Here is a 72,089-nt window from a genome sequence, read left to right as displayed (position 1 = left end):
CTCCAGGCATTCTACTTGTCAAGGGACATGGATTACTCTTTCTCTTTTCAGTCTCAATCTCTCTCTCTCTCTCTCTTTCTCTCTCTCTCTCTTTCTCTCTCTCTCTTTCTCTCCCTCTCCCTCTCGCTGCACCGTGGTTGACCCCCTGCAGACCTCAAGGCGAGTATTTGACTCTGCATCGCATGAGAACACCGCAGCTTTTCCACCCTGATTAAAGCCACTGCCAGAGTGAGTCAGAGACAGACTTACTCTGTGTGCCTACACCCTGCCTCTCTGCCCTGAAAACTCCTCTCCTTTCTTTCAAGAAAACATCTAAAAGGGGGTTAAGATATAATATCAGCTGGGCCGCCTAGTCAGGTTCACTTAGCAGGAACACGAAGAACTGTACTCACAGTGTTCCACGAGGGACTCGGGAACACCTGAGGCGGCTGAGAGGAATTCTTAATGTCACAAATGAATATGCAAATATCACCGAATGTCATAACACATGCCTTAGTCATGCTCTGATCCAAGAGCAGCCAGGATGCCAGGCAGCTATCGTTGCACTAGTGATGCCTGAAGAAGTCAGGCTTTACCATGAACAAGTGAAAGATGAGCGCTTTCAGCCAGAACCGTGCAGGTTTGGAATGGGGGCACTGAGTTTATGTTGCATTGTGAAAACTTTGTAACATTTTCTACATTCAGGAGGTAAAAAAGATTGGCAAAAGTATAAGAGACAATGCAAGAAAGAGACAGAAACCTGGTCTAACATATTCTCCCCCTCCAGTAGAAAGACTTTCATCCATGGCATGAGCCTCTGGCAAAGCAGATTCATCATCATCAACATCAGTGCATCCCCCTCGGTCCTTTCTGTCCCATTTCCCGTCGTCTTTTTGGTTCCAATTCCTTTGTGGTATACATCTTGCAACCTGAAATGTAAAACAGCATCATTTCTTTACTGGAGAACCGTAATGTAGCAGATTGCGTAACACCGACAGGTCTGAGCACTGCACCTGGGGACACACCTGCGGTAACTCTGTTTGAGGCTCCTGACAGCAATGAAACACCAGAATGACTAACACAATGAACTTTAATGTGTTTGACTGCTTAATTGCTGGCTTTAATATTAAACTTTAAACTGAATTCTGTGGAAAATCAGTTGTAATGAGTCACCTGTGATTGCAGTTGGGATGCTGCCATTTTCATTAAACTGCCACACAGCAATAGATCATAACATTGTATTTGGGTTAGGGAATAATTTTTTGATTATTGCTAATAAAGACATTATTTGCAGGTTTGTGACTAGTTGCACACTCCTGTCTCCTGCATGAAATACAGATGCAGTACACACCCATTCACACCCTCAACTATTGCTTCATAAATGTCACACTGCTTCTTGTATTGGCACATATAACATTGATGTGAGTCATCAGCCGCAGAATCGACTAATATGGACGAATTGGAAGTTTTGTTAAGTTTTAAGTTTTTAGTAACAAGAGTATTCATTACCAGAAGGTTATCTCGACCAACCGTCACCTAATTTAAATTTTTTCAGACTAGTGGACAGGATGCACATTAAGGTGTTTATTTTACAACACTTGAATTTAGGAAAGATCTACAGATGCAAATAGACAGGTTCGCTTCAGATAATGCCTAATTTGCTTATTTAAACATATCATTTCAGAAAACTTGTAATATGAAATAATGCAAATGAAATAAATGACTTAACGTTACAATTTTTTTTTTAAACTATGAGGCAGAAATCTCTACTCCAGCCTTCCAATTTAATTCATATTTATTAATTTCATTTATGATTTATAAGACAAGTTATTGTGAAAATATGTTTTTAATGCTCTTAAACTATTAAACTATTTATTTTATTTTATTTTTATTATATTGTATTGCATTGTGTTTATGTTTTTTTTTGTATTTTTTTTTTTATCTTTTACCTTATTTCCTGCAACTGCAATATCTTTACAGTACTTTGGTCAACCCCGGTTGTTTTAAATGTGCTTTATAAATAAAGTTTGAGTTGAGTTGAGTTAAAGTGTAAAGTTTCGAAACATAGTATAGAATAACAAAAGATATTACATATTAAATCTGTTGACTCTCATATGGTAAAAAAATTAAACAAGAATCTAGCTTTATCCAATGTTCAGGTTTCTGTTGTGGTTTAATGTAAATTGGCACATATTTCATGACATAGTGCCTCATTTGCATATATAACAAACTTAATACAAAAAAATATATCTTAATGCAGGAATCAACTTTGGAAGTTTCGTGGTGTATTTTCCACACTTTTCTTTTTTCTTGATAGATTTTCCGACAGTATCAGTATCATGTGAAGACAATTCTGTGTCCTGTGACTGACTCTCTACATTTAGCAGATTTCTAAAAGTCTTTTCATGTCCTGAGCGGGTAATTTGTAAGAGCATCTCATGGGAACATTAAGGGGTTAACAACGTACAAAGAAGGAAAAGTTGAGTGGGCATGTTTTCATTCTGTCCATGTTGCAATGTGCACAGTTGCAATGACAAGCACTTGGATCCATACACAACCACACAAACACACACACACACACACACACACACCATGGCTTGCGCACACACACACACACAGACTCTCACATGTGGATGGAAGTAATTAGAGTAGAACAAAGCTGAAAAATTAAAGTGGGGAGGAAATGTTGAAAACACAAGTTTGGTAAATGACCTCATAAACACCCAGTCCTGTCTCTCTCTCTCTCCGTCTCTTTTTCCCTCTCTCTCTCTCTCTCTCTCTCTCTCTTTCTCTCTCTCTCTCTCTCTCTCTGTCTCTCAGTTTTACAATGATTTTAGTTTGTTTTTCCTCCGTTTTGTTGTGAGATGTAAATGAAGGACATCAAAGACTCGTCATCCCTCCTTTCTCATACCCCCCGACTTTCTCTCTCTCTCTCTCTCTCTCTCTCTCTCTCTCTCCCTCTCCCACTGTCAGTCCTGCTTGGCTGCTTACTCCCTTCATCTGGTCCTCATATGGGCTTCATTCCCCCCTACTGCAATCCAGCCCAAAACTATTTCCTCTTTCAATTTCCAGGGGAAGTTGTTAAATGGTTTCTCAACCAAACATGCCTTTTCTCTCTCTCTCTCTCTCTTTCTCTCTCTCTCTCTCTCTCTCCCTCTTTTCTTTCTCGGCTACTTTTCCTACATCGACTCGTACGGGGCCTACAATCAGTCCTGTGTTGTTTAGTGTGTAATAATGAACTACCAAGCAATAAAGCTGGAGGAGAGGAAATAAACATTTCCACGCTGAAATGATAACAAATATGGTGAAACTTCCCATTAAGAATTCTATTCATCTACATTTAAAAGGGGGTGTTGACATGGATATAGATTCATTACCAAAGTGAAACTGTTAAGTAGTCGGAGCATCCTATGTTACACTCACACACACACACACACAGCCTCTTTGTCCCGAGTATGCAGTCAGGCGGGAAGGCGAGCTATAGCCACAGGGCCAGAGAAGCATGCTCATCTGAAGGACAAACGCTAACCAGGCAGACTTTCCTCATCTCCCTCCATCCCTCTCCACCCTGCTCTCCGCCTGCTCTGTGCCCTCTAACCTCGCTACCAGTACAGAGAGCAGAGAAAGAGGGGATCTATAAATCCAGCCCCCCACCACACCCCTCTCCATCCTCCCCCCCCGTTCGTCGGTGGAGAAGGCGAGGCGAGGCGAGGCTGGAGGTGGTGTGTAGCAGGTCTTCAGAGTAAGCTGTGATGACAGGTGTCACTGAGTCTCATGGGCGGACCTGTGACGAGTGTCCTGCTCACTTACAATCCTCACTTTGGCGCTTTTCACAAGTCACGAACTGATGAGTGCCAAAAGAGGTGGTACGAGGATTCATTCGCCTGATTTGTGTTCCCTGTATGCTGGTGTGTGTGTGTGTGTGTTGGACACAAGCACGCGCAGATGCAAGCACATGATGCAAAAGCGTCTAAACCCCTCCATTCGCATGCAGGCAAACTTAGATACGGGTGTACATGTGCACAAAGCCACACATACACACACACACACTCTCCCTCCAGCCTGGCACTACACACACGCCGGCTGCCAAGCCAGTTTAGTGTAGTCCAGGAGAGCTGCTCTGTCTCAGGGCAGGGACACTGCAAACAAAGCCTGTAGCTCCTCAATGCAGTGGGTAAATGTGATGCGCCGGAGGAACAAGAGAGAAGAAACTCACAGGCACGTCTGTCTTGTTTAGCGTGATGTACAAAAAGGCTTTGCCGGGTGCGGAGAGGTTGTTCACACTCCTTAAAGTCTTGGTCCGATGATAAATGACGACCAAACAAGTTCAATTAGGGCAGTTTGTGTTTCTAAATGTGCATGGTCTCGAGTTGGCTTTTCATAAAGGCGCACAATTGGCTCTGTGAACCACATTAATTGTGAAAAAACTGCACTGACTTGTTGTTGCCTCTGCTTCAAGTGCCAGATATCACTGGTTCAGTCGGTTTGTGCTGTTGTCATGTGAGATCACAGGGCTTTCATGCTTTTTTTTCACACTTAGCATGTGACGCAGGACGGAAGGATGGAAGAAGGCCGAACTAATTCAAAATGATTGCCCAAATTATTAAAATAATGTTTTTACTGAAATTGGAGCTGTAAGGGCAATTTATGTTCAAGATTAGAATAAACAGTCCAACTTTCTTATAGCAAAGGTATATTCACTTTCTCAGATTTAAACATTAATTGGTAAATCGGATGCAAGATCAGCAGCTGAGCGCCAATCTCTGCATTTTTTCTCTCCCAAAGGTCTCTGTGCCTCCAATGATGTGATCACAGCAGGACATGGGAGCCAATACAGCCTGGGAGGGGCTGACCATTCATCAGATCATGGCAATTACTGCATTTCCATTTCACTGAGACCCCAGTGGGGATACACATACTCATGAAGACCCTCTTTTGTACCTGAAACAGGGGCTGCCCTGCCTTCTTTTATCCTGCAGCCTCAGTTTGGGGAGGCTAATGAGCACAGGCCCGGTACGTCTGTTCTCCAGGAGGGCAGCTCCCATTCATCCACCAGTCCCTCTGTGAAATCCCATGCATTTACCGAAAGGCAAAGCCTACAGTCAGCGAGTATACACACACCACTCCTCCCTCGCTCTCTCGCCCCTCTGTGCTCGCTGTCCCCGCTGCGGCACACAAACCGCCAAAGCCCATTCCCACCTTTTCACACTGTGCCGGGCTCAAAGGGAGGCTGGCGGGGGGATGTGGAAAAGAGCTGTGTTTGTTTAAACATGTCTTTAAAAAGCGAGGGGGAGACTTGTTAAATGCAGGCCAGAATGGCACTGCTGCACACAACAGGACATGAAGGAGTGAAGCTGCAGTACTGAGGCTGCTGCTGAAGGCCTTTTAGGTATCACTGCCACTCAGGCGCTTCATAAAAGCCACTTTAAATGCCACCAACACTCTTTAACACAGCTCTGTGTGTGTGTGTGTGTGTGTGTGTGTGTGTGTGTGTGTGTGTGTGTGTGTGTGTGTGTGTGTGTGCGTGTGCGTTTACATGGTGAGCTGCATATGTAGTAGATTAAAAATTATCCTCTTCTTCTAAAAGTATTATAATAATTATTGTCATTATTATTAGAAATATAAGACATTATATAAGATATTTATTTTCCTTTTTCTTTCCTTTTTTTGATTTTTATTGATTTATTGAAGATTGTTTCTGCTTATTTTTGTGGTTGTCAGCTGCCTTATTTTAGTTGTATATCAAAAAAGTATTTTCTTATTATTAAATTATTTTATTAATTTATTTATTAATTTGGTAATCAAATGCATGTTTTCCTCAGTGCCAATGATGACTTATGAAGTGAAGTGAACCAAGTATTTTATGGCCTTTTTCATCCCAATCTGTGTTACATTTCCTAGCAATTTCTAAGAATAACTGACTGTGAGTTAATACAGCCAGTGACATTTTCACCATTCACTGAATGCAATTAATTTATGTCTCTCCAAAATGCCAAGCAAGTATTTACCACCGTGTTTTACGTAATGTCCATGCAATAATTTCAAATTTAGCCCATTTGTGCTCCAGAAATTCAGCATTAGCACAAAGAGGGTTTTTTTCCCCATTGTATTTAAATTCCATGTGTTTTTCAAACCAAATAAAAATGTCATAATAGTCTAACTCTGTTTGACAGATTCACTGAAGATATTCATGCAGATTACATTTTCTTTCACTTAAAAATTCTCCTCTTTGTGTCGATGCAGTCTATGAGAGTAAACATGTGTTTAGTTATTTGCATGTCTAATAACGGAAGGTTTCACGGTTGACTTTGTGCAGCAGTGCAGGAAGACGCAGCCCTGTCCCATTTGTCACGCCTGGACTCTGTCACAGACTTGTCACTGCTTTGATCTCAGACTGCTAGAGCGCCTCATAGGAACCTCACGAATTAGGTTAATTTGCTCTAATAACGAGGGTATTATTAATGTCTTAATGAGGGCTGTGACGTAGAGTGTTCATTGTCTCATTAATGACTGGCTGATATGCGTCACATATGACTGGGTATAGTTAGAAAGAAATAATTAATAATTGTGGGTTTTTTTATAATATACATAAACAAATAATGTGCTTATTGTCTCATTAATGACTGGCTAATATGTGTCACATATGTAGTTAGAAAGAAATAATTAATAATTGTGGTTATTTTATATTATACATTAACGACTAATGTGCTTATGAATCGAATTATTGAGTTTACAATGAATGTTTGGGTTATATTTTTCTTTGTTATTGTTTTTTTTCTAAAGACAAACAAATAATCAGCTTTTGTGGGAAAAAAATCGTACAATTTTATTTTATTGTTATTTATATTGGAAAAGAGCATTGCACCAAGAGTAAATTAATGCATTTTTTTTTATTTACAGATATGCTGTGTGAAATGTACATGAGTCTATAGTGTGTCACATATTCATTCTGCCTGTACACTGTCACCTGCACTAACCATCTCCATGCACGCTCAGGACGCTCAGCGAGGACATTTGCATTTATGCAGATTAAATTAATCTGTTGAGCTCCGTGTCTGTCTAATGAAGAAGGCATCGTGGTGTGTGTGGATGAATGTCTGTATGCATGAGGAGGACGGGTTAATTAGGGAAACTGCGCCTGGGCTTCCCTAAAAGGTCACACTTTGCCAAAGGCTTGAATACATTCTCTGCTCTTGACATGCCACAAAGTGACAAGTGCAATGACAGATTTTTTTTTTTTTAGTTTTAAACAGGCAAAAAAAAAAAAAAAAAAGGGAGAGATGGTGGAAGAAGCCTTCAGTGGGTTAATTTTATATACTTTGTGTGTTCCAATTGTCCATCTCATTAATACATAGCCCCATGGAGAGTTTCACTTAATTCATGGCTTTAATTTATTCAGGCCTAACATGTGCATTGTTAAAAGATTCCACTCATTTGGACATAAAGCCACAATCTGCCCCAGATTTCACATTATTTCAAATAAAACATATATGTCTACTAATTGTGAGGATTGAATTACAGAAATGTTGTCCCGAATATGACAAGTGTTGAAATAAAGACATCCTTATTTTGAGAGAGAGCACTGAACTCATCACAAGACTCAAACACGGGTGTGAAAACATTTTCCATGCTTCGTATTTTCTTTGGCTGTCACTTCCCACTTGGGCTGCGTTGTCTGATGGTTATTGCTTCCTTGTCTCATCAAATTATTCAAATACAACCTACCTGACAGTCACGGCCACCGGCTGATATTCACGCACATATTTGTGTGACTTCCTTCAGACAGAGGGAAGCACCAAAGGAATGGAAGCTCACTTGGACTCCAAAAAAATGAGATAATGAGTGTAACATGGTGCCATTTATATGAGCCCTCTAAAATATGCTCTAAAATATGTGTAAGGTTTGGTTTTATTTCACTGTCCTCCAGTGAACTCCCCTTTTTCTTGCAGCATTAGAACCATCAGCCCTTCAACATCTTTCTCTTTTATAATCTCTCTATCAATCTATCTGTCAGACCACAAAGTTGCTTTTTGATCCCTCCTAACCAAACTTCCCTCACAAACATCCTCATAAACATGTCAAACATATTTCATGGTTTAATGTTTACAGCCACATGATTGCCTCTAAAAACCTGTGACAGATATTTCTAAAAATATCAGTTCCAGTTGCATGCTGGAAGAACTAGAACCAATTTAATTTGACTATTTACAGATAAGGTTTCTTTGTTGACAAGCAGTCTAATACTGATGTCTGTCCAGCCTAATCACATTTTTTTAAATGTATTTGACATATTTTTGTGTGTTAAATATGAAATGTTTAAATTGTGCAAACTATTTATAAATTTATTTTTTTATTTCTTGCTTGCTTACTATTAAAACCCTCATTTTATGGTTATTATTATTTGAAGAAATTAAAAAATAATAATTTGGATGAGATATATCAATTTTTATTAAAAAATAGAGCTGATTAATTTGCCGGATGAATACATAACTATTTATAACATAAACATGAAACATAAAATAAAACACAAATCAAAAAAGTGTTATTTATTTATTTAAATCTCATGTACTAGTGCAAAGTGTTTTCTCATAATGCTCTAAATATCTGAATCTGAATGTTTGGTTGGCAAATAAAAAGTCCGTTTGGCTCCATAAAAACACAGAAACTGTGTAAAGTTTGTATTTAACAAGGTGAAAGAGGAAATGTGGGCGACACATTTTGCTTTGGTTTTGTAAATAATCTAGAACATGTCCTACGAGAAAATATTTTCAGTGTTTTTGTAATAAAGAAACACATAAGTGAATGATTCTATTACAAAACAAAAGCTTGGCATTGCTACAAAACTACACTCCTATTGTGAGGCTCATTTAAGTTGGTAAATAGCATGTGGTGAAAATTAGAGGCACCATACAGAACCAGTACCAGCTCAACCACACAAGTGTCTCTCTGTTTCTATCTATCATCGCTCTCATTCTCTTCATCCTTCATTTCCCCACAAGCCAAATTTGCACAAAAACCTTCAAAGCTCGCCTCTGCTAAACACCCTCTAGTGCATCTGATTGTTGTCTTTTTCATAGTGTACATTGGACAAATAGATTTTAATCAGTCCTTCTCGTGTTTTCCAGGATGGAGACAAGCAGGCATCCTTCTGGGACGGAGAGTCTGGCTCAAAGTGTGGAGGAGGGCAGTAACTCACAGGGCTGACTGGACAAAGTTTACTCTAATATACAGAAACATGTAACATGCATTATTTATAATGGCCAGCAGGGGGTGACTGTTCTGGCTGCAAAAAGATGTTAAATTGTATGAGAACCTATGAGAAAATGACTCTACTTCACACTTGATTTATTACTTCAGTAAACATTTTCCTGATGAGTTGATGATCTAAATTTTTAGTTTCAGTTCTTCATTTTGTTAATTATGGTCCCATTTAGAATAAAATACCATGACACACTGTCGGTTACTGTCTTTGAACTTTGACCTTTTTCACAGTGTGTTAATTTTTTTTAGTTCACAAGTTAGTTTTAACATTTTGGTTACATTAAAATGCCTTGTACAGTGTTTGGTTTGCACTAAAAGACATTTTTTATTTTGCTACAGATGCACCTTGCTAACCAAGCTAGCTAGCATTAGCTGAAATGATAGCATCCTCTCGGCTATCATATCTGCTCTGCACATGTGCTTGTTCCAAAAAACCAAGATGGCAGTTGGGGGAACGACTGTAACAGAGTATAGCTGCACTCTGTACCGCGGAAGCTTCAAAACTAAAATCTACAAAATCAGTTCCAGCAGTAAAATGCATGAAGCAGATGAGCATCTAAAGAAATATCTAATGATTTTACGTCAGCTCTAGCCGAGAGTATATTTTGTTGGAATTTTTGGAGTTCAGAACAGTCAGAAGCGTAAGTGATTTGCCCTCAGTTATAACTTGTTTACCGCATTATTTAACACTTAAGCCACATTTTACATGAACATTTGACATTTTAATATTACGTAAAAGTCAGAAAATAAAGACAACAACGATAGATCCCCTTTGATATTGTTGATACAGTCTTGTGCTTTGGATCAGAGATAACATCAGCAGTGGATCATGATTGACCTCATTGTTGATCTGTGGATGTATTTCTATCAATCAGCTCCTGTACAAATAAGTCAGCCTTTCTAAACACACTTCTAATCATCCTTAAAGAATCACTATTATCTGTTCCCACCGAGCTCTCTATCTAAAAGCACTCAAGGTAGTAGCGAGTGGGCTGGTATTAACAGATTTCATACCAGCTATTGTGATGCACCACGAATCTGGATGAGCCAAATCCCTCTCCGGGCCAACCTAACCAAACCACAGTGTCTCACTTTGTTTGAATAATATAAAAAGAGAAGTTTGTGCTGACACTGAAAATGACACAAAGCAAACAAGCACAGTGTAAGTGACACAAAGGATCCAAAAGATAAACACGTATGACTGAATAAATGGATTACATGTTCCCCTTGACAAAGTAGCTTTCTGCACCTCTGGGATTTTGGAGTTTGCCAAGTGTTGACTGCCACGCCCGCTCGAGTGAATAGATTAGGAGGAGAGGGGGTGTGCTGACTGATCCTCGTAGCTTTACGGGTCCTGTTCCAATAGCGGTCATCAGATTCATTTTTATTAAGTCTCAGCATGACTGTATTGTTGGTTTGGATGTTAATAACAAGCTCGTTTTTTGGTGTTTGTTTTATTTAACCAAGGCAATAAAAGGTTTGGCTTTTCATCGTAATGTTCTTGATGATTGTCCAAGTGTTTGGATTGGAGAAAAACCACAATATTAATTAAAAAAATAACAAAGTTCCTTGATTTTAACTGTGTCAATTGGACCTGCTGTGGTGGTAAAGTGGAAATATTAGTTATTTGTGAGCCTGACAGTGTTGGCAGCTCCACTAGAGATGATGAGAGCAGGGCGCGCTGCAGCATGCCTCTGTTACACATACATAATTTAAAGAACTGTGGGAATTTGACACAGGAGCCAGCCTACTGCAGCCCTCACTCTTTGCATTTGGGTTGAGAAAACCTCAACTTCTAACTTCTAAAATTGTTGCATGCTCCAAAGTGCACAGTTGCTTCTCTGTACCAACCTTGAAAATTGTTCTTAATAATGTGAGCTAAGGAGCAAATTATCCTAAACTCATCAAACTAAACCAACACTCTCTGAGCACACACATACACTTATACACACGCTCTGTCTGCTAGATGATGCCCCCCCGCTCCCCACTGTCCCTTTGAAGTGTGGACCTGGCAGTAAATTCTTGGGCTCTTTTATGCTCATTCCCATTTCGATTAGTGGGGTTAACAAGCCGCTGCAGCTCAGGCTAATGAGACTGTACCACGGAGAGGGGTCATCAGAGGTGGGGTGGGGGAGCTGAGGATGGATGACTCAGTCCCCTTCCTACTGAGGAGTTAAATGAGATTCTGGGGAATCCTAAACATGTGTTGTTATAGCTGAAAAAGCCTCCATATATCAGGAACTAAATCGACAAAAAGGGACAAAACAACTTCACATGCTCTGTAATGTTAAGCACGTCATTACCCTTTAAAGAGGATGCAGTTGCTCGTACCTTAACTGAATCAATTACTGCACAAACACATACAGATGCACACACACACACGCACACAAACACACCTCCTCACTAACATGGGGGCCCTGTGCGGCCAATCCCGCTGGGGACAGATGGGCAGACAGAGAGGGGGGCCTCATTAAGGCAGGATGTACCAGGATGCAGTAAAACCTCTACTTTCCTTTCCTCTCCTTCCCCTTTTTTCTCTCCCCTGTGCTCCCTCGTAGCACACAGTGCTGTTGGAGATCACTAACAGATGGAAAGGAGAGAGAGTCAGATCACTTCAGCGACAAAGAAGAGACCATCGAGCTGTCTTTGTCGTTCCACTGATGTGTCACAGACGACTTTTGATGTTTTTGTTCCATAGAGTCCTGGTTATGAATCATGGAAACAGTGTGTTTAAGTGTGAGACATGGCATAATGTGCCAACATCCTGAAAGTATGTGTTCATGCAGAGTCAATTATGATCAATCTGCCACTAACATAATACTAAATTTGTGAACATAAACGGCTTGAATGACATAAGTGTGAGGCGACATGGCAGACCCACACAGCAGCAGATGGTAGCTATTTAAAAAATGTAAACAATGACACCCCAAAATCTTGTAGTGTGACATCAGTTAATGTATTCATCTTCACTGACACTGCCATTCTGTAATGTTTCAAATAAAGAGGTTTTTAGGTCCCAAATCTCTCGTGAGAAGTTACAATGAAACAGGCTTGTGGTGTGAATTTGAGTATATTATGGTGCTATTTATAGTTCACCCAAAGTTATACAATAAAACTTTTTTTCTCTTTCCTGAAGTGTTATTTATCAAGTTGTTTTGACGTGATTTGCAGAGTGTTGGAGATTGCAGCCATAGATATTTTCATTACTTGAAAAGCTCAACAGCAATGTCTCTTTCAAGAAATCATGACTTAAGATAATGCACAGACCTTGTGAGCAGCTTCATGTGGGAACTATTTATGTCTCCTTGCTGGCTGTCTGGAGGCATTATGTTGTCAGGTTGTCCGACCATCCGTCCGTCTGTCCCATTCTTGTGAACGTGATATCTCAGGAATCTCTGGGAAGTTCTTCAATTTTGGCACATTCGTCACTGTAACCTCACAAAATCTGTTTATGGCCATAACTCAAGAATTAATACACTAATTAAGATATGTTTTACTTAAAATGTCCAGTAGGATGAAATGATTGAGCGATGCCATGTTATATCCAAAGGTCAAAGGTCAACTTCACTGTGATGTCATGAAGTTTTGCAAAAACACTTTTCATTGTCTACTGTCTACATCGGCCTGGACAGACATGGATGTAGACTGCAACTTGGCTGGTTGGCAGAGGGGGTAATGCTAGTTTCTTTCTTCTATGGCCCCTCCATGTAATTGCTCATAACAATATGTGTCTTTATGTATCTGGAAGTATTTTGGAATTGGAGGTGAACTGTACCTGTGAACTGTACTGTAACATTATATGGCTTCAAATGAATCAGATACTGAATAAAACATTTTTTTTAATTATTTGTAGGATGAGTAATCATTTTATTGAGTTTTATTTGTCTGGACTGCGACAAAGTTTGCTTACTACCGTAAAAGGGGCAGTTTTTGAATTTAAACTTTGAAATTAAAATTTGTCAATTCTATTGCAATACAATGGACACAAGTAATATATTTGGGTCAAAGAAGCAATAAAGTTACTCTTTAAGTATCACGTTTTATTGCAGAAACGCAGAAAATAAAGACAGGTGTAAATATACAATAATTCCTATGCAGTGCAGCTTAAAGGTCATGATTAAGTGTCATCTCCATTACAGATTGCTCTGTGCATTTAGGCCTGGACATTATGTATGAAAGCATTAGCCAGTGTAATGGACCAGCCCCGGGGCTCCTGTGTTGCACGTAAATGCTTTGTGGGGGTCAACACACTCACAGACCACGGCTCTCCCGCAGAGGTTAAGTGTCTCGACCAAGAGGTCAGGCAATCATTTAACAAATATATCTGCATCCCATCCTATCCGGGTCACATGCTGGCATGGAGATGGGCTGTGATGGCTGGCCAAGTGAGCAGACAAATGAGGAAATGATGAGAAGCGGGGGGCCTGTCTTGTCTTGTCTTCCAGCAGCGTCAGCCCTTCCCCTCCCCTGCTGTGTCTGTGGCTGTCTGTGGTCGTGTCCTAATCAGGCCAGTCAGCGCTGACACACAGCATACTGTAGTGCGGCCCTTCACGGCCCACAGTCCACCAGCATCCCAGCTCCTGTCAGTCTTTGCAGGAGGGCAAGAAACAAACAAAGTCACCCTTCAAAACACACAGACCCAGGGACAGATGATATGATTTAGGTGTTCCTTTTTGCTCATTTTATTTACATTTAAAGTCCCCAGTTCCTCTCCTGCATCCTGTCATATGTCCATCACTGTCTCTCCATGCCCACGCCCCTTAAAATTATATAGAATGAGTGTCAGACAGACGTTCCCTTCAGGTAAATTTTCAGACACAAAGCTTTCAAGCCTGTTGCTTGGAGCGATGGAATGAACGTTGGGTTCTGCAGAGAGAAATGAGAGAAGGAGAAATAGGGGGTAAACCTCCATATCTTTCATATGGGGGTTGTTCTTTAATTTCATCAAGCAGCACCTCAGGCAGAAGCAGTGGACATCAGGATAATAATCATAATTCAATTAAAAGGTTACTCACCTACTCAGTCACTCCGGGGAGGAGATGAACACCGCTGCTAGAGCTGCGTCTTTCAGTCAGCGAGGCCTATCACAGCACCGCCTAATTGAGGCCTGTGTCTCTCAGTGTGTGTGTGTGTGTGTGTGTGCGTGTGTGTGTGTGTGTGTGTAATGACAACAACGGGACCCTCAAACGCCTCCCAGGGGCTCCTCTCCTAATTGGTTAATTAATCCTCACAGAGCTCGTCTGCAGGGCCAGGGGCGCTCAGCAGAAAGAGGGAGAGAGAGAGGTAAGGACAGAAAGCTGGAGGGATGCGGGGGAGTGTGTGTGTGTGTGTGTGTGTGTGTGTGTGTGTGTGTGTGTGTGTGTGTGTGTGTGTGTGTGTGTGTGTGTGTGTGACGAGAAGGGGAGCAAGTTTGACAATGACATCAGCAGCAACAGAGCGGATATTATCCCTTAAAGCGCCACATGTTTCTCACTAAGTCTGAAACAATCTGTTTCTTTTATGGGACCTCTGTTTGAATCCACATTTTGACAGGATAGTTTTTTTTAGATTCTGGTCAAAGTGATGAAAACTTTTTTTCTCTCTCTCTCTTTAACTCCTGTCACATCTTTCTCCTTTTTCTCTTTGCACCCCTCTCCGTCTCTCTTTTTCCTCTTCTTTCTATTTAGCAGAGAAGGGTTACATTGGGCTGGAGGGAAGGGCAGCCATGTATAGTGCTTGTCTGGATGATACTCACTGAAAGAGACAAGTATGTAATTTGCCCTTAGATGCAACACAACACATAATCCACTCTTGCATAATATGCTGGTTACGTGGGGTAAAATGAGGATTGTCAAGTATATTTGTTGAGTAGGAGTGATACAAATTGGCCAAAGTATTTCACTTCATTCATTTTTGCACAAGGAAAAAGAAATGTGTTTATTTCATGGAGTTTTGGCCAGCCATCACTGAGACGGGAGAGCTTTTTATTCATAACAAGGAGCACTTATTTATTTTTATAATTTTTTATGTTTATTTTCACATGTTTACCCTTGTTTTTTTGTGGGGGTTTTTCAAATTAAGTTTGTGATTGGAGATATTTTACATTACATGGAGGACTTCTGTATAAACTTACTTAGTTTATCATTTTATGTTAATTTTCATGTGTTTACTATGACTTTTGTTTGTGATTTTTCTCTCTTTTTTGCACACAAAAATGTGTATGGGTTTATTTATCAAGTTTTGGCCTGCAGTCATTATGATTGGAGAGTTTTTACATTACATGGAAAACTTCTGTATTAACTGACTTAGTTTATAATTTTTGTGTTTGTTTTCATTTGTTTACTATGACTTTTGTTTGGAGTTTTTTTGCACAGAAAAGTATGTATGGGCTTATTTCATCAAGTTTTGGCCTGCAGTTGTTATGATTGGAGAGCTTTTCACATTACAACAGGGACTTTTGTATTCAGCAAAGCATTCACTTCTGAGTATCTACAATGGTGTTTTCTTTTACAGCATTAGCAGATTTTTATAGTGTGATTAATCGTGTTTTTTCGAGTGGTTGTGCTGAACCACCTAGTGCTAAATCCTCTAAAATAACATATAGTTGATGTTACTGTTTGCTGCTCAAACCGTATAAAATTCCTTCACGTTCACGCAGGAGTAATGGAGTCAACAAATGCACACCTGCGCATGAAAACAAACACACACTCACACACACATGCTCAGGCACATAAATACACACAGTAATGGAAACCTGTGCACTTCAGATTCAGCTGCAGACAGAAAAAAGCAAACCCACACACAATATTTGTACGGCATACACACACATGCATGCACACGGGAATGTAGTTTGTGTATGTGAACAGGTTCAGTGAATAAAGTTAAAGGGGTTTGATGACTGAAGGAGCTTGTTACCTCATCCACACTGCTGGTAAAACAAACAACACAAAATGAACACACACATACAAAGCAATGTGTGTACTGTACATTATTGGGGACAGTATATTATCAGCAAGTTGTGTTGCATGTTGTGTGCAAATGTGAAAGGGTGTTTATAATGGAAAAAGGGGGTTGGAGGTTGCATCACAAGATTATTTTTAACTTTATAGTCGGCAGCTCCTGCAACGTGTGTGTGTGTGCGTGTGGAAAGAGAGTGAGAGACTTGGGGTGGGGCTCAACAAAAAACCACCAAATTGCCCATAAAAATGGCAACGTTCATATTTTAAGTCATCACCCAGATCTTCCTCTTCCATGCAGGTCGTGAATGCAGTGTGACACAATAAGCAGCCTGCAGGCCTCGGCACGCTCATCACTGCCGTTTCACCATAAATCAACCATCACTTAACCACCTCGTATGATACTGTTTTTAATTTTACGCTCAGATGTGAAGACTTTGTATGAGGCTTCAGTTACATGGAAAATCTTACTTTGGTTGTGCCCTTTGTTTGTTTACTCAACTCAAAGTCTGGATAATGTCTATATGCATAACCTCCTTACTTTACAGTTGCAGGCAATATTCCTGCATTGATTTAAACAAGCTACAAGGGGTTTTTAACTGGTTATGAAACAGTTCCAATTTAATACTGATGCCTCAAATGACCTTCATGAGCAAATGAGGCCATCAGTGAGAAAAATGACTTTATCGATATCATTTGTAAGACCTGTCATTGGGTCTGATTCCCTGCAAATCAGATTTTTTTTTTTTTTTTTTCAAAATCAGCGTTGTAGGTTAGATACAAGGAAACATGAGCAGATTTTTCTTTAGAGAATTTTATTGTGGCAATTGTGATTATGGCTGATCTTTGGGCAGGACTAGCAAAGAAAGAAAGAAAACAAATAGCTGAAGTATTTTTTTTTTTAAAAGCAAAATCAATAATAGATCATTATTCATTAGATAGATACATTGTGAGACCTCAGTGCGAATGTATGAATTCTTAAATATCAGAATTTATATTGGTTGCTCAAAGTTCACTCAGTTCACCATTATCATATTACAGTTATTAATCTTATATAGCCACAAATAAATACATTCCCTCATAGCTATGCATCCTGCAACCAGATGTATGACAAAAAAAAAAGAACTACAGACCATCTTGCGGCGGGATCAGAATCAGGATTAGCCCAAAAGACTTTTGTTTTTTATTAACTGATGTAGTTTCAGTTGTATGTTAGCCACATGCTGCAGAAACTGGAAGATGTCACCTTTCAAATGAAGCCACATACAGTTCTTCTGTCATAAGCTTTGGTTTGGTTAATGTTCATTCTGATTCAGAATTTGATGCATTGATAGTTGATTTATGTGATTTGTTCAATATCTACTTGTATGTTTTATATTTATGTATACAGTAGTGTTTAATTTCTAAACTGACTTTTATACCTTTCATTGCAGTGCTCTTCTGCTGCTGTGACACTTAATTTCCCTAAATCCCTGGTTCACTTTTGTTACAGGCTGAAGATATACAATCCCTCTGTCATTCCCTCAGACATTAAAAATGCAAGGAGGCGACCCTTGTCTGTTGTAGCTGAGATCCAAAGAGTTCAGTAAGGATGAGCCGCGATGGTGTACCAGAAAACATGGCCCGAGTCAAATCCAGTGCTTGTCTTGGATGAGTTCCCCCCGAGGCAAGGACGAGCGCAGCACCGAGCAGACTGTATGTGACATGACAGTTTCAAACGAACCCAAATGGACACACACTGACTGCCCAGACGAATTGTTTGTACGCGCGTATATGCGATCATGGTGGCAGTCATCAAGCAGTAAATGATGCACACGTGGACATGCATGCACATATGTTGTATGTAGTCTATAGAAAGATGGAGCAGTAAAGTTCTACAGCGAAAATCTTGTTTTCTTCTGTGTCCCCTGACAGTCCTTCTCCCTCAGGCCCTTCACTAGTTCAGGTCAGGGATGTTAAAGTAAAACACATGTAGGGTAAATAGATACAAGTAAATGAAAGCAAACAACAACCGACTGTCATGTTCCTACTTTGGGAGACGCTGGAGCATCAAATTTTCCATTGAAATTTCCATCAGAAGACACTGGAGCCAAAATGTAAAAATACAACAACATCTTGTCAAATGTTCCAGTTTTCTGTGCGCAAGTGTGTTAAGGTTAATGTCGGTGTTCCAGTTATGACATTGTGTGTGTGTGTGTGTGTGTGTGTGTGTCGTCTTGTCTCCTCAGACATCAAGGAACAAGGCGAGGGGTGTCAGAAGTCATTTGGCCACAATGGAGCCACACGGCACGCTGCCATTCACTTTGAATCAGCCGCACACTGAGAGATCCAGCTCAGCCTTGGGGGGGCATAGCCACTGACACACACACACAGACACACACACACACACACACCTCCGTCACCCCACCTCATTCTGCCTCACAGACACACCAAACACAGGATCCCTACCACGCCTCATCACCCAGCCCCTGGCCACCCCTCTTGACCTGCCCTGGACACACACATGCACAAAAGAAACACACATAAACACAGACACCTTCTATCTCCATATACGCACACTGACACACCGGGATGTCAAGAAACGCACACATTTAATACACACGCACATGCACCAGACAAGTCCTGTCTCTCCCTTTTATTCTCCCTCCATCCTCCACCTTCTCAGAGATTTCTTTCCTTCCCCAATGACTTCGCTGTCTCCCTCCTTCCTTCCTCTTGCCCCCCCCCCCCCCCCCCACCCCCCCTTTCTCTCTCCCTTTTCGGAGATTTCAGAGAAAATAGCTGAGGGCCAGATTAGAGGTTGGCTGCCTCTTTGCGTTACCAGCAAAGATAAATATTCCCAGGATGACTCCCATTGCCTGGAGGATGTTTATGTGTGTACATGCTGCTCTAACCCCCCACCCCACCACCCAACACACACTCACACACGTATGTGAGCACATGTGCAAGTTTAAATACACATACACACAGCGCTGCATTTCCTCTGCGCTCAGCGTGACACAGTACATTGAGCTCCAACATTCGTCTGCCTGTTACCTGCTCAACTCACTGTTACCTGTTGCTTCACTGCGGCGCCCTCATCAGTGAGTGTGACAAGTTTGTGTGTGTGTGTGTGTGTGTGTGTGTGTGTGTGTGTGTGTGTGTGTGTGTGTGTCAGCCAGGTGATGAATGCCAACAGCTGCTCTGTGATGTCACTGTCACAGGCTAATATGAAGATGAGGGTGTGTGTGTGTGTGTGTGTGTGTGTGTGTGTGTGTTTCCTGTTTCCTGTTACCTCATCAATATTACATTAAGTAATGTATGATATTACAAATAATGTATGATATTACAAATAATTCAGGAGAACCCTTTTCAATTACCTAGTTTTCTGCATTAATTTGTAATAAAATGTGATCTTATCTGCATCTAAGTCCCAAGTACAGACAAATACAATGTGCTTAACCTAATACAACACAAACAATATAATAATTGTCTTTATTGACAATGTTTTTATTGAACACAGTTCACACGACATTCATAGTGCTGGTGGGAAAAGTAAATGAACTCTAACACTAATGACTCCATCAAGACCAAGAAGTAAGGAGTTAGCAAACCTGGAGTCCAATCAGTGAAATACAATTTATTTCAATAGATCACGCTAATTTCTGCATATTTCCAACTTTAAATCCTGTTCATTCCCAAAATATTTTTTTCTATGCACCTTATTTGCTGAATAATGGCTGTGGCTATAAATGGTGGTTTCAGCTTAGTGGTGCAATTTTTTTTTCTGTATTTGCCAAAGACACTTTTTAATCAGTTGCTTCAGGACATCATCATTAGGCAATTAGTGTGCGTGAAATGCTTTGATTTATTATAAGAACAAATGTAATTTGCTCACTGAGTGCAATGTTTTCTTTCTTCTGCTTTGTGCTGCACTTGAGCTTTGCAGCTCTGCATGTTATTGCTTGGTTTTTAGACTTAAAATTGCTTTTAAAAGTTACGGGGAAGATTTAAAAATAAAACATTTTCCATGCTAAAAAACAAACAAACAAAGAAAAATGATTTACCTTGTTTACAGTTCCAGGTATCCTGTCAATGTTTGGTATAATTGTGGTCTATGTGAAAAATGTTTTTTTTGGTCCGAGAGCAGAAAACAACAAAGAGGTTGAGCTGTGTGTTTACATCTCACCATACTTTTAAAACAGCTGTGATTGGGTAACTCCGGTGACCCTGGAGTTGATGGCGCTGTGCACGTGTTACATGTCAATGCTTCAAATCATGAGTCATACAGGTGGAAAACTGACTCACACAACATCCATCTACAGCTTGCATAACTGTAGCCACTCTACTGGTCATACCAGGACAAGTGCAGCTGCAGCGCAACACCTGGGTGATCATTCAGCAAAAATGCATTTTATTGCTCCTAGTTAACTTTATATTTGTAAGAGTAGCAGTTTTATTTCTTCTTTCAAATCTTACATGTTCTCACCTCGACACATTGGTAATCTGATTGTGATTAATGTACATAACATCATTTTTTCCTGTTTGATTACACAGTCATAATAAATATACAGTTCTTACCCTGTGTGTGTGTGTGTGTGTGTGTGTGTGTGTGTTCGTGTTTGCATGCACATTAGGCATTTATGGCTTGACTTTATGAACATGTTTTGGATGCCAGCATCTGTGTTGTTGTGTTATGTGCATGTGTATGCATGCAAAACAACAGTTGCAATAGTATGCCTTGTAACGCCTTTCTTCTCCACCATTCACCAATAAAATGGTTTCCTAATTAGCTTGTTGTTTTTAGTTTCCCCAACAGTGTAAGAGGTGTGTGAGTACAGAGAAGATGTGGAGCTCATCTGACCATTTAAACAATTGTAAATTACAAGCTCAATAATGAGATAATGCATTTTCTCATAGTCCAACAAGGTTAAATGAGAGTGATCTGGTGCCATATGGTACCATTTAATTTTACATTAACAGGGACTTAAGCAGCAGTTTGTTACATGATATTTACTTGAGAAAATGTCTTGCAAAATGTGTCAACTAAGGTGTGATAATCAGGATAAATAAACACATTTTAACAATATTACTTTTTTTTACAGATCTCTTATTGTTTAACTTTACAACCATGCAGGGGAATTGATCTCCGGGGTGGGATCGCATTTTTACAAACAAAAACACAACAATTTAAAGAAAAAGAATACACAAAATTACTTTGTTTTGCACTATTTTTTTTAATCCCAACCACCATTGCGGATGTGCATCTTCTCAAAAATGTACATTGGGGCTACGTGGACAATAGGAGACCACAAGTACTCTGGTCTCCTTAGGCTCCTTTGTGCTTTCCCCTTCAGTACATGTAGGGAACACAGCTCGTATGAAAGGATAATGTTCTCCTTTTCAGTAACTCTAGACATTTAAATCTTGTAAAAACCATTTCCACCGCAATTGCTTCCCCCTGTTATAAACTGAATTAGAGACTACTGTAAACACTTTGGATGTAGAATGAACACTAACTGTCTGATAACACATATCACAGCAGGCTCCAGTTGCAGCTGTGCTACAACAGTAAATGGTTATATGCTCAACTGTAACTCAATTCATCCAGGCATCTATGGTGTCACCACCAAAACACCATCATGTGAAAGCATAATTCATCCTTGGGTATCTTTTTTACATCTGTAGGGGATCCCCTGTAAGGAAATGTAACCTCACAAACCAGGCAGCCCGGAGCCTCGCCCAGGGTGAACCAACGTCTTTATCATGGCATCTTCCCAGAACGGTAATTACACACAAGAGGAAGAGCTGGCAGGACTCAATCCTGAGCCAATGGGAGAAGTCAGGAAGTTCTTAACCATATTTGACTTCTGAAAGTACTGGTGGGATCTGATCACAGGTCAGTGAGGACATGTGTGTGGCTCCAGTGGCGGCAGACTGAACAGCTCCACTGTTGTTAAGCAAGAGAGGGGTGCAGTTGAGGATACAGTTCCACACACTCAAAGATAACATCCAGACCTTGCTTGAGCACGACAGATCATTTGGATTCATGCAGCATCATTATCTTACATTTTTCTTATATTTTTTACTTTGAACTTTTCTTACCCAGGTGTGCCAAGTGATGAATCCTTCTTGAATATAAATAGTTTATTAGTGTAGATAAAGCCCTTTAAACAAATGATAGGGCAGGAGTTGTGCTGTGTGCAAATACTCAGTCTCTCCATTGTTTTTCAGGCAAGAATCTCTTGTTCATGTATGTCCCTTGTAATAAATGTTTTAGAAAGATATTAGACACATATAAAGAAATTTGCAGATTCTAAGAATAGTAGATTTGTGACTTTATAATGTAATCTATGAAATACAATTATTAAAGTTAAGTATGAAGTATGAAGCCTTACAAAAACAAAATAAAATAAAATAGAAACAAAAAAACCAAACAAAATTAAAACATATATTTATAAAACATACACAAACAAACAAAGTTATAAAACACAAGAAACTATATAAATTCCATGCACATGTTTGATATATTAAAATAACATTGTAATAAACAGTTGCTCATAAAGTTGGGATCAAATATTTTTTTACCTCTTTCAATGAAATGATTGTGACAATGTGATTTATTCATGACAGATAAAGTGTATATCTTTTCAAAACTTTATTAATCAATCTCTTCCAGAGGGATTACTGATTAAACAAGAGTTTTTCTTAACCTGAAAAGAGTGCTCACATGTAAAATTCTCTAGCGTCTAAAAGAAGTGGAAAAAAAAGTGAAAAAGTAAACATTGATCAATCACAGAAATCAATGGCTACTAAGAACATTAGAACAAATCCTAGAATGAAAATAAGAAGAAATTTGTTTATATATCGTTTTCTGCATGAGTCCCATTTGGTCTCACATTATTATCATATAACGCTAACATATCACCTCAGATTTGACCTCATTGACTTAAATGAAGCATCAGAATAAACATAAAGGGAATGCACGTGACTTTGTGGAGGGTTACAGATTACGTCCCTTAAGGAAACTGCTTTCAAGGGGACACTTAGAGGAAATTGGAATCAGATGGAGATTAGACAGTTAAGAATATGTTCCCCCTCAGAGGTAAAGTAAGGAGAAAGGACGGTGCAGGGGAAGAGGGGGGGCTGTGTTGTATAGCTCACGGCAGCAGTGACCTGTGAACAGAGGAAATGGACTTATGTTGTAAGCTCAGCTTCTCTGGAGAGCTAATTTACCTATTTCCCTTCGGACATTTACCTTCATCTGCAATAAATCAGTAAATACAGACTGTTTTTTACTCTTTTTTTCCTGAATCTATTGACTTTATTTTGTCTCAAAGGGTCCAACTTTATCTATTAACTTCAACAGATACTTTACAACAGTCTCTTTATTTCTCCTAGCTTCAAGGTGTCTGAGCTGTATTCTCTGGTATTACTTTCACACATGTAGAAACATTTGGTGTCATATTTTTTTTTTAACTCCGGCCTGTCCTTTTTGCCATATCCTGTTTCTTTCATTAAAAAGATAAAGTTCAAGCACTATCAAAATAAAGTTATTTAAATGGGATTTAGATACACTTTTCTCTACATTTGTGTCCTTTTTTGTTGTTGTTTTGTTTTAGGGAGCTGGTGATGTGAATTTTCTGCTACTGTCAGGTTGTTCAGCAGACAGCTGTGCGTTTAGTGAGGCGGTTGGTGTAGAGCAGAAAATGATGAGACATGTCAGAACAAGACTGATATTTTCGAGCTGCACATTTTTCTCCCTGCTTGAGACTTCTGTCTGTCTGTTTGCACAAAGCACTAAACACACACACGCACACACACACAAACACACACACACCTACAAACACACACACTCATGTACTCACAGACATGCATATATTCAGACTTATACACTTACACACACATACGTAATCATACACTCATGCTCTTATTCATACTCACTCATGCATACACAGATGTAGACAAACCACACACACACACAAACAAACACACACACACACACACACACACACACACACACAATAAGGCTACTAAGTCTAGTTTCATTTTGAGCGTATCCATGTTGTAATGTCATATTGTTGTGTTTTTACAAAATCAATAAATGTCTCAACAAAAAATAAAATACAACCGGTAGCTCAGAGTATTGCAAAAGATTAATACCTGCGAAATGAGTTGTCAGATTATTATGAAATACTGTGTGAGTGGCATGTTACGAGATATCTAGTGTCTCATACACACATGCACAAACACATACTATGCACACACACCCAAAACAGGTGCTTTCATACCAAGATGTGTAGCTTTATGAACTCCTTGTATCTGATTTCCCAACACTGTGACAGATCCACCCAGCATCCTATAGCTATTTCCTGTGAAATAGTAAATTATTTGTATAACCTCCCACGTTTGACACGCCTAGCATGAGAAAAATGTGGAATCATGTCGTTAATGAAACTACAACAATTTCTTCAGAATTGTGAGGAAATTCAGATAATATTCAGTTTGAAGGGTGTTGAAAGAATGCTTCAATAAGTGTGACACCTCTGTTTCTCACCAAACAATCAGATAGTATACAGCAGCAGTTCTGTGAGTGTAAACATGCTGAGATATGAGCTTTATCGCCCTCATATCACTGACATCTGGGATCTCGCCCTCCTTCTCCCTCGTGCTCTTTATGTTCCTTTCACATGCCAGTTTATCCAGCAGCGGTTGCATCAGCAGAAACGTTCTCTGTGGCAGTCACGCTAATTTACCCTCTTCTTTTTTATTTTTTTTTATATCCCGGATAGGCAGGTGCACATTAGTGTACACACAATATAATGTTCTCCCTAACACATGCGAACAAACTGACACACACACGCACAAACTGACACACACACACACACACACACACACACACAGGAACACCTAACTAAGCAGAAATGACAGTGAATGGGTTTTTTTGTGCTTTTTGAATATTTATGTTTGAAGTGAATGGATTTGTCATTTTTTAACACTGTTCAAACAATTAAAACAAGCACATCTCAGCCAGTTCAAACATTTGAGACATAATTTAAATGTGTGTTTGCCTGAATTACATAATCTGCACACACACATACACTGCTCTTTAAACAAAATACACTAATACAGCCTGGAGACATCATTTTAAATTCATGCCATTTCGACATATCCCTCTTTTCCTCAATTAAACATGCAAAACTTTTTCATCAATCTTTCACTGCAGTTTGGTAAGTCTGTTTAATTCCTAATTTCCTCCACATCATCATGACTGGTGAACTGATTTGAGAAGCCTAATAGTTTATTTTCTCACTTTTCAGATGTGGATAAATATCAGAATATATTAATTTTTCGGCATCACCATTCTGTCTGTCTCTGAGCTAAACCCACAGCAGAAAATAGCTCCACTGTTTCACTTTCTTCCTCTCTCCGTCTCTCTTTTTCGGTTGTTTAAAGAGGAGGTACGCCAGTCTGACAGTGGACACTGACACCTTTCATCACCACCTTCCCTCTTTATGCAGAAACAGCATCGTGGCCGGATGCCATGGGTAGGTACTGTAAACATCGCTCCCTTTCTCTCCCTCCCTACAACACAATAGCGTCCAACATAATTGAGGCATGCAAGTCTGTGGCTGCCATATGCCAAACATGAGCTGGATAAATTGCCGGGAAGGAAGGAATAAGCAGAGGGAGGAAAGGAGAAAACTGTCTTTGATTAAATCACTCATGAGAGATTCATTAACATTTACATTACATTATGTGCAAAGCAATCTTTTGTATATATTTTTTGCCTGTAAATAAAAATGCTGTTGACTTCTTACCAGTAGCTATGAACTTGTCAAACCACTATTCCTATAAGTGTTACTACAAGTTGTTTAAGTATGGCCTTTCCCAGTGTGAGATGAGCACATTTCCCTCTCTGTACACTATTCTGCACACTGCAAACAAGTCTGGACAGCTTTGTATCTCATCCCTCTTTGGATAAACACAGGCAGGAAATGAATGTGGTTTTACAATGATTCACTCCATACTGGAAGCATTTGCTTTCAAAGAAATCCATTCAAAGCAGCTTTGGCTTCACATGTTTACTATTTTCTCTTGCTTTGGCAGATATGTATCTTTTCATTTGGCTATTTCCTACCTCTAAAATGCACCTTACCATGTTTGGTTTTTGCCCTCCAACTTGAATAGTTGTGTCTGAGTTTTAAATATTGTTTCAGAGTACAATAGTTTCTATTCAGTGAAAATGGCTCAAAACTCTAGTCTCTAATCCACTCTCTGGAGCATTCACTTAGACTATTTCTTGTTTTTAACTCCTGTTTTCTTCTTTCTTTGCGCTTCATCCTCTCCCTCTTTCTCTGCAGAATCCAACATTTCTACATGTTTCCCTTCTGCTCTGCAATCTTTATTAGTGGAAAGTCAAAGTGCCTGAGGCGAAAGCTTAAACCATGCAGTACAGCTGGTTAGGGACTGCCGGAGTAATGAGCTTTACCTTTAGCTGAACCATAAAGGCTGCTGCCCGCCTATGGGCATTCCTGCTCTGAAGTGAGGACAACACACAAACACATAGATGTGCACACTCGACGCCCCATCTCCCTCGTTGTTACGACTCTGATATTCGAATTTTAGATGGATCCCCTCATCATGTGCAGCTGAAAAGGGGGAATTTTGTTGTTGAATCACTATGAATAATCAGAAGCAAGTCAAAGGTCAAAGGTCACTGTGTGCAAACTTGAGGCACTAACTTTCCAGATTTATGTTTAAGGTGTTATGACAGTAAAGCCACACATGACTGTCCAGACTGATGACATACAGTGTGGGATGATGCACCTCCAGACCTTTGTGCACGACTAAATGATAATTCCGGATAGACGTATAGCGAGTTCAGAAACCAGCGCATGACTGAAGCGGCGCAACACCCATGCTGATTTGTTTGCTGCTACAGTGAAGTCTTGTGATTGTTATTGCCCTTTCCTAGCAAGTGATTGTCATTTGTACACAATATGCATGAAACCCTTGGAATGAAAATGAAAGACAAAGTGAAAAGTGTGAAAATTATACTAATTTACAGTTTTCTAGGGTTTTATGCCTTGTTTTAAAGCAGAGATGACTGAAACAAACAACACTAGAAAATCAATTTACTTTCAGGAACAACAACTAATGTATTGTGTCCTCCACAACCAAAAGTTGCTACTACAGGCAGAAGGGTTGATTTTAAAGGGCTCATTTGGGTGCACTAAACAAACTAACTTACTAATCGAAGGCAGCAGAAGAAGAGCAAAATTATTGTTTTTGTCAATGGAGTCTGGTGGCTTTGAATAATACAGCATAGATAATGGCTTCAGTTCCCCGTCAGATTGTTAAATATTTTAAATATATAGACAATATTGATATTTGACAATTTTTGACAAAGATCAACATTATTTATGTGTATGCTATATTTAGAATATTTTCAGCACTTTACCTTGTTGTCCGACAGCCCTGTTGAAGTTTATGTCAGAGTAACTGAGCCTCTTCTTAAGTAAAGTTTCTTTGAAACACAAAATCACACAAAATAACAAACAAACAAAAAAACGTACTGATCGTGGCAGCGGTAGACCAGCAACTTCTATGTCCTGTAAGGTAAAAATATTACTTTTTTCAATGGAGTCTGGTGGCTTTGAAGAGAGCATAGATAACATGGATAATACAGTGAAAATAGGTGGCTATAGTCCATTTTGCTGACCCCTGAGTATAGGTAAGTATTTCATGCAATCCCATTTAAGAAAATCTAAGCAATGTTATCATGTGTTGAGAAGTGTGTTCTGAGAAACTTTAACTGTCTTATTGTGGCATTAACCCCTCCTCTGGCCTTACAATCCCAGCCACCATTCACCCGGCTTGGGAATCAACCATGTGTGGGTCAATGATGAGAAGAAGAACTGATGAACAGTGAGACTCAGACAGATCAATAATCCCTGCTAATCCATAATCCCATTAACAGTGAGCAACAAATGTTACTTTTCGAGGTTTATCCGTTTTGTATTGATCCAAGATGGGCTTAAATAACTGTTATTTGTGCAAAACCTTTGAGAAACAAACACCTGTGTGATCGGTGACACCACATTGGGAATCTTTTCATTATTGTACCCCTTCGCTCATGATTTCTGGTAAACGAGTAAAGAGTACTGTGTAAAGCTCAGTACATTTTGTGTTTACAGGCCTGTTTGTTGACCAAACAGCTTGTTCCCATTACTGCGCTCAGGCCTAGGTGAACAAGACTTGCTTGTATGTTGGTTAGCAGGGGGAGACGCCACATGCTTTTCATTAGATAGATCAGCGGCGGCAACCATCCTGTGTAATTTATCTGTTTTTGTGTCAGGGTAAATAAGAAAGAAGAAGGGGCTCTAACTGGTGTTGGACTGTGATTGTGTGCGAATGAGTTCGTTTGTGTGTGTTGGGGAGTATCTTGGCCTCCTCAACGGCTAATCTCTTTCCTGTTAGCTAAGAGTTCTGGGATGTGGCAGGTTTGGAGAGACGGGGAAGGGCTTTTATTTTGTAGTGAAGGCTGCAAGAGGCCAGCAAAGAGTTCCCTGAGAAACCAAGACATCTGTTGTCTGTGAGAAGATAGCACAGGGAGGAGAGCAGGGATTGAGAGGTCCCTATAGTGCTGTCCACGCCGGCAGCGGCTACACTGCTGCTAATTGGTATAAGGCCTATGCGTGAGTGAGTGAAGGAGGGGTGTCTGGGTGGCAAGCCAAATAGAAAGGAAGACAGGCCACCTCATTCCCACAGGATGAGGAAAAAAGAAAAGAAAGAAAGAAAGAAAAAGCGGCCACCAAAACAAAGAAAAGGACAGGAGTAATGGCTGTTTCCCCTCTTCCTCTCTCTCTCTCTCTCTCTCTCTCTCTCTCTCTCTCTCTCTCTCTCTCTCTCTCATTCCCTCTGTAGCCCTTCCAGACCCAGACTCCAGACTAGCCTCATCCTTGTAATTTAGATTAATTTCTTCCACATTTTCCTCAGGGATTAGGCTACAAACCCACCCAATGCCCCCACCCCCTCCACACACACACACACACACACACACACAAACACGCACGTACACACAGCTCACCCCCTACCATAGTTGCTTAATGCTCTCATTATTGAACTACGTTCCCCACACAGCTACACCCCACCCTGCCCCCAGCCTGCACACACACACACAAACAGAAAACAAAACCCTCAGCTCGGATGAGCGTTGATCTTTTAATGTCACCAAACTGATTATATGAATGAAACTTGACCTTATCAAAGTTAACTTGGAGTTATTCTACTTCTAAATGCACTTCACTTGATTTATTAAGTGTTTAAGTGAGCTATTTTTAAAATGGCAGCAATTATTGGAATTGTTATGGAAAAATGTTTTAATCTTATTTAATTTGGAGCTATTTCCCTTATCTACAAAGGGTTTTCGGATTTAAAAAAAACAAAACAAAAACAAAGGTGGCAACCACTTTAGAGAGTAGGGATGAGAATAATAAAATATTTTATTCCGTTTGAAGCTTGACAGAGACATTTATGGTTGCAAGCCATTAAACAGACGGACTGGACTGCTGAAATGATCTGAAATGATCGTGTTCAATTCACACTTTCATTTTGCTATTTTCGGACAAGCTATACAACTACATGTATCAACAGAGTATAATTGGGTAAAGTAAACATTTTTGAGGGTGTCATTTTTGGACATCCCATAATATGGTGTTTTTCCCCTGTTTTCGGGACAAACTATACTCCAACATGTATCAAGAGACTATAATTGATACATTTTAAGCATTTTTAGGCATTTTAAAATTTTACCATTTTTGACAAAAAATCGGCATGCTATAGAATGACTTTTGGAGAGGGTCCTTTTTGGACATTCCAAAATATGTTTTTTTTCTGTCATTTGTGGCTACTTCCTCTAATCCTCTAATATGTATCAACAGACTATAATTGACCCATTTTAAGCATGTTTAGGCATTTTACAATTTCACAATTTTTGACAAGAATCAACATGACTTTTTTGAGGGAGTCATTTGTAGACATCTCATAATATGGTAATTTTTCACTATTTTTGGACAAACTATACTACCACATGTATCAAAAGACTATAATTGACCCATTTTAAGCACTTTTAGGCATTTTAAAATTTGACAATTTTTGACAAAAATTGACATAGTATAGTATGATTTTATGGATATGATTGTCTTTTGCAATTATTTTTGGCCAGGATATGACATTATCTTTTCATATCATCACTGAATTTAAAAGGTATAATGAAATGTTTGCCAGGATGCTACAAAAGCCATTTCACGGTGAACACACTGCATGTGAGGCTGGCAGTATGCTCCAGACGAAATCTAACTCGGCATGTTCTCTGGCTGCTGTAAAATAAACCACAGCAGGCAAATACCAGCCTAGTTCACTCACTGTAGCTCCAGGTGTGTCTAATGCCACACAGGAGCAAGTCATGCTGGCAGTAGACGCGACTCAAATGTTCCTCAAAGCAACAAGTAAACACTAGAACCAAAATAGATCAAGCAAAGTAAAGCAAGGACATGTAGGAAAGAAATATTGGCTTATATATGGCCTCCTTGTGGTGCAGTTAACACTAACTGTTGGCCTGGAAAGAAAGTCTTTTCTCTGTTTTTTTTCTTTCAATTTCGTTAGTTGTGAGTTGGTGAGTCTGTCTCTTCTACCTCCCCCTTAATTTTTTCAGAAAAGCACTTTGTATCTTATTAAGAAGTTGTTATGAAACATTTTGACAAGTTTTTATGGGTTGCCTGTATGAATGGAGATGATTTAAGCCAAATACTTCTTCTCTTTCAGAAAAGAGCCATTTTAGCTTTAAGTTGCACTTCTGAGGAGTTAATATGATTTTCATCACAAGTAAGCATGAGTTATATTCAAGTACTTCTTCTTGAATAGGATATTCTAGTACTTCTTTTCTTCTTGCTTCTGGAAAATGCTGAAACCTTCAATTGTTTGCACCAACAAAGTTACAATCATATCGCCACCTTCTCCTTATGTCATTCATTCTTAATTTATCTCTTCATCACTTAATCTAATTTCTGGGAGCTACCAAGATGACAAATTTAATCAGCAAGAGATCAAGAGATTGCGCCTCTTTTTTTCTCCAAGTGTGAGATACATATTTTTGAAATCAAACACTCATCTGCTTCCTGTGTTTACTGAGCTCGGAGAATGGCCTCCACTCCTGATTTACACATGAGAATCAACTGTCGTCGGTATGACTTGTCGCTTGTGACATGGGATGTTAAGACTATGGTTTAACTCATAAAGTGGTTTCAGTGGTTGGGAACTGCAACCAAGCGATTAGTCTGACTGCAAATGAGCCTTAATGTACAACAGATTTAACAGGCAGTTGTTGAAGGGAAGTGGTTGGACTAAATGGAAGGGGTGAAAGTATAGTACTAAGTATCTGGGAACATGTCAGGCACAATACTATGACATTTGTAACAGTGGGGGGCTGTATTAAAGTTACTGTATACTATATTTCAGTCACATTGTAAATCATATTACAGTTTGAAAAAAATGAATATTAACATTAAGTGTTTCTGTTTTGCCGCCTTTTTCCTCTTTCCTGACAGCTTTGTCATGTGACTTAACGTGACCTACATAGAAAGGTCATTTAGTCAGCGCTTGCATGAAATACAGCTACAGTTGAGTGAATCTGGAGTTGACAAGTAGCCTTGGGCGTCTCTAATGAGATCAAAAGAGTATATTAGCACGTCAGATATAATCTCTGAAAATAACAGCAGTATATGAGTTTCTTTTTTTTCTTTCATTAAAGAAGAAGCAAAGGTATAACGGGTGAGCTCAACAAGTCCACGCTTGCCTGCTTTTCCCAGCTTTATTAGGTGTGTCAGAGGTGAATTACTCACACTGTCTCACAGTTTGGTAGGAAAATGTTTGACCAGTTACCATGTTGCCTGTGTTTTGGAAAACACGTGATAAGGAATGACACATATTAAACAGGTGCATTGTGGTCTGATTTAGGCCATGAACACCTGGTTGGATATAAATGTCACATATATTCATGTTTTTCCACCTCAATGATTTTTATTATAGCTGTGTACCTGACTTGTATTGGCTTATATTCACTGGTGGAATGAAATTAAGTACATTTACTCAAATACTGTATGTAAGTAGAATTTGGAGGTACTTGTACTTTACTTGGATATTTCCATTTTATGTAACTTTATATTTCTACTCCATTACATTTTGAGGCAAATATTGAACTTTTTACTCCACTTTATTTCAGCTTTAGTTACTTTTCAGGCTGAGATTTAACATGAAGAAATATATCAGTTTAAAATGATTACACATATAAATTAAAACCACTTAACAGTGTATTAAGTAGTTAAATGAGCCTGACCTTGACGTCATTAAGAAATGCATATATCTAATAATATATTTGGAATATACAAAACAATCTGAGGGCCATTCTGCATAGGGAATACTTTTACTTTTGATATTTTAATTACATTTTGATGCTGATACTTTTGTACTTTTACTTCAGTAAAACATGAATGCAGGACTTTTACTAGTAGTGGAAAACATGTGGTATTAGTACTTTTACCTACTGTAAGTAAAGGATCTGAATACTTTTTCCACCACTGCTTATATTTCATTTTGAATGCTCATAAATTATCAGTTGTAGATCTCACAAGCTTTAACTCATAGGAAGAGGTATCGACCGAAATGTAGTATAGAAACTATTCCCCTGCATTGATCCTTTTTGCAGCCGGATCTAGAAACAAAGACTATTTTTATGGCTTTGCTTGCAGCCAATCACCGTCAGCGTCGTTAAATTTTATGCAACATTGTACGTTATACCTCAACAGCTACAATGCATTCAATTTATGGTGTGGTGAAGTTGGGCGCGGTGTATCTGAGGGAGCTCACAGTTTGCGTGTAATGTATTTGTGTAAAACCAATGTATTTGTGTAAAACCACCAGGAGAGGTGATGCATTTTATGCAAATGAATGCTTCCACTCATGGATATGGGTATCAAACGAAGTAGAATAAAGTATTCTGCTATACTTGAATTGCTTTGAGGAGATCTCTTTTGCTCAGAATGAAGGTGATAAAAAAAGTGAATGGCACCAGGAAGTTTACAAGCTCACGGCTGCCAAAACAAAGCCCTGCGATGTGACTGACAGAGTGACAACATGAAAGAGAGTCATGAGAGCCGGAACAGAGAAAATATCTTCCAATCAAAGCCTCAAACACAGAAAGGTTTTTGTCTCGACCGTGTTCAACCGGTCATCAAAGACACTTAACGTCCACCGCCTCTTCCTCCCTCCACGAGCTTCACCAACACCTCCCTCTCCTTTTCTACCTCCTCCTCCTCCTCCTCCTATTATCTCCTTCTCAGCGCCAAGTGTACAAGCTAACACCAGTAACTGAAAGCAGTTAAAGTCAACCGCTGTGAGGGCAGTGAGCCACCAGGTTGACAGGTCTGGTTAAACAGGTTCTGAGGGGAGAGGCTGATACTTGTTTAACTGCTAGGTATATAGCACACTGCTGCTGCTGCCGCTGCTGTTGTTGCCTCTCTAGCATGCAGCTTTTGTACAACACTGGTTTCACCTACTGACCTCCAAAGCTATGAGATATGGCTAATGCAGCACATGTAAATATATTGTCGTGGATTAAAAATTGATCCTTCCTGTAAATCCAACTATGTTTATGCACAATTGTGTTTCAGTCAGCACTGGCTTGGTGTTACTATGGATCAGACACGAGATCCTGAAACACATAAACAGACTGAATCAGCAGGAACTGGCTTGGTGAGTGATGATTAAGCAACCTTGCGCCACATGTAAATCCCATCTGCAGCTCTGCACCATTTCTTTTTCTCACAGACATCAAAGGAATTGTCTTTTGCAGAGTGATTTCCATGGAAAGAGTACATCTTGAAACTGGAGGCAGATTGACACTGCAGGTGGAATCATGCATGCTCCAAATGGAGGAAATAGCAAAGAGAAAGAGGAAGTATCAGGAGACAAAACAGACTTACAAAGATATGATATTAACTGTTGAGTATATGTCAATAGTTTTCTATGTTTAAACATAACCAGGGTATTTTTTTCCTCTCAGCTGTGCAGCTTTGTTCATCACATGATGTATTTTTGAGGTCTCTGCCTTCACTGAGCCACACAGCCTATTTGTGAAGCTAAGTGAGAGCAGATAATGATGGCTACTGTTCCCATTAGTTTGGGGATTTTTCTTTGCTGTTTATTAATAGGAAACTCTTCCAACACATGACTTAACCATCAACTGTGGAGCACAGCTGAAAAGGGGGCTACAGAACAACAGAGCACCAAAATGTGTGTGTGTGTGTGTGTGTGTGTGTGTGTGTGTGTGTGTATGTTTTGTGTGGCCTAGGCAACAACACTGACTCACTACATCAGGCGTTAGTCTTTCATTTTATTTTTATTTTTCCTGAAACTTTAAAACATTTTTTTTTACATATTTTCATAAAAGTATATTATCATGCCCACTTCCTAACCTCTACTCGATAAAAAACTAACCCATTTATAAAAGTTAAACACATCATCATAAAAAGTGAAACCATACACCAGAATGATACCATTATTTACACAAGCCCATTAAATTACAACATAAATTAGAAAATATTTACATCCAGGACAAGAGACTGGATAAAATTCTATGTTTGGAATTTAATGTCTAATTAAAAACATTTTTAAAGAAAGAAATATATACATTTACACACATTCTCACAACATACATACACTCTGGCAGGACTGAAGTGGTTGGTAGGTTGGCGGTAAGTTGGGGTTTTTAAATACTAAGAATGATGAATATCTAATGTGGTCACAAAAGTAATGCTGCCAGGTTTAAAGATAGAGTAACAATGGAAGCATTGCTATGCCTGTAATCCACATGAACACTGAAGAGGCTGTAAAGTCTCTGGTTTCTGACCAAACACAGACTGACAAACCAAAACTCATCTTTTCTCATTCAGGCCTACATAAGATTCAAATCATCTCTCATGAACAAAGCACAATAATACTGGAGCCATTTTGAAGTGGTTGTACAAATCAAGCACAAAAAAGAAAGAAAATGAAGTGGATTTTCTTCTCTCTCTTTCTCATATAAAAATTGTCCTTTGCAAGTCCATTGAGACACAGGAAATCAGTGGATTTGCCTCCAGACAGAGCATGAGGGAGGGGGGGGCTGAGAGGAATTCACAGCCACAGCAACTCATCTTGAAATGATGTCCTCTAGGGAGAAAAAAAACAGTATGCACTTTGTTCTTTTTCCTCCTCTTGTCAACAGAAAGCAGGTCCCATAGTTGTAGCATCAGCACATTGGCAACTGTATGGAACTGAAGAGTGGTTAGCATCATAATGATTTTACACCCCCACAAGGTGGGCTCCTATTAGGACCAGTAAACGCGTGTTCACCATAGGTGAAGACTGATTTGCAGCCGGCTGTGACAAGTAGAAATCATCAATGTCTCAAAAAATATGATATAAATTCAACAGTGCGAATACACACACACTCACGCACAAATTCAGCTCTCAAAATGACAATACTTATCAATCAATATTTTAAAAAAGTCCAAAAGGGCAGACAGGGCAGCAAGATTAAGGGACTCGGGGGTTCTTAAGTTCATAAGGATTCTCCTTTGAGCTCTCATTTCCTGTGCTTGTCCATTTTGTCGGCAGATTTGCTTCCACTGTCTGAGGATCCCTGGGTGTCACTACCAGAGCTCAGGTACATCTTGTCCACTTGTTTTAGGGCCTCGTTCAGGTAGTTCTGAAGCGAGGTCATGGCGGCGCAGATGGCTGGAGAACCAAAGCCGTGAGTGATGAGGCTGAAGTGGGTCAGGCAGCCTTGGATTCCAGGCTCCATGATGGGGGCCGGCCGAGAGTTTCCCAAAGGTGAACGGTCCTGAGTAAGCAGGTCAGTAAACTCCTTACAGATTTGCCTGAAGGTAGAAAAAAGGGAATGATTTAGGAAAATGTAAAATATATTTCCAGAATGTTTCATGGTGATCTGAAAGTCGGCAGAAAATTCAGTCCACAAAATCCTCCAGTATTCAGAGCATACTCTAACACCCATGAAGGAATTTTAAAAAGTTCTTCTTGTGGTGCATCCTACTTTGCTAAAGGTGTATTTTCATGCAGATTAAAGGCAACCATCCAGACAAGACACTTACTTGGCAGCAAGGAGCATGTTCTTGCGAGAGTTAACCTCGTTGCGTTCCACGTGCGGCCTGCCCAGGTATTCAGCAATTGCTTTTGCAGGGAACTCTGTCTCACACACGTAACCAAAGTCTCTTGCTAAATGAACAGCTTCCCCTAAGAGGAGAAGAAGAAAACAAACAAAAGAAATTATAAATCCTGCACTGAAGTTGACACTTGGCTCTTGGTTTCAAACCAAGACTTTGTGTTTACGAGCGTATAAATATTATTTACACAGACATTAACACTGCATGTCTTCTGACATACTGGGCAAAGATCAAATGGTAAGCTGGCCGACTTCAGCAATTTATCAATTTAGAGCATTATACAAGCTGCCCCGTTACACACAAGCATCAAGGCACATGAAGTGAAGCAGTTGAACTGCAGAATAATCAGCTGTGCTCAGTCTTCTCGCTGAAGGGAAGAAGAGCTAGTGAGATGAATATATTTCCGTCTTGAGGGTGGTTTGACTTGCATGGTCATAATGGGCTTATCTGGATAAATGCTAGCAGAAAGTGCCCACGGCACCAACAGCACCACTTATTGATAGACACGCACATCACTTGAGGATGCGGGCAGCTATTCAGAAGCACAATCTTTAAGGTCAGCAGGCCCTCCTGGCGAGCCGAACACAAGATAACAAGGCTTAATTCAGCTTTGAAGGTCTCTAAATAACACAAGCCTCCGGTCATTCTCCTGCACAGAATCATCAGCCCATTTATGAAAAATTAGGCGTGTAGGGAGCAAGAGAGGAAAAAAAATATTCTACCGTAGCCCTCGGTAGGTAGCTGTGATTTAAGTGATAACGTTTTCCATGAAGCGGCACTGTCTGGCTGACAAGGGAAGGTGAGATGTCATGTTGTGTCATTATATCAACGTTACTCCCTGACTTAATACATGTGGATCTGTGATCGTGTTGCAGTGGGGCTGGACAATATATTGATATTATATCAATATCATAGTATCATACATTTTTCTTGTTTAATAAAAGCCTGCATTATGGTAAAATTACGTTATTTGCTGAACTTAGCAGACTGTTCTGTTATTTGCCTTAAACATTATATCCCAATTTCTGATGATTATTTATCAAAAATCTCACAGTGTAAATATTTTGTGACAGCACCAACAGTCAACCATACATTATTATAGCAATACCAACATCAAGATATTTAAAAAATATTGTGATATTTGATTTTCGCCATATTGCCAAGCTCTATGATGCAGACATTTAAAGGTAGAATATATAAGACAATGCATAGCTTGCAGGACTGCGTACAGTCTAAAACAAAAAATTACTATTGTAACAGTAATACAATTGGTGCCAAAATGATTTTCTTATGCAGAAGTTTTAGAAAATGGAATATATAAAGACTGAGATGGAAAAAGATTATATCAGATCTTTTTTAATAACTCGAGACTGAGGACAACCAGCTTACATTCAAACATCAACTCAAGGGAGAGAATGATCAAAAGAAGAGCTAGCGTGCAACAGAAAGGCCGGCTAATCAAACAGAGTCAGAAAGAAGGCGTTGTGTCATCCACATTGTCTTTACATCATCAAGGATTTCGACAATGAATAGTGTTTGGAGAATGGCTTTAGATATAGTGTGGGACTTAATACACGCATACTATCTGAATGAGACTGACGTTCTCACACTAATACAGCCACATTCCAGCCGCTGCAAACAACAATTACACCTGAGAAGGTGCTACTGAGTGATATGTCATACCTTCTACTAGTGAGGTAAGCAGAGTGACATTGGCTGCCTTCCTTCTTCCCGCAGGCAGGTTGAGCCCAATCTTATCCAGCTTTTCTCTCAGAGAGCGACCTCCATTTTTTGACTTGGCTCTGCAGAAGGAAACACAAATATACATATTATGCGTACAGTTGTGAAAACATAAAATGCAAGGTTACGACTTTTCTCACACGATGTGTTGAAGTTTTTTTCCGAGCTTTAGAGGGTTAAGAAATCAAGATGGCATTCTTCACACATAATTTTCCTTTTTTTAGTATCTGCTGAAGGGCATTGTACCCATAAATTAGGAGGAACAAACAGAACAGATCTGTATGATTGTTCTGCCTTCAGCTAAGATCCAGAGATTGCAAAACATATGACAGACATAACCTGTCAGGGGTAGCCTTGCACTCACTCATTTACATTTAGTCATTTAGCAGACGCTTTTATCCAAAGCGACTTACAGGAAGACTCACTCCTGCAGAAGATCTTGTATTTATGCACTTGTATTGTGCACTTTTGATAACAAATAAATCACACAAACAGGCTTTCCTGACCTAAAAAAACACATTTGGTGCTTTCTACACATAGCAGGAAAATCTCTCGTAGACAAGTTTGCAGAAACACTTAAACTGCCCACTTGCAATGGTCGATTCAGTTTTACACATGACTGGAGGGCACGCTCCCCCTCTCCATGGCGGGTGAGAGAGGGAGCATCTTTAGCGAGGCATGTGTGTATGAGTGCCCCCACCCCCTCATCCCCTTCTCCCCAATGTCCCTCTGCTAACGATCCCCCTCCTAGTGCTATATGACCTACTTAAAAATGTCTGTGTGATTGTGTGTGTTGGTGTGTGTGTACATGTCAGCATTAACACAGGCACATGGGAAGTGGCAAACGTGCACTCCAAGCTCAAAACGCTCCGGTCAGGGGTGTTGGGTACGTAATGTAACCTCACAGTCCCTCAACAGACTGCCACACTAACATATGTGCCATAAGGTCAACTGCACTGCCACAGATAAACCTACCCATGCTGCAAGCCCTGACAAACACACAAAAAACACACCCACAGAGTCTTTAGATTGGTACTGTGTTGATGTAACCTATCCCCAGAGGAAGCACAGAGCCAAAATTGCAGACCACACAAAGAATGTCACGAACCTTACGCAAAAAACTGATGAGCCAGAGCAACTGAGCCAAGCTGTGCTTTTAGAAAAGCCTTTCCCATGGGCTGCTGAGCATTAACTCCTCAGTTTGATGATAACTCATATCTAAAAGAATCAGACAACCTCTGCAAAAGCTTGCAGATAACACAGTTATTGAGGAAATTAATTATGTTTTGCTTATTTTTTAGTGAATCAGTGCTACTGTATTCCTTTTTGCTATGTTGAGGACTTCTCCAAGTGACAACATCAGCAGGGGAAATATCATTAAGTCCAGTTTGCTGTCATGTTGAATGAGTCTGAGCTCTGACCTGCGTAAAACCCCTCCCAGGAGCGATGCGTTGAGGCACTCAGGGGGTGACAGACGTCTCTGGACCTCGGCCACGGTAACCTTGTACTTGGATGTGGAGCTCAGCAAGGAGAGACGGCCTGGTACGGAGCAGAACACCTCTGTTGGGTTTGACACCATGCCCAGCAGGGACTCTTTCTGGAAAGGAAGACCCAGCGCGTTGCCTTTGGGGAGAGTGACAGGCCCTGGAGGGTGAGGGGAAAAAATGTGGGTAAGCTGAAGAGTGAAGAACAACAAAAGAAAGGCAGAATATTCTGGTTGTGCAACAGAATTTGTTTATATATGCTCTTTTCCTGTGTATGTACATAAGCTCTAATCATCTTAATCCTTTCTGTGCAACAGAGAATCTGTGTTTTCTTGCAAGTAATCACAAGGAAGAGTGTGTATGCAGCTCTGCATGGCTGAGGAAACCAGTGTCTGCTGTAGGAAAGACTTTTGAAATATTGTGTGGTTCCAAACATTGGATGCCTGATAGTTAAACAGCTAAAATGCCCTCATGCCAAACACCATCCACAAACAGGTACACACATACAGCCTACCCCTAATCTAAGCCACGGATACACCTCAGAACTGTTTATTCTTTGGTCCCAAAGGCTCTAATATTCTGTATAATGTGTGTGTTTTTTGCTGCTTCTTAAGTTGGACGAATTTTTTAAACCCCCCACAAAATCACGGACAAACACAACAGTACAGCACACTACAAAACATAGCTATCTTCATCCTCACCAGCAAGAATGCCCCCCTGATAATAAGTCCTCTGTAAGCGATCAAGGTTCCTGCCACCTCGTAGTCCTAATACTGAGACAAAAATCACAAAGTCACATGAGTGCTTTAAGGCTCCTCTGGGGCACATGGCTGGGAATGACATGCCATTGTTTACAAGTGGAAAACCTAGATTGCCCATAGCGTGCCCTTGAGCATGGGAACAACATAATGAGCCATCACTTATTTCCGTAACAAATGGAGACTGGTTGGTTTATTGTGCAGTGCAAATTACTTTTTGAATTACCATGTATTGTAAAAATGTAATATTTTTTTTTGCTAATAAGCATTTGAATAATAAAATATCATATAAATGTGATCAAATTAACCACACTACTGTGGTATTGGTCAGACATGGTAATGAGAAACTAAAGCACGAGGTTTGCATGTTTAAAGACTTTATACGAATAAATATTAGATCAAAGTTTTACAGTTCTTAAGTTAGATAGATAGATATATAGATAGATAGATAGATAGATAGATAGATAGATAGATAGATAGATAGATAGATAGATAGATAGATAGATAGATAGATAGATAGATAGATCTTTTTGCATGTGTCTGGTTCAGATAAATGTGGAAGACTAAGCAGTAGAATAACGTTACAAAAGCTGATTTTTCTCTGACTCAAAGTCTGTTTAATGAAGCCCTGGTGACAAAACAGCAGGAATAAATTCTCCCTCAAAACAGTTCATGTCCCGACAAATAACTAAACTGTCCTTCACATGCAAGCCTAATGCCACACCCCGCCAAAAGCTGGTTCTGCAGAGCCAAACACTGCTTCAAGATCAACTCATAATTTCCTGTGAACGTGAACTGAAAAGAGCTGCAATTGCAAGCTTAACCAGCCTAAAGATGATCCAAAGCTTTCCCCTTCTCTCACAGTCAACACCAGGGCTGTGAGATTGCTCAATTTTCATGTCATGTCAGCTAGAGCCTGTCTTTTTTGAAAGGGATCAGTTTTTTCCCACTGGGCATCCATTCAAGCACCTTTACCAACAGAATAGGCTAAGGATCACATCAAGCTTAGATAAGTGCATCTCATGGCTATGAGGATTATGAGTGTATGCAGTGCAAGTACAAATACAAGACTCCTCCTTCGCTGTACTCTCGAACTGAGTGCCCTGACATGCCACTATAGAAGTAATTGTTATGACAATTCCAAGTATGTAGAGAGTGAAAAAAAATATGGTCCTTACGGTAAATTTCCAGCCCTTGCCAGTAATTACTGCATCTTTATTTGGTTCTACGAAGGCACATGAACCCCAGGCAGCATTTAACAAAACCTTTAAAATCCTTTTAAAATGAACAGAAATTTGGATCTTTGCGACTAAGATTAGATTAGACATAAATGTGCAACAAACTCACCTTTTTTGATGACTGTCTGATCTGCCATAATAATACTGTGGTCATCTCCATGCTGATAAAAAAAGAAATAGGAGAAGCGGCAATAAGCAACTGTATGTAATGATTTAAAACAACAATTATAGAGACATGGCAGGCTGAAATTAATTTTAAAAAGTAGATGTCCAGCTAAATTACTTTCTCTAACATAGAAAATTAATATAGCTTTTTCCAAGGATATTGCAGCTTTACTATAATAAGTTTAATTAAGTGATAGTGGTGGTGGTGGGTGTTTTTTTTTCTGGTGTGCTTAATATAATTTCTCAATTTGATGATAACCTAATGAATTAACTTAAGTTTTACTGTTTATTAGTATCCTAAAATGTATTTGGCTACCTGTGTCAGTAAGTGAGCACACACATGCAGCATGCACGCACACACATGCAGCATGCACGCACACACACACACACACACACACACACACACACACCAACCACAGTGACCTCCACACACCTCGCCTTCTAGAGCATTTTTTTAATCAAATCCACTCACTTGAACGTCCTCTAGTCCGTGGCCCATGTCTTGCATCCCCATGTTATCACCAATAACCGACGAGTCTATGCTGTGCACGTGTGGGGGCAGCAGCTCCGGCCGCCGGAACCCTTCCCTCCTCACCCCGGACGAGCCCTCCAGGCCCAGGATTTGACTCGCCAGTCCGCTCCTCCCGTGCGCGCCGAGCCCGTCCTGGCCCTGCCGACCGGGCCATTGCTGCTGGTTCGACGACGGCTGGTGTATGGAGTTGATGTTGAAAGGGTCGCCGAGGTGGGAGTAAGGGTCACTGGACTGCTGGTAGGAAATAGGCTGGTAGGGAGGCGGGAAGTACGGGGGCTGGAAGTCCGAACTGGCCGAGTGTGAGAGGGAGGGAGACGGGCTGTAGAGGTGCTGACTGACCGCTGGCAGGTGAGGCAGACGAGGGTTTCCATTGCTGTTGCCGTCGTGCCTTTCCTGAGGGACGGAAGAGACACGTTAAGTGAAAAAAAAAAAAAAAAAAAATGGAGACAAGAACATGGCAGGTAGCGTTGACATTTGTCCCTCAAGGGAGGTATCTGTTACCCACTGGCATGATGTCCACTGGAGATAATAGTTTAGATAAGAGTGTAAATATATTTAACTGTACAATTAAATATGCTTTTATTATTTTTGTTATTATCATTATCAATATTAGGTTAATTAGTGTTATAAACAAATATACATTATTTAAGTTTTGGTTATTGAAATTATATAAGATTGTTCTCAGGCGTTGTGGCCCTAATTAAAAATGAATTTGCGTAATAAATTAGCCTATGCTACTTCTGAAAAAATATGTTTTATTTATTTATGCATTATTAATATTAATATAATTATTATTGTCGTCATTATTATGTTTTATTGTTATATATATTGTTGTTGTCATGCAAATAGCTATTCATTTATTTTGAAAATTACTTCTTGCTTTTAAAGCTGTAGGTGTTTTGTTTTGTTTTTTCAAAATTGACTTTTTAGCTGTCCTTGTTCTGTTGTCGCCTGTCATGCCGGCCGTTTATGATTTCCATTTTATCTCCCTTTATCTTATCAGTATAATATGGTTAAAAACAACAACAACCTATAATCACTCCTCTTGCTGAATGGCAAACTTTTGTTTCTTGTCAATCAAACGGCACTTTATCGCCACGTTTTGAAACTATCGAAACTCACCTCACAATCATCCTCATACTTCACGTTGTCGGCTAATTTCCACAACATTCTGCCAGAGAATAAGTCTCTCCGTTACCAAAAAAAGAGTGAAAGAAAAAGTAAAGAAAAAAATCGTGTCGCCCCTCGAGTTAATCCAGGTAGGAAAAAGTCAAAAGCTTCCTGGTGATCATGAACCACCTTGTTCTTCAGCTGCGGCGAAGAAGAAGAAGAAGAAGAGGCGAAGTTGTGGGTGATAGCTAAGGGGCGAACTGACCGAGCGACTGACTATCCAGCCACAGATATGAGTTTCCAACAGCCACTATGGGAGAAAATAATCGTTGACAAGCAATATTTCCCCCTGTCCGGTCACTGTGTTGTGTAGTTCTGTTGTGGAAGTGGGCGAAAACGGTGCATATAAGAAACTTGACTCCCTCTTATGGACGAAAAAGTGATGTTCAGCCTTATTGGTGCACACATGAGAACTGTACTATATCTGCACAGCCGCTCCGAGGGGGCGTCACCCTGCGCGATGATGTCAGCGAAAAGGGAAAATGAAAATATTGCTGATTGGCGGGACAGTAGTCCAATCAGAGCTTTGTCCGTCTGTACAGTGTCAGACATTTATTGACTCTACAAGAGCCCACTTTCCGTGGATTACAGTGAGAGAAGTCTCTCACCACCTTAACGGTTTTTTTTATGTTGTTTTTTTAATAGTCCTCAAGCCCCATCAAAACTTTAAAACATTGCTAGGACAGCTGGGATTATATTCTTTATACTTAGATGACGGTTAACGAAAATATGCTAAATTAATAAGAAATGATGCACGTTTGTTTGGTGCAGAATATATATATAACTTTAATTACAAGTGTAATATAATTTTAACATTACTCGCTTTAAGTGTGTTGCATTGACGGGTTGCCAGGTTACTTTTTTTCAGATCTTTATTAACAATGTGAGAAATACAGGCATTCAGGATATAGACATACAAAGAAAAATGTAAGTTACAGTAACTGTAGATTATATATATATATATATATATATATATATATATATATATATATATATATATATATATATATATAAATTAATTAATTAATATTATATATATATATATTTGTTATAAAGCATACTGTTTTGTTATTAGATTCAAATTTTGAAATAATATCGTTAGGTCAAAAAATGATGGGCTGTCCAGTCTTATCGAGTATGCATTTTTCTATAGCCCTCCAAAATATAGATGACAATGGGCAAACATAAAATACATAAAATAAATGTAAAACTGTCTCTGGATTATCCACAAAAAGTAAACATTTCGCCTACATCAGCAAACCTGGAAATTAAGGGTTGCCAGGTTACTAATTACCTTAATGGTGGAGTTATGACGCTAATGGAATGCCTCTCTGCCAATCACAGTGCTCGTTTAGAGATGTTCTAGAATGTTGATGGTGTTGTGTTTATTATAATAGAGACACACATTTGTTTTTACAGGGTTTTAAAGTAAGTTAATAAAATCTATGAGTTGCATTGCTGGTGTGAAAGTAACGATATATCAAAATAAATAACTGCAATTATTTTAATTTATTATTTTTAAATTAGTTTTAATTGCCCCTAATTATACCAACCATTATTTTTGATAATACGCCTTGTTTTAAAATTATTGTTATTAGCCTGTTATTATTATTATTAATGGTGACAGTTGCATTTACTCTTATCAGAAGTACAGTAGCCTCATGGTATAGGCTATATGTTCTCTATGCATGCAAATCCTTCTGTTCATCGTATTTACTAAAAACAACGTTGGTTCATTTTTGACTTGCAAATCACCTGGATATTAAGATAATGAAACTGCATAAAAAGAATAATATGCATTGAAATAATCCCATGACATTGTGATGTCGGTGTTTCTCAGTGGTGGTTAAGGGCTTGTTTCAAACCGCAATAAGCCCGAGGGTTTAGCAGCATCATTCTTTCAAAAAACCTCTAAAGCTCAAAGGATCTCAACAAACAACTCTTTCTTAACTTCATTAACATTTTTGGTGGAGCTTTGCAATGTCAAAACAAGGCGTCTTTGAAGCTTTGATATGCATAAAAAACCCAAAGTGGAGACAAAAGATGTTTTTTTTTCTTCTGTTTTTAAATTAACGATCCAACTGTGCATGATTTGCTTATGTTTTAGTAGCCTAAAATTTTTTTTCTTTTAGCCTGTAAAACTTTGAAAATTCTGCAAAACTTTTTTAAAATCTCCTTCCTCAAAAGAAAATAATGTTTATTATATGGAGTCATGTCGTTAATTGGTTTCGTACATGTCAGATTATAATTTGTGAGATTAATGGACAGACCTTTGTTTTTTAGGATAACAGCCTGTGGCGTCCGTGCACCCAAGCTGTGAGGATCGGCTGAGCATGGGAACAACAGGACGTGCAAGACGATAAGGATTATCTTTTTTTGTTCGTGTTGGTCTTTAGATTGTTGTGATGCGGAGCAGAAGTGAAATGCGCGCTGATTAAATGTTATTTTACGTTGGGAGAGACACAGAGCAGACCTAATGGGAGTTATTCACGCTTGGCCTCACGGTGATGTTTTGAACAAATCTGATGTTCATCTTGTCATTTTAATGACAGTCTGCTGTCATCTGATGTCAGGTGTTAAGATTATATGGATCCATGCCAAATAAAATTTCAACTGGGTTGAAAGCAGTAGGCTATTTCTGTAAGAAAAAAATTTTTTAGGTGGTTTTTACAATAAATTACATTGAAATCCCAAAATCCTTGATTTATAGTAAATATAACATAGCCCATAATAAATGGCACTGTGATATTCAAGGTATATTCATATAGGCCTGTAAAGTATCTACATTATGCAATATGACCTACATTATATACATGTAAATATAGTTGGGGTTTTTGCGTTACTCTGTAGTGGCTTAACTGTATATGATTCCCTTATAATATCCATCTGTAGTTCATTCTCGTAGCCTTTATATTTTATAATTCAATAAAAAAATAATTGTGCGTATTTAAAAAAAAAAACACACACACATTATTTAATTCAAAGCCTTTGTCAAAGTCTGTTTCAGTTTCGACCATAAACAGCATCACTGCTTTGTAATCCAGTAGCCTCGAACCAAATGACTCCAAGTTTTTCGGGGAGAATAAAGCCTCGTTGGCCTTACTGACATTAATCACGGGGTATTCCAAAGCGCACACGGCGCTGCGCCATTACTAACAGGTGATTATGGTGGAAAGTAATAAAAACAAATATAGGCTCAGCAGCGTAAAAAGCGATGAACGTGACGCAGGTTGGGTTAAACTAAGTCAGCTGGAAGAGAAAAATACACTCACCCTCCAGTCTATCCTCTCCAGCACAGACATCTGCAAGGCTCCAGTAACAGCAATCCCACTGAGACTCAGCGAATGAGTGAAACCATGAGAGGTTTACGTTGACGACTTCACCTGACTAACGCGTCGTGCGCATGCGCTAGCCAGTGTAATACACCTGAGTGGAATAAATCAAAACAATCTATAGTTCCCCGATGAAAACCCGCTTGTATGTTTTATAACAATCAACGTATAGGCCTGTATTTAAGTGGATTTAAGTGAGAACATGAGCGCACAAAAAGTATTAAAACATAATTATTTTTTTAAATAAACTAAACTGAATATAAGACTCACAGGATTAGATCTAAAGCCGAGACTGAGTTATTGTTAATCCTTATAATTATCTGCTACTGTTGAGTTTAAAAAAAGGAAAAGAAACAATGTTTAAGAGGCTAAGGTGTAAGGAAAGGTGAAAATAAGACGTGGGGAAATTTCAAGATGAGGTAATTCCACCCCCAAAAGCCACATCGCCCCAGGCTGACCAAAAGAATCTGCTTTCAAAAGCCACTGAAGTTCTTTAAGGCCTAAAATGGCTCTTGTTATCTGATCTCCCAAATACTTTAGCTTAAACTAATGAACAGATCAAAGTGTCTCTGCTATGTAGTGGAGAATGTAGCTTACATATCTTGTTCTGAGAAAATAATAAATAACTTACCTCTCGGATCTACAGCCGAACACCTGCCATAAAATAAAGCCTCATCAAACAAAATAACTTCACATAATTAGGAAAAATAAATAAAAACTTTGCGTGTCTTACATTAAGATTTTAACATTATTTTTATGTCTTGATGACAAAAGACCAACATGAAATATTTTGTGTTTCTTGAAAAAAACACGCATAATCGGACAATTAAGCTATAACCAACTATGTAGGCTACAGGCTATAGGCCTAGGATTTTATTTGAACTCCAAATATTTATTTAATGGTGTTAATGACAAAAATATTGATTTGATCATTATTTAAATATAATTACGAAAAGAAATTTGCATTTATGGCATTGCGAGTACAAACTTTCAGATAGGCTAAATCTATTTAAAGCTATGTCCAAATACTGTCAGTCCCCATAGTTTTCCATAGGCCAAAACATCCGCTGCTGCAGTATTTGGTCAATGTATCTTTGGAAACATACAAAATGTATCTTGACGCTGACAAAATTATGGGCCTAGATAAAGCCAATCCTGTGCCTAAAAACAAGCATTTGTCTTTGTTCCTGCGCAAACACGAAGAGTTTATTTACCTACTAAAAATAGATGTATTTTTTTTTTTAAAAACGTACATCAGCTTATGTAGTTATTATAAATGCATTATTTCTTTGTAAACCACCTATTCAATGACCTAACGTATGCAGAAAGGTATAAATCAACAACAGGGGAGAGAAAAAAACGTCCCAAACTGCTGCTGGATGAAGACAAGACGGTGCAGTGTTTATTTAATTTTTTTAGCCACAATGATTGGATTATTTATGGTATAACTTACATTTAATGAGAAGCAGACAGACTCCCCCTTTGTTTGCTCTTTTTTTTAACGCTGCAACCGCAGTTTGAGGCTGTAAAATTACAAGGTGTGATAAAGACGACTCTGCTGCCACCTTGTGGCTGCATCCTCACATTACCACAGCACGAACATCAACCAGTCTTTTTTGTTTGAGGAAGAATCAGCATCACTTTGAATCGAGTTTATCTGTACATATAGATAATAAAGTATTCATCAAATCCAGTGAGCAGTGGGGGAATTTAACTAAGCAGTTCTGTACTTAAGTACAACATTCTTTCAATTAATGGCACTTTATACTTCTACCGCACTGCGTTTTATGGGCATATACTGTTTTTAATTCACTTTATTTAACAAGGAACAAGATAGTTCAAATTAGCTCCAGTATACAACTGTAAAATGCTACATAAATGCATCATCATAATAATTAAAAAACATGTAAAAATGTATATTCTAAAAATTACATCTACTACATCTCTGTCCTTGGAAACATTTTTTTTTATAAAATATAAATTATACAAACATTATTCGCATCAAAAGTTTAACTTCCAGACACAAGTCATTCCCTGGTCTTGAACTGGAGATTAGGGAGACCTTGAATAACATTTTTAATGCATTACTTTTACTTGTAATTGTTTAAAAAGTAATAAAACATTTTTACAATGCAGTTTTATCCCTTTAATGAAGTTAAAGATTTAATTAGGCTGCTTCCTGCACCACTGCGTTATCTGACTAGAAGCATGTTTTGATCTCCTGTATCTTTAGAAGACATTAGTGGGAATCAGAGCAAGCTATATGCATGGCAGCAACCAAGCAACAGGACGATGTCTGATTTAATGAATATTTATGGAGTTAGAAGCTGCCAGCTGGGTGTTTTGATCAAAATTCTGAACACTAAACCTCATAACGGATGCTGTTTTCACACCTCTTACATGTAAACACATGTAAGCTGCTGTACGTAATAGGATCTTTTTATAGTTTGTTTGGGGTGTAAATTTTCCCTTGAAGGGCACAGCAGGGAGTTGTTGCTGCTGCTGTCATCACAGGTAATTATTGCTCTACCTTGCACACATGGAATCCTGGAACCAAGCTATATACTACAGGCAAAACACACTAAAGGCAAATTAGTGTGTATTTTACTTGTAACAGAGGAAGAAGAGATGAAAAGAAACTTAATAGCATTGAATAGAAATTTATTTTGCTTGTGGTACACGAAAAAAAATGACCGTTTGTCCAATTGCATATAGGAAGAACACATTTTAATCTTAAACTATCTGAAGAAGAGTGTGTGGAAATTATGATGATTCAATTTCACTACATAACATATTTTTCTATATTTCGCATCAAAGGTCTTCCAAAAAGGAAGAAAAAAACCCACAGCTTGTTTGGATAAATGAAAATATTGAAGAATGAGAAGATTACTGAGGCCCTGTTCAGACATGGTATTAACCTGCATCATGGATGATCCAATCATAAGTCAACATCTACAGTACAGGTGTGAATGCACCCAGGAAGCATTTGAGATCACCACAAACCACATTTGGATGTGGTCTGGGCCGCATATGACCACATTCTTTTAGCAGTCTGTACACAAATTCATCCTTAGTAGTAGTTTTTAGGATTGCCTACTGAACTGACCTTTCTCTTCATCGCACTGTTATCTTGTAAATAGACAGACGGACAGAAAAGCTTCCACGAGCACCAGAAGTGCATTGCTATATATTTTGCTGTGTTTTTGTCCCGGTGCTTTGCACAAATCTGGCTCTCTAAAACTCTGTGCATAACAACCATATATTTGTAGGCTCATAAAATGAACCTATGCCAACATCCACTTTAATAGCCAATACAGCGGGAAAGTGAGATCTGAACTCAATTGGTCACATGGAGGTGTAAATGAACATACTCAGAGCTCTCCACTTGCGATCGGATCTGTCACCTGTTAATGCCAGGCGTGAACAGCCTCTGGGCAAATAGTATGTTCCTATTACAGCTAGATGTGAGTATCAGAAGCTTCAATGTATAGGCAATATGCTTTAAGGTGTCATTGTCTAATCAACTTTTTAAGAAAACAACCAATAAAATGAACACAAGTCTTCTGCTAAATAGGTTAAATATATTACACAACAAAACTTTTTACTGATAGAGCTTATAAGAGAAAAATATCAATGATCTTCATGTGTTTATTCATAAAATCATCTCTTAAGACAAGAGTAAGAGTAGAACCTGCTTTGAAAGTTTAGAGCTCTTTCAGTTTTTTTGCCTTTAAGCGTGAAATAAAGCCTATTTAGGATCAGACACCACCTTTTCAACCATGTCGAGATAACATTAAAAATATGCACTGTGTCCACTAGGAGACAGCAAAGTGACAGAGATAATTAAGTCAACCTTGCATCAATTCTCAGAGCACCTGTGACTGAGAACACGGTGATACGCAGGGAATACATGTGGGAGGAAGGTTACAAAACAAAGAGTGTGAGCAGCCTGGGGAGCTATTAACAAAATGTTCACAACATGTAAACACTGTGCTACTGGGGACTGAAGAAACAAATGGGAATGAGTCCACACATTGATGTTATTATTAGAGGTCGTGTGTGTGTGTGTGTGTGTGTGTGTGTGTGTGTGTGGGAGCTGGGTATGTAGAACTAGGTTTATCAGTAATGGGTCTTTAATGGGTCGCGATTTCTGGAGCAATCTAAAAATGGTGAAGTTTGCTCTGAGTGATAGTTACTAGAAGTGATACGGGGTGTGGGTGACCCAGTTGGATGTCTGATCTTTAGTGCGCTTGGCAGAGCTGTGGGTGGTGAACAGCGATTTGAAGGCCTCTGACTTCTCTGCTGATTCCTGGATGGACCTTTTGGTGGCGGAGGATGTCGAAGACTTGGTGCCTTTAGAGGAACTGGAGGATCCGGAGGGTCCGGCCACTTCTAGATAGTAAAATGGTGAATGACAGGGAAGACAAAACAGGAGGATGAAGATAAGAATCAAGAAAAACAAGGCAGTCCGAAGAATAGGAAACATGTAAAACACAACAAAAAAAACAAGGTTTTGGCCACTTGGTTCACGATTTTTGAAAAACTTTATTTGCTGATTGATTATGTCGTCATTCACTGCTGACTCCTCACTCAGTATACTAAGTAGTCGGTAGGATTCGCAAAGGATCAACAACCGGTACAGTTACATGGTAATGGGATTTCTGAAAATCAGCTGAGCAGAAGCCCTACCTAATCTGTTGCAGGCAACATTTTGGTCTATTGCTGCTTTATACCTGTTCTGGACAATCTGGGCTACCACTACAGCAGTATGAAGCAGAAATACACAGATATTGCTGTGATTTAATTGCAATAAATGGATCAAGAGATGACAAAATAACTACAATATGGTGCAGATGTTTTAAAAGTCTGTAGTCATGCTTTGACGAGGAGCAAACAACTTTTAAAATGCTTGTTTTCTCAATGAAGTTCGGATCAATCGGAGTTATGCTATCCAGGGGAATCTCAACACAGGGAGATTTGTTATTGAGTGCGCTTTTCATTTTTATGTTCATTTTCTTCCATAATAAACAAAACATCTCTCAGGAGTGGTATTTCATTGAACATATGACTAGAAAACCGATGTGTTAAAAACAACAGGCCAGTTGGGCTCTTTGATTTCTTTTTAAAGTGAGTGGAAATGGAAATATAGTTCTCTTATATTTTGTTTTTTTATGACATTTTTTTATTTTTAGTGTGTATATTTGTTAGTTGTACAGTTGTTTTTAGATAGTTTGTATTCTATATTTTCAAATACTTTTCAATATTTTGTATGGTGTGCTTGGTGTTTTAATCTTTGCTGCTGCTGTAACACAGTACATTTTTTAAATGCTTCTTGGTGTTTAAGATCTACCAGCTGAATATATATGCAGCAAGGTTATCCCTTTTTTAAATTATCTGGAAAGATTTCATATGGTGGCCCTGAGAGCTCACAGCGCTGCAACTTAAGAAAACACATGCAGATACACAAAACACAGGCAAACACAACAGAACAGAGGTGTTTCCAGAAGACACTTAAAATTGATGCACATGTCTGGAAACGGATGTGATGTTATTAAGAAAATGGTAATTTCATGTTATATAATTATCACGTTATTTCATGATAATTATATTTTTATGTTATAACATGATACATAGTGTTTGCCCACTAGCCTGTATCAATCATATTGCAGTTAAACAAATCAAATAAATGAATGATACACGTTTTAGTTGGTCGCTCTCAACGGCACTGAGTTGGTCTTGGTTTTGCTAGCCCGCTAACGCTAGCATGTTATCGATCGCCGGATAACGTTAGCATGCTATCGATCGCCGGTTATGTCCAGACGTGTGCATCATTTTTAAGTGTCCTCTGGAAACACTTCTGTTGTGTTGTGGTCTATTTGCAGCACTTTTTCTTATTGGTCTTTGCGGCGCAAAATGAGAAAGATGCTGACCACATTTTTCTTTGATGCATACATTCAAACAAAACTTAAATATAGACTTAACCTAAATTTGAAAAATTGCTCAAGTGCTGGCAATCATTGAAGTCATTTAAAATGAACAGGTTTTGGGTCTGAAATTACGGTGGCCCTGAGAGCTCTCAGCAACTGCAATTTAAGAAAACACATGCAAATACACTAAACACAAGCAAGCGCCACAACACAAGCAAATTGACAATCCTCACCTGACTGGCTGCTTTCACCACCATTCTGTAATGACCTCTCGGTTTCAGCCACTTGTTTGTCATCTGCAGGAAGACACAAGAGTCAGACAGTTTATATACAAGTTTGTTAATGAATTTCAAAAGGTTGCATAAAAGGTTTCTCATCAAAGTTTAGTTTATGATGAACTTTTGTTGCTTGTGAAGATCCAAAAGATTTAGATAATAAAGAGTTTAATCAGCTAGAACCCATGTGTCTACAGAGATAATGGTTTGTAATAATTGTAATAGTAGTTGACATATTCCAATGTTTTATTTGATAAAAAATGTACTATTACCCACTAAGATTAGCAGTATAGCACTTTTCTTTGATTTCTTTGATTTGGATAGCACATATAAGCAACAACTATTCCTCAGCCAGCATCCTGTTCAGTGTTGACTGAGAGCCTTGTTATATTCTGGGGAACTAAACAGGAAACCACACCAAAGCTCTCTGAGGACACAGAACACTGGCGTTCTCTGATCTAAGATCAATAAACACAGGCACAGACTGTAAGACCACTCCACCTGTGCCAATACCACTGTTCATAAGATGTGCATTTCTTTGCTTTTTTTTTTTTAACGAGAGAATAGAAATTGGCTTTGGCATAATACATTAGAGTTACAAAAGAGAGCAAACACTAATACAAAACTATTCCCCTACATCTTCTGTCACGACATGATGCATACAGGGTTGTTTTCTTAACAAAAGAAATTGCCACAACAAGTATGAGGGAATTCATAATAAATAGACACCGTGAGCCTATTAAATGGGACCAAATTAGATAAATAACCATGCCTGACACATCACTGCAAAACCACAATAAACTGAAGAAATTATGTTACAGGAAATTGATCATGGGAGTACAGAAAGTCGGCTTTCTGTTGGTGACATCAGTGCTTTGTAGCGCCTGCAACATGGAGCGCCTCTGCTAACATCAGAAAACATTAATACACTTTTATAAAAGAAAAACATGAGCCTTCAGGGGAAAAGAGCAGATGATGCATTTCACAAGCAATCTCACATATTTGATGAATGTGACGATTAGACTTTTATCTACTGGCTTGCGGCAAGTTATCTACATCATCATCAACTTCTTACAGCGAAGTGTGAAGATAGCAGCAATATCTACAGACACAAGTGTTGAAAAGGTTAGAGCAGGTGATGATGAACCATTCTGCAGCATTATTCTAACACAAGACTGAAAGTTCATGTGAGTTCAATGTTTGAATGACTCACACAGCTCTGTCAACTAAAGCACATTCAAAATATTATCCAAATGAAGAAAAGCTGTGCGCTTTTGTTAGCTGCTTGGTTTTGTTTATGCTAAACACTTTTGTGTGAAATTAGGTATGTTACCTCGACCGTGCTTCACACCAACCTTTTGTTTCTGATGGTGTAGACGCAGTTTCTGTTGCCTTGCTCTTCTTTGATTTCTAAAATAGGAGGGGGAGGTTTATTCATTATAAAAACTTTAACAACTTTTTTTTTTTTTTTAATTGAAAAATTATTCTAAGACGAGTACAAAAGATTGGATAAGTATATACAAATTAAACATGTCACCTTTTTAAAACCAGACTATTAAACAGAGAGATAATTAAATCATATTAAATATTAAAATACATTTTACATACAATGTCAACCAATTCTAGAAATGTACACAGAGAAAAGATAGACAAAATAAGTAGCTAAATATATACCAATACTATGGTCAGTATCAGTCAATTGATAACCATTTAAAAAACAAATACAGCTATTTTTAAATCACCCTATACTCATTTTCTAACAATACACGGTTGCTCATAAAGTTGGAATAAAAATATTTTTTTTATCTCTTTCCAATGTGATTTATTCACAGTTAAATACAATACACAGATAAAGTGTAAATCTTTTCAAAACTTTATTAATCAATCTCTTCCAAACATATCACAATGAAAATGAAACCACAATTAACAGAAGATTGTGTCTGAAAACACTATTATTCCAACTTTATGGGCGACCGTGTAATATGTTCTGTAAAAAAGTTTTTGTTATGTTTGCGATAGGCAATATTGTTTGATGGGTTCTACACTCAAGAACCCAATCAAATATTTAGTTTGTTCAGCGATCATCATCGATTAGCTGCAATTCTGTTGAAATTAAAACCCACCTTAGTTTTGGCTTTGGTTCTCTTCTCTTCCATCTTCTCCCTCAGCTTCTCCACCTCCTCCTTAGTGCCGTTGAGCACAACAACATCCTCAGCTTTAAACGCTTCCCCACACTGAAACACAAACACAACAGCCCAGTTTAGAGATATGGACACAGTAGACGGGTAAAAAAAATTAATATTGAAGTTTATGTTATTTATGTTGCGCCCCTTTGAGCAATAACCCAGCCTCTGATCTTCAGGCCAGGCCCCACTGGCAATCATCATCATCATCATAATCATCATCTTTATTACTATATGTGTTAAGAGTTTTCGTCTGAAGTGATGCACCACAGTGGAACCAAGCTAAAAGTGATAAACATAGATTTGATTCTTTCATCTATATTTATACATGTGTTATATAATAATATATACTCATATTTTTAGTTGGTGGCTTTGGGAAACAGTTCTCTACATTTCTGACCATTTTTCTGACATTTTATAGAAAAAAAAGTTAATTGATTTTTCAGGATAGTAATTGACAGGTTTATTGACAATGTAATTAATCTTTTTTTTTTTACAGCCCTAACTAAGATTTTTGAGAATATCATGTGTTGATATAAACAGTATTACCCTGCCCTGCACAGATTTGTTGCTACATTTTAGTGTTAAATAATCAAGTTAAGAACATCAGATCTTCTCTGAATAAATTCAGAACATCCTTGTTATCAAGCGTCAAGTGAGTGACTTTTGAATCCAATCCCGGCTTTTGTATTTTTTGAGATTGAGAATGCAAAACTTAGCTAACTGCTTTTGGTAGCCTCTCTAGTTATGTTGATTGAGTCGTCTCATGGATTCTTTAAAGCTACTTATTTACAGTTTGTGACCGACATTTAATATGTTGACAGGATTTTTCTGTTCCCTACCTCAACACATATATTTAATTTATTTATTCTTGTACATATATAATATATTTTGGTGTTAGGCTAAGATGTATTTGTTTTTTTAAAGGCATAATCTAGATGCATCTACACATTTAAAACTAGCAAACCCATATAATGATTGATTAGGTAAAAAGTCCACAAACTTTGCTTCTCTGTTCAGGTGCACAACAAACAACAGGTCCTACTTTGACTTGCAAAACAACTTTTTGTGTATCCCACTTGATGAAAAAAACTAGAATACATAGATTGAAAAAGAAAATAGTAAAATAAGTCAAGCTATTTCCATTCAAAGCACTGTGCTAAACCCATTTATGAAAATAATATGAAACATCAACAACCAGGCCATTTCCCCCTCACATCACATCCCTTCTCAGTTTATTTGCATGCAGGCTGCATTTGGTTTACTCGGAAACCGTCAGACAGTCAGTCAGTCAGTCAGTCAGTCAGACAAACACACATCCATTAATGCTAAATAGGGATGCAGTCACTATTTTGGAACCTCCCAAACATCTAGTGAGGTTCATAATGTTGTCTATTCTACTTACTAAATATAAAAATGTTGTTTATGAACCCGTATGCTATCGGGTATTTTACTACCCGACAATGACCCTTTAGATTCTTTTTCACTAAAGTAAAAAAAAAAATGTTGCAGACTTAACTTTATCATCATGGTTAATTAATCACTTTTCACAAGACAAAGTTGTACCCCGCAGTAGGGACGTCTGGAATTGACAGTTTTTGCCATAAACACTGTTACATAACGTCATGGTTTCAAAACCTTAAGAAATGTATGTGCTATATTATATATGATGTTCCCTGCATTGTTGCCTTGTGAACAAAAATCTTGAGTCGTGTTAAAAAACATGACTCTTCGCTCACAAAACAAATATACACACACGCATGCATGTCATATGAGAAGAGATTTCATCCCACCAACATGTGTTTGCTTTTCTCAAGATTTTTGTTCACAAGGCAACAATGCAGTATAATATAATCTAAATATAATATATATATATATATATATATATACACACACACACACTCTAAAGGGTCATTGTATTTTTTTATTTAATTTTCATTTTAATTTTTTTTTATTGTGGAATTGCATTTTCATGTTAAAGTTTGCAACATAATTTAATAGGGATTCCATAGCAGATGTGTTACTGCATTAGATTTATCTAAAGACGGTTTGTGAATTGTTAACAGAAATTGAACATAGTGGACCCTAACCAACTGGTTAAACACACTGTCTAAAAAAAAACATTAAACACTTTTGCATATTTTCCTGGACAGGCTAACCGACTAGTGGACTGCAAAAACCTTTAATTTATAATTGTGCTTATACTACAATAAGCAACATGACTGCTTCAAAAAAAAAAAAGGGAAAACACACCCATTTACAAACACAAATATTAAACCCCTGAGCAACCAGCAGGGGATCCATTGTGTTGCCGTAATGCAGGCTCAGTGGGTGTGAACTCCAGCCATGTGCTCTATTCAACACAAGAGGGATAATCTCAGAAGCTGACCAAGCAGCAAACAAACTCTGTGGGTGCCGCTCTGAAGTCAGTCACTCTGCTGTTGCTGTTACCACGAATGACACAGGCCACCGATGAGCTAAGAACCGTATCATCAAGTCAGTGAACAAGTCAACCAGAATCTTGTTCCAGCACTAAACCAGAGATTTGACAGGCAACGAGACAGACAGAGAGAGAGAGAGAGAGAGAGCATGCTGTGGATTATTCAATATGTGCACCTCTAACTAGGCAGATGAACTGGATTTAAAACTTGTTGGAAAAAAAGAAGAAAGGAACCTGAGGGAAAAAAGAAAATATAATGGAAAGCAAGAGGACAAAAAAGAAAGATGGAACATGCCAGTGAGTAGGAAACTGTATGGGGGAGGAGAGTGTAATACCTTAGGGAGAGAGAGTTTGTGTGTGTGTGCAGTGCGAGCATGTTCCGGTGTGTCAGGTGTGTGCGTGGGTGTTACTGCTGGTAACCAGGCAGGGACGGACCTTGTCTCGTGGGGATGTGGGGGGAGCGACTTAATCAGCAATGAATACAACAAGAGAAAAGAAATGCAAAGCACTCACTCTGTCAGGGTCTCAGGCTCAGAGAGCACAGCCGACAACTCTCAGCACTCAGAGTCAATCCTGTCAACCCAGCTTAGGTCCAACATATGACAGAAACCACTACTACGTCTACTACCACTGCTGCTGCTGCTGCTGCTGTTGGTGACAATGGCACCGATGGACATGGCTTGTTTTCTCCACCGGACTCTGAATGGATTATAGTAGCGAGCTTGGAGTAGCTGTTAGGCAACAATGATCAAAACAGGAGCTGATGTCTAATGTTTTACTACTTCACCATAAGGACTACAGACTGAACTGCTTCAAAAGGTAAATGGCTCACCTTTCCCGTCTTTAGCATTCTGTCTTCATAGACTGTGTTTTTTTGTGCTGCACTGATAAATGAAAGCTTTAGATGTTGATCTCAAACATAAACAGGAAATAAAGATATAATCTCATAGTGAATGTTAGAAATGTGAATGATCATCTCTAAAGGTTTTTGGCCGAGAAAAAGAAAAATAGCCCAAACTAAAAAAGCATTGAGAGCAATTAAGCAACAACCTTATATATCAACATGCTGGCTTTTAGTTGCTTTATCAGTCACTCCCATGTCAGTGAAGGAAGGTGTGTGAGGGGTAGGAGGGGGACCTTTTAATGGAAGATAAGAGACGTACATATTTCCATGGTAGCCTATCCCCCAATGGATATCTGTATCTTTGGTGTTGTTCTTAAAAGCAGAGCTTTAACAGCAAGCGGACTCTAGTGGATAGGCCTTACTGTCATGGGAGTAAGAATAGTCTTCAGAGAGATAGCTCTCTTCTCTGATTTTTCTGGAGTAGCCCATGTCTGCTCAGTGAATAAACTGTGCATTGACAAGTGCCCAATAACTCACTGGTTCAACTCAAATCAACTTCTGCATTGTTGTATCCTGCATTAGGTTTCAATTCATTCAAAACTGAGTCATTTTGAGTTAACTTTAGAATAAAGACACTTGAAAGAGCAAATTGTGGCTAACTTTTTAAATGAAAGCAAGCTTGATAAAGTATTTAGACATTTTGGGACGTCTGGCATACAAATGCTACCCTTCGTCAGCATCACGGAAGGATCATAGATTTCTTGTGTCTTGTGGGGGTGGTAGGTTTTAGTGCTGCTTCCACAATGGATCCAGTAAAGCTAGATGGACCAGGCATCTGTCAAGACCCAAAGAAGTTTGTTTTAAGTACCCATTCTGTTCCAGCGTCATGCGTGGAAAGACACAGAAACAGAGGTGCAATCATAATGCCTTACATAAAGATAATAGTCAGAAACAGCCATTCTGACCTATAATAATTCATAATAATTGTACTAAATTCTACTTCCAACATGGTCAGCTAAATCATGGTATTTATATCTTATACAGAACTGCCCTTTTGTAAACTATCAGTTGTTATATCTCACAAAAATGTTGTCTGTTTACTCAATGCTATCTGTTGTACCTTGCACATGTTGCTCCTGAAGAATTCCTCAGTTTCAAATGATCGGCTAAAGTTTGTTCAGTGAGACTCTATAACAAAGCTGCAATTGTTTTCATTATTGTGAACAGTTATTTGTCAATTGTTCAACTGTTGATTACATTATCATTTCACTTTTGTTAACATTGTGCGTGGGGACGGCCTTTTTTGAAAATCTGTGCCCTCAAGATATGTTTTTTTGTCTGGAAAATGTATTTTCTCTAATTTCATAATAACATGAAAAAAAAGAAAGCAAACAATAACCAGGAACAGTTTGCTATTTTTCGTGACAACTGACTGATTATTAAAATTGTTGATTAATCAACCAGCCAATCATTTCAGCATCTTCAATTCAAATTTATTGCAGGAATTAAAACATTTAAAACAAAATAATCTACATTTATACTTTGACAAATGGTGAAATTGAGTACTCGATTTTTTAAACTGGTTTTAATGAAGTCAGATTTTTGTAATCATGCAATGTTCACTTCCAAAAAAAAGTGCAATTTTTAAAAGTTATGTTTCAGAAGGATAAACCAGAAAAATGTGTTCCCAGTTATGCATCACACATCAGTTATTTATGAACCAATTTGGTACATTAAACTACATTTCCTGTGAAGAAAAAAAACTAGCTTCATCAATCAGTGCTAACCTACATATTCAACCCTATATAATATCCCTCAGGGCTCTTAGACCTTATTGCAAATAACCAAATGTGGATGTCTTTATTGCAGGAGTTTTATCTGTGGTGGTGCTGTTTGGATACGGTGAAGCAGGGCTATTATGTGCCAGCTTGAGGGGGCAAAACGCAGCTTCCTGTTGTGCCTGGGGATAAGTATTATTATCTGTTCAGTCATTTACATGAGGACCAGCATGCCAACAGAGCCCAAGCCTCTAGAGCCTCCAACCTGCAGGCCGTTCTCCAGTGGATGTAAAGCTTTGCTGCCGGGCCTGGAGGAAGGAGTGGAGTGGGACCGCCATGACTGCCTGGCATGTTTACAGTATATGTTTATCTTAAAGAATGTTACAAGGGTTTTGATAACAGGCATAGTATTAACATTCTTTTTTTCTGCTTATAGGTGGAAAACTATATTATGAATAGTGATATGCAGTGTTCCAATTTGACCAGAGACCTACACTTCATCACAAGACCTCTCAGTCGTGAGGAGGAGGACTATCCTTTAGCGTTCATTGTGACTATTCACAAAGAGCTGGAGCTGTTTGTGCGCCTGTTGCGGGCCATTTACATGCCACACAACGTCTACTGCATTCATGTGGATGATAAGGCTCCGTTAGAGTACCAGGCGGCTGTACTAAAGGTCCTTAGCTGCTTTAACAATACTTTCCTCTCCAGCCGCAGCGAGACAGTGACGTACGCTGGGTTTTCCCGCCTGCGAGCAGACATTCACTGCATGAAGGATCTAGCAAAGTCCGAGATAGGCTGGAAGAAGGTGGTGAATCTGTGTGGACAGGATTTCCCCGTCAAGAGCAATCTGGAACTGGTGCGGTACATGCAGAGCAAAGAGTGGAGGGACAGAAATATGACGCCTGGGGTCAAGCAGCCAAAATACATGAGGCACAGGACACGACTCCAGCACAAGGAGATAACAGGCAAACACGTAACTCTGAAAGGGACGGGGGTGACGAAAGTTCCTCCGCCTCACAATCTGCAAGTTTATTTTGGAACAGCCTACTACGCTCTCACAAGAGCTTTTGTAGACTTTGTCCTGGAAAACCCAGTAGCCCAGGACCTCTTGGAGTGGTCCAAAGACACATTTAGTCCAGACGAGCACTACTGGGTGACACTCAACCACATCCAAGGTAAACTGACTGTTTCTAATGGGTACACATGGAGGGAGGATATGCACCACAAATCAGAGTATAGAACAATAATTATTAACTACTGGGTTTATAATGTTTAAACAGAAGGAGATGCAAGATATAGCAATACAATCAATGCAAGGTCAAACAGCATATTTGATATTTGATCCTTTAATGTTTTACACTGGCTTATTGACTAGGAGATATCCATGAGCTCCGGCTGCTGGCCAGTTGGATACTTTGTCATATACATTTTTGATATTTTGATATAAAATAGTTTTGATTGATAAGTTATGATATGTTCTGCATGTACAGTTCAAAAACAATGCCAGTATGATAACAGAGAATGTGCGTATCTTTGCTTGTATCAGTTCTGAACCCACATGCGTGTGTGTGTGTTTGGGTGGGTGCAAGGCATGGGCATAGTTTGTGTGCAGCACATTAGAAAGCATTAAGTTATCTAAAAGTATTAGCAAAATAACTGATGGCAAATCACATATAATTGCATTGATTGCACAGAGTGGTTATCCTCATTATATGAGAAAAATGGACACTGATCAAGCAGTTTGCATTAAAAAGTCCACTGAAAGCATTTCCCAGATAAGCCACAGATAATGGACTCGAATTAATAAATTATTTACACTTTTTCTGGTATAGCCTGTAAGAAAAATAGACGTGTTTTTCACTTGCATGTCTCACAAAACAGATATGCTCTCATTTGAATTTTGCAGCTTCCTGCTCCTACTCTGTGCAGGCTCATATCTCAGCTGCTCCTCAAAGATGCATTGCAGACACACACTAAACAGGCAATGTTGTCAAAGTAACAGCCAATAATAGCCCCTATTGGCTGTGCCTTTATGGCAGGATTTCAAGTTCACATGAGCTGAATGATAAAAAGCAATGTGATGTAAGAAAGAAGTGTGTTAAATTACTTTTGGAGTCAGGCGGGAAAGTTATTGGTAGCAGCATCACAAAAGAAACAGTGTCTTGGCTTGTCCTTAAAGTGAGACACAGAATGACTAAAGCCGTCACATTTGCAGCACTAGCACATTAAAAAGATGGCACTTGTTTGCTTGACTAGTGCATATAAACGGAATGGTCACATATAGTGAGGTGATTATATTAACATACACATACTCATCATGTTGTGTATCCTTGGTTGCTAATTTCTCACACTTGAGTGTATGAGTCATGCTTGAGTCAAGTTTCAATTCTACGATAAATTGAAGTAATGGTTTCCTCTTCACCCAGAAGACAAGCATGTTAGCCATTAGGAAATACTGCCATTAATCTTGGCAACAATCTACATTATCTTAGTCCCTGGGTACTCCTAAAGAATCGCTAGTTTGAAAATGCATTAGATATTCTTTGGGAAATTGTTTTGTTTTGTCTTGTTTTATGATCCTCAGGGGGGTGTATTTATTTGTAAAATGTTACATGTGATAAGTAAATTCGATGTTTCCTGAGAAGAGTTTAGGGAAGTGGAAGTGCACTGGATTTTAACTGGAAGTCGGAAGGTTAACGTGACATGTGAATGAAACACCGCACTCCAAAACGTCTTGGACAAGCAGCAGATAGAAGACAGTTATGCTTTTAGGGAAGTGTTTTCAAACAGTCAATTATCAGTTCTACATAAGAAAACTCTTGAAAAGGATGAAGACTTACTGGCTGGGATATTTACTTCCCTATCTAATGTAGTACCCCTCTGCTTTTCTATTAGGAAGCATCAGCGACGTCTGTTTTCCGTGCAGTGGGTGTGACGGTTCCAAGCAGAGCCAAGTAGATCCTTGTAATTCAATCAAGTCACATAATTATAATTAATTTTGTTTGGTTATGTGTTTAAAGAAGCTCCAGGCAGCCACGTAGATGGAGGTTGGAAAGGAGACATTCGAGCAATCAAGTGGAGGGATCAGGCAGGAAGGACACATAATGGCTGCAAAGGTACTGAGATACTATTTTATTGATTAATAACTGTACCACAGGGCTTATCTGTGCTCTAGCTTGAATTTTACTAGTCTTGTTCAACTGTGAATTCAGTGTATGTCACTGCAACAAACACAAAAATGAGGAGTCATTTTTTTTTCTTCTTAAGATAAACCTACCTCATACTCTAGATCTCTCATATGACATAAACACAGTCTGTTCCTTATTCTTGTCTTGTGTTTAGCTCTTTGGCTCCAGACAGGATTATAGGACTAATAACTGACTCTGGAAACACAAGATTTACTCAACAAAAGATGATAAGAGGACAGATATGAGGATTTATCTGACATGACATGAGAGTAGATCTAGTCTGTGTTTTATATGCTTTTACAGTGAAAGATAATTTAAAAAAAGGATTTTTATACAACAATAAAATGTTGACTCAGACTCTTAATATTTACTATAAAAGTTGACGACCATCATTGTTTTTGTTGTTTTCCAGGGCGTTATGTACGCGACATCTGTATCTATGGAATGGAAGACCTGCCGTGGATCGTCAAAAAGAACAGCATGTTTGCCAATAAGTTTGAGAGTAAACGGTTTCCTGAGGCCCTGGACTGCCTGGAGCAGTGGCACAGGAATAAGGTGTTAAACCAGTCAACTGTTCCCATAGAGCCATCATGGCTGCTGGCCACACAAAGCAACTGAAGCAGCAGCTACTTCAACAGCATTGCTGGAGCATGAAATCGCTGCTGGTATCCTCAACAAAAGTCAGGATACATGCAGTTCAGATTTGCACTTTTTCAGCGGCTGTGACTCAAAATGTGAGTTGGAAAAAGATGAGCAGAAAACTGTCAGAGAATGCGCAGCCCACAGCCCACTTCCTCTGTAACACGTCTACTGTAGTGTTGCAATTTGACTTTTTATGAAACCGTAAGATAGCTGTTCTATAGAAAGTGTGGACTGAAATATCTTAACAGAGAAGCAATGCACTGTAAAGTACAGTTACGTACAATCAACCCAAGTGTATAACATATTTATGACAACTACACTAGACAAAGTATAGAATACACTGAATATGTATTTGATATTATTTAGTGTAATATTTAATACTGTTTAATTTAATATTGTTCAAGATAAAAAAATACTGATTAAATTATTGTCTGTTTTTGTCTGTTAATTAGTAAAGTAGCAGTTATAAATGAACAAATAAAGACAAAGTTGAAAAAATCTCTGCTGTGCTTTGAGCAAAATCCTTATGCTAACATGCTTACAATGACAACACTAACATGTTATGCCAAGCAGATATAATGTTCGCCATCTTAGATTAGCATGTTAGCACACTACTATTTGCTAATTAGCACAAAACACAAGGTAACACAAGTGAAAAGTAGGGGTGGGCGATATGGCCCTAAAAGAATATCACGATATTTCAGGCTATTTTTGCGATAACGATATTCTTGATGATATTAGGAAATACTTAACAAGTAGAAAATATGATTTTTTTAGTCTGTATAAATAAATAAAAATCTAACATGTAGTTTGAAGGGCAAATCTCAACAGTTGCCAAATACAAAAAAATACTCTTGACTCTTGAGTATGAGCAAATCATAAAAATAACCAGTTAGGGGTTCCGGGGGTATATTTTAATTAAATTTTGTAAAGGAGAATAAAGGTTCCTGTATATTTTATTTAAGGGATCTTATTTTGACAGTCTTCTTGTAAATTCTGTGGTGGATTCTCTTAACACACTGTGCTTTTATTTTGAAAGCTGCATGTGTTTAGCGAGAGGGAGTAAGTAGCTTTTTGTGATTAAAACAACTTAAACCACTACATCAAGAAGTAGGAATGTTGCCAATATCGTGATATGCATTTCTTTAACCATGAAAAAAAACAAAACGATATTATCGTGAACGATACGATATGGCACACCCCTAGTGAAAAGTAGTTGCTCCTTGGTTCAATAGAAAGATAAAAACCTCAATCGATATCACTTTTTACAGCACTGGTCCAAATAATGTCACAAATTGTTCATTGTGGGAGCTAAACATGAATTCGGCTTCATAAGTCCTTTCACTACATTCTCCCATATTCATCAAATTTTCTACACTTCCTACACTATGCATGATAAAATAAGAGGCAAGCCATCAGCCTAAATGTCAGCGGCTATAAATACAAGAAATTGTCTGTTGCCTAATAAGTCTATCTAAGGAAAAATCTCTGGAGACAGAGTCAGTTTCCCACAAGAGGCACTCTTCCTTTTCTAATGGTTTCAGGCCCTATTTTTGGCAAAGTCAAACAACGGATCTGTGCCAAGATGCCTTCACCTCCAGAGAAACAACAACAACGACTGGATATAATCTGCTGTCCGCTTCCTCATAATAGTTGGTGCGTGAGAAATACAACCACAGCTACACAAGTTAGTTAAAATAGGTCAGGACCCCAAACTAATTTGCATGTGGCTTGACTTGGGTCATTGTGGGAAACAACTCAAAATTGAGACTTCATGAGAAAGAGTAAGACAAAAATATATGATGTCGTCAGGTTTGCTGGGTCTGTGACCTTTGTTTCTGCTTCAAACAATTACAGAAATAACGCCAAAAATATAAAAACTTTATCTACTAACATAAGAGAAATGCTATTAAAAAAGTATACAGAATTGAACATTTGCCAAACGTTTAACACAATCACACAGAATAGGGTCAAAGTGGAGTAGGCTGTCTGCTTCCCACTGCACTACAAAGGGATTTGTAGCAGGTGCAGTATGTGCAGACAACAGTGGCTCTATTGCCTTAAGCCACTTCTGCTTTGCCATTTTTAGCATAACTAACCTTCTGAAACAAAAAAAAAAACACAAATTATATTTTAGAAACGTCACTAGCACTATTTTTGCTAATGCTGCTGCTTTTGTTGTTGTTATGCATTTTCATTAATTATTTGCTACCATCCTGAATCACCCATAACAACTATAAAAGCCAAAGATATCCTATCCATCTATTTGTTTCATAAACCTGTAAGACCTCTGCAAAATCAGAAATTGAATCGCCCCCAAGGAAACAGGAAGATTCTTGAGAGGTCAGACTGTCTCCTGGCTACAGGTTTACTGATTTCTTATTTTCTCTGACAATTTTGAGTATTTACAGTCTTCTAAATACCTTGACATTGTCATTTTATTTCAAGCCACACAGATATTCTGGACAGCTGACACAATTTATTCAACTCGTGTAAACAGTATTTACTGTTTGGAGATTTCAGAACCTCGCATGGAGCTTTAAAACACTACTCTTCAGATTTTTAACACACATTTTTAAGCATCCGAGCAACAGATTGTGCATCTGGAACCACGCCAAAGCCAGACTGCTAGCTTGTTATCTACATTGATAAGAATACTGCATTAGCAGTGAGAGATTTTTGTATGCAAATCAAAACAGCAGAATCACTGCCAAACACTGAGAGGTCAGTGATGGAGAGGTTTACTGAAAGGAAAGATTAACCTCTTAACAAAAGGAAAAAGGAAATATTTGGCAAACCACTGATCCATCAAAAAAAGTTTGAACAGATCAACTGTGGAAAAAGCATGAAATATTGCTCACCTTGTGGCAGATTTCTGTCTTGACCTCCTTTAGGGCCCTGTCAGAAAAGACGCAGCCACATGTCTGCAGGTAACAGAACCTGAAAATGGAAACATTGGGGTATAAAATACTAAAAGAATCTTTAAAAAAATTGCATTATCAACACAATAATATTAGATGCATTCTTCGAGCTGTGACTAACATACATTTTTGGAGGAAATTTTATACCGCTGATAAGAACAGCAGAGCTTTTGTTTGATTTAATTTCATTTTTTTCAGCATACAGTTATAAAGTATTAGACTATCGTAAACAGAAAGGAGAACCTTTAATTATAAAATTCAACACTTGATGCTTTACATTTGAAGCAGTAAAGCACCAGCCTAATTATTATTTTTATGTTGTGGAACGTTTACTAGTTTGATGATTGTTACCTGTGCTTGCCATTCATCTCCAACCCAACAACAGGGCAAATGAACATGCCACAGTGGATGTCCTCATATCTGTCTCCTTTAGTATTCCTTCTCTCTCCCTCCCACTCGGGGTTATCAGTCAAGTTCAGTTCCTTTATATCCTGCAGAGGGAGCAGATGGATAAACATGCAATATGAAATCAATACAAATGCCAAGTGTCAACATCCCGGACACACACACACATGCAGGAGTTTCAATTTTACAGGGTAGCTCTGACTTTGAGAGTAGAAAATGTACCTTGATCCCACGGATATGAGCTACAGCCTCAGCATTGGGTCTCTCAGCAGTCTTATCCAGAAGATATTCAATGACAGCATCTTTGTTATAGAGCCTGAAACATAACACGGACCAGACTTTTAGTACAATCCCAATGGCAAAAATGTTTCGATGCTGTCAAATACATAAAAGTCAAATTTGATCATTTGGCAACACTTTGCAATATATATTCTATTTAAAAACTGTACAGACAATATATCTAACCTCTCCACATCCACCTGTCCACCAGCAGGTGAGGATAAGGGTAGACATAAAAAACTTTTTTTTTCTTGAACTGGTGTAGTTTAGGTTGTGCTTTAGCCACATGCTGTACAGGCACGATTACAGAATACAGAGACTCTGTACTTTGGCTTGAAATGTTTTTTGATCTAACCCTTCACCGATCCCTAAACCTTTCCGGACAAGTGGGTTTTAACCCATTGACGCCTAAAACGCCTGTAAAACCTCTGGGCGATTTTAAAATAAGCCCCTAACACCTGAAGTTTTTCTGGAAATTCAACAGAAGTGTCAATGCTTCTACTAAATAATAGATTTTTCAGCCTCTGTAGCACATAGAAATGAAATTCAAAAAGTATTTGAGAGCTTATACAAATACTACAAAACGACGTATCCACTTTCCAGGCTTCAATGGGTTAATAGGTAATCTGTTCAAACTGATTAACTTTTGTGTTTGTAAATATGCACTCTGAAATCTGTATTTGATACATTCTACTTTATATTTATGTTTTATACCACGTCCCAACTTCTTTGGAGTCAGAGTTTTACATACTGGACTGCAATAAGAAGATCATTAAAAAATGGAAGATGGATGGGTATACTTGATCACTCACAAGCTCATTCATTTGCAAGTTGTCCTACAAGTTTTTTATACATTTCTGTGTCACAATGTCAAGTAGGAGTTAATCTGTACTGATACTGGTATTGGATATCAGGCCTGATTCTTACTCAAACAGCTGAAACCGGTATTGTGACAATGGGGCCAATCTTTACCATTCACTGCTATTGTTAAATGTTCCTGCTTCAGCTCCCTGACCGTGGTCACGAAGCACAAGGGAGGTTTGTTTACTCCAGGGGCGAAGTTATTCACTTTGAGGTTAACCCCCTTAACTTCAAAAAGAAAAAGGAAGAAAAGAAGACACAGGCGCTTCACTTGGGGGCTTTTTTAACTTGCAACTGCCACTTACACTGCTTATATTTTGCTTAACCCTCTGGAGTCCATCTATTCATTGAAAATACATGTTTCATTTACAGTAATAACTTAATAAAGCCAGTTAAAAGTGCAATCATAGGAGCTTTCACAGTGTGCCATTTGTTTCTAGACCATTTTTAAAATGTGAATTTTCTTTCTACAATGAAAACTATTTCTATTTTTAATTTATATGCAAATAGACTGTTTTGCAGTTTTATTATTTTTTCTGTTGTTTTTGTGTTCATAAATGGTAAAAAAAAGAAAAAAAAGGAAAAAGGTACATTTCCATAGACACCTGTGTCTTTTGCTTGTATTTTGGGTTCCTGGCAGCTTTATACTTTGTTAATTAAAATAAAATGAAAAATCGGACTGATAGCCAAGTACATTTTTTGTTTAAAGTTATAAAAGCAATGGTTAATGCTGGGCTTACACAAACGATTTTCACAGTCCCAGACGAAAAACTGAAAGTCTTTAGTAAATCTAGGAGTCTTACTGGAGTCACAGCGCAATCCCGTCATCTTGCTCGATTAGTGTAAGGTAGTAATCTGCACTGTTTCATATCAGTTTTTTCCTTGTCTTGGGTTTGCGATCATATTAAAGTGTTTGATATTATCGCAAGTCGCAGTGACGTAACACAGTCAACAACCAATAGCGGGGGAAAGGTCCCCGGTTCCAGACCGGGCAGTAAAACGACTTTGACAGGAAAAAGTAACATCACAATAATGTAAGTAAGCTCAGTCCTAAATAAAAATATAGTGATGTAATATATTTATGGCCACAAGCGGGATTTTTAGGGGCGCTGTTTCTTAGTAAAGAGAACAGTAAGAAGACCCAGTTATAGTGTGTATAAGTGTATAAATAAATATATAGCCTACATGAATAGGTAATAAATAATCAATGATTAATGTATGATTAACTCAATGAAAGTTGATAGAGCTGATACATATAATTATTCAATTAAATAAATTATAATTAAATAGGACATAAATGTTTATCATGAACTCATTTCAAATTTTTAATTTTCCTTTCCTTTATTCTTCCTTATATCTATTTTTACTGTAAAATAGTCAACTTTTCATGTCAGAATAACAGAAACCCTTTTTCAGCTTTGTGAGGGGGCATTTTGTGGTGTCTTCTCCTCTTCTTGTTTTTTTTTTCCAACACAAACCACTGCACTAACTAGAGCAGCTGTAGCCAAAAGCTGCTTCTCCTTAATTTCTAAGTTTTTATTTAGAGCATGATGGGAAAAAAATTACATGGTAGGAAGAAAATGATAAAAGAATCTAGTCTTGTAAATAGTTACCCTGCAAGATTCACAGTCTGTCTAAAACATGGGTCTCAAACTCGCAGGCCAATTGCGGCCCTCGTGACGATATTTTGTGGCCCCAACCTTGATATGAAAGTTTAATGTGAGTTTTATATGAATGGCACTTTATTGTGTTGTGTGTGGAAGGTCCCTTTAATTACTTTTTTTGGTAATTTTGTGTCTTTTTTTGGTAATTTTGTGTCTTTTTTAATAATGTGTCTTTTTTGGTAATTGTGTCTTTTTTTTTTTTTAGTAATTTTGTGTCTTTTTTTAATAATTTTGTGTCTTTTTTAAGTAATTTAGTTTTTTTTCTGTCATTTTGTGTCTTTTTGGGATATTTTGTGTCTTTTTAAAATAATTCTGTGTCTTTTTTTTGGTCATTGTTTGTATTTTTTGGTCATTTTGTGTCTTTTTTAAGTAATATTTTTTTCTGTCATTTCGTGTAATTTCGTAATTTTGATACTGCCTCCAGTGGCCCCCAGGTAATTTGAGTTTGAGACCCCTGGTCTAAAAGCTCAGTCTGAGACTAGGCTGGGACTAAAAACTCTAAACACTTGTCTTTAGATGTGAGCAGGTGTGAGGCTATAGTCTTCCGGGAGTCTTTTCCAAATCTTTTCAAAGTCTTCTGGTGTATAGGTTTAGTCAAACCAGATGTTGCCTTACTCAAAATAATAAACCCAGTGACTTCCACACAGACATACGCCTTATTAGGAAAGCAATGGTAGTAAATGGGTACTCGGTATCAGATCATTTTTTGCCTAACTGACGATGAACAAACAGAAAAGCAGACTCTCACCTTCCCAGATCACATGCGATAATGGGACGTCTGAGCTTCTCCTGGCTCAAGGCACAGTATTTCCATTTGGCAGCCAACTCAGCATTTTTGTCAACCTGGACACATAAACCGGTATGTAAGAGCACACTTTACACACACAATAACAGTTAATTGCATTTGCCTTTAGTCTCTGGCGATAAAACGTTTAACCATTAGCGTACCTCCTCTATTTTAAATGCTAACATAATCATCCAACCTACGTGTAACGTAACATCACGCCTTACAACTCAAAACCGGTAAGTGCATAATATATGTTTGTACGTAAATGAAATACCTAAAATAACTTAATTTCAACGCTGTATTTTGTTTTAATAATTCTCATGGCAATTAGCCATAAGCTAATAACACTCGGTTAGCTAACAGTTAGCAACTTCCGACAACAGCAACGACTAACAGCTGTGAATTTGAAAAGGAAGGAACATAACACACCTTCTCGATTTTTTTGGGACCTTTCACCAACTCGTGTCTTTTAGGAATCGTGCCGCCATCACATCCCATCTTGAAAACAAACGATTAATCACCCAGTTAACTTAACGTTAGCTCACTGTGGACAAAGCTGCTAACGGACAGGAAGTTATCAGGTTGTAAATAAACAACGACATATCTGAAAGCTTGAAGGGATGTGCGCTTGGTTGAGTGTCGCCCTCTGGTGGCCGAATGCACAAAACTTCAAGCTCTTCAGATGTATTTTGTAGCTTCTGCCACAGTGTGGAAGCATTAACCCAAATATCAGTTTGAGAGGTTCTGCTCAGCAAGCAGCCCAGATCAAATCAAATCAAACTTTATTTGTACAGCGCTTTTCACACATATAAATGCAACACAAAGTGCTTTACAAAAATAAGAATAAAAACAGACAATAAAAATGACAGAACCCACCCCTCCACATACACGTATGCACACACACGCACATAGACATGCACGCACACAAACACACACTCAGACTCACACACAGCACATATTGATAGTGTAGAGACATGGCAAGGCTCCGAGGATCCAGATGAGGAAAAAGCAACCTGTGGGAGCATCCACACTGA

At 38.5% G+C, this 72,089-nt stretch overlaps 3 protein-coding genes across 3 annotated transcripts; 1 reads left to right on the top strand and 2 right to left on the bottom strand.

The window, feature by feature from the left end:
* Positions 1–34,601: 34,601 nt before the first annotated feature.
* Positions 34,602–43,901, bottom strand: tfap2c (transcription factor AP-2 gamma (activating enhancer binding protein 2 gamma)). Its single transcript, XM_059329561.1, has 7 exons — positions 43,479–43,901; positions 42,297–42,749; positions 41,769–41,820; positions 39,601–39,823; positions 38,123–38,241; positions 36,368–36,509; positions 34,602–36,136 (listed from the first exon to the last, which is right to left on the bottom strand). The coding sequence occupies exons 1-7, from the start codon at positions 43,524–43,526 to the stop codon at positions 35,842–35,844; spliced, it is 1,332 nt and encodes a 443-aa protein (XP_059185544.1). The 5' UTR covers positions 43,527–43,901; the 3' UTR covers positions 34,602–35,841.
* A 6,717-nt stretch (positions 43,902–50,618) lies between these two features.
* On the bottom strand, positions 50,619–71,656 carry rtf2 (replication termination factor 2). The gene is made up of 9 exons (XM_059328958.1): positions 71,485–71,656; positions 71,017–71,111; positions 67,687–67,780; positions 67,411–67,550; positions 67,000–67,078; positions 55,184–55,294; positions 54,416–54,470; positions 53,019–53,081; positions 50,619–51,250 (listed from the first exon to the last, which is right to left on the bottom strand). The coding sequence occupies exons 1-9, from the start codon at positions 71,551–71,553 to the stop codon at positions 51,054–51,056; spliced, it is 903 nt and encodes a 300-aa protein (XP_059184941.1). The 5' UTR covers positions 71,554–71,656; the 3' UTR covers positions 50,619–51,053.
* gcnt7 (glucosaminyl (N-acetyl) transferase family member 7) lies at positions 60,763–64,611 on the top strand. The gene is made up of 3 exons (XM_059328959.1): positions 60,763–61,483; positions 63,329–63,424; positions 63,909–64,611. Exons 1-3 carry the CDS (start codon positions 60,769–60,771, stop codon positions 64,112–64,114), a joined length of 1,017 nt encoding a protein of 338 aa, XP_059184942.1. The 5' UTR covers positions 60,763–60,768; the 3' UTR covers positions 64,115–64,611.
* Positions 71,657–72,089: the final 433 nt, after the last annotated feature.

This window comes from Centropristis striata, chromosome 3 (genome assembly GCF_030273125.1).
Source record: "Centropristis striata isolate RG_2023a ecotype Rhode Island chromosome 3, C.striata_1.0, whole genome shotgun sequence".
NCBI classification, from domain to species: domain Eukaryota; kingdom Metazoa; phylum Chordata; class Actinopteri; order Perciformes; family Serranidae; genus Centropristis; species Centropristis striata.
The sequence above is the reverse complement of the archived record's forward strand: the minus strand, read 5'-3'. Positions and strand labels throughout refer to the sequence as shown.

What these genes read in the sequence shown, in the direction of transcription:
- tfap2c (XM_059329561.1), bottom strand. Translation starts at nt 43,526, where the DNA reads ATGTTGTGGAAATTAGCCGACAACGTGAAGTATGAGGATGATTGTGAG. An exon ending in ACGGACTAGAGGACGTTCAA is followed by an intron (nt 41,821 to 42,296) that starts GTGAGTGGATTT and finishes TTTTTTTATCAG; the next exon opens with CATGGAGATGACCACAGTAT. An exon ending in CTGGGAGGGGTTTTACGCAG is followed by an intron (nt 38,242 to 39,600) that starts GTCAGAGCTCAG and finishes TTCCTTCTGCAG; the next exon opens with AGCCAAGTCAAAAAATGGAG.
- gcnt7 (XM_059328959.1), top strand. Translation starts at nt 60,769, where the DNA reads ATGCAGTGTTCCAATTTGACCAGAGACCTACACTTCATCACAAGACCT. An exon ending in GACACTCAACCACATCCAAG is followed by an intron (nt 61,484 to 63,328) that starts GTAAACTGACTG and finishes ATGTGTTTAAAG; the next exon opens with AAGCTCCAGGCAGCCACGTA. An exon ending in GACACATAATGGCTGCAAAG is followed by an intron (nt 63,425 to 63,908) that starts GTACTGAGATAC and finishes GTTGTTTTCCAG; the next exon opens with GGCGTTATGTACGCGACATC.
- rtf2 (XM_059328958.1), bottom strand. Translation starts at nt 71,553, where the DNA reads ATGGGATGTGATGGCGGCACGATTCCTAAAAGACACGAGTTGGTGAAA. An exon ending in ATCGCATGTGATCTGGGAAG is followed by an intron (nt 67,781 to 71,016) that starts GTGAGAGTCTGC and finishes GTTATGTTTCAG; the next exon opens with GCTCTATAACAAAGATGCTG. An exon ending in GAACCAAAGCCAAAACTAAG is followed by an intron (nt 54,471 to 55,183) that starts GTGGGTTTTAAT and finishes CTCCTATTTTAG; the next exon opens with AAATCAAAGAAGAGCAAGGC.